The sequence below is a fragment of the Castanea sativa genome, chromosome 7, assembly GCF_040712315.1.
Source record: "Castanea sativa cultivar Marrone di Chiusa Pesio chromosome 7, ASM4071231v1".
NCBI lineage: Eukaryota > Viridiplantae > Streptophyta > Magnoliopsida > Fagales > Fagaceae > Castanea > Castanea sativa.
The window spans coordinates 46637100-46709188 of NC_134019.1; the positions used below are offsets into that span (position 1 = coordinate 46637100).

The window sequence follows — 72089 nt, forward strand, 5'->3', positions numbered from 1 at the left end:
TTATCATTTTGTTGTATATTTTCATCATCTTCTAACTCTTTTTGATGAATTTCTTGTTCATTTATGAAACCTTCAATCAAATTTTCTGCAAGATTTTGTTTTTTACTAGTAATAAATTTGTCTATAGCTCCTTTTTGAGATTCAATTAGTTCTTCTCTTTGTTTTTTTTTTTTAGTTTTTCATATCCAGATGGATATTTTTTGGTAGACATTTGTAATTAAAAAATATTTATGAATAAATGAAACACAATCTATAATAAAAATATTACAATTTAACTAGAATAATAAAAATTTAATGTATAAAACAATAGAACCTGGTTTATCAAAAACATAATTGTAGCTTTACTTAATATGATCACTTTACACTTTAAACCTGCACAAATAAATTAAAATTAATAGTAATACAAAGTAAATTATTCTAAATTTATAATTTTGTTATCAATACTCCTTTTTTGTGTAGGTTGTAGCAGTAAACCTTTTTTTTTTTTTTGGAGCAAAATGTGTAAGACTAAACTTGATTAAATCCACTGAGACTAGTCCACTATCCATCCATACCACTAAATTTGACTTTAAAAAAAAAATACCCAAACCGTGTGGACTAGAATCCATGCTTTAAGTGGGTTCCATTCCACAGTCTACTTGAAAATACTAAACTTGATCCACTAAGACCAACTCACTATCCCTCCATACCACTAAATCTGATTTCTTAAAATAAAAAAAAATAAAAAATGTGTAGGACGAGGATCAATACTTTAAGTTGGTCTATTCCATAGCCTTCTAGAGAATACTAAAAAAATCAAAATTTAAGAGTACAAACAAAAGAGAATAACGAGTACAACAAAAGTTAAACAAAAAAGGAGAATAAAAACCCAGCAGTAAGCCATGAAATAGACGAAAGAGGCAAAGGAAGAGAAAACAAAAAACGAAACTGAAATGAAGATTTGTGAACACACCATGTCTATTGCCAACACCAATTGATGAGTAAGCCAACTAAAAAGAGTTTTTTTATTTATTTTTAGAATCAAGATGGAGAGAGTGAGTGTTTTTTTTCTTCTTTCTTTTTTCTGCCTTTCCTTACTTGTCTATTCTTTCTTTTTTCTGCCTTTTGTTATCTTTTCTTCTGCATTGTGTTACTTGTATATTGAGAAAATCAGTGTCTCTCTTTCTCTCCCTCTATATTTTAAGAAATAAACACGGGTTTTCTTAATGAAATGTGGTACAAAGGTTTGATCCAGAGGATACTTGGATGTGGTGATTTTTTTTCCTGAGAAAGCTAAAGATTTGATGATTTGATTGGACTTCATGTCATTTCAACCTTTTTGCTTTGTGAGAAATGGTTAGAAATAATTTGTTGTTCTCAATTTTCAATTAAGGGCTTAAATAATTTGGGCAAGCCTTACTCTTTTTTTCTTTTTTTTTCTTTTTTTTTTGTCTTCAGATGAGAAAGCAACATTATATAATATATTAGTACTATGGGGGCCCTCTTACAAGTGGGGGCCTTAAGCGGTGGCCTAAATGGCCTATAGGTTCAACCGGCACTGATCTAACATGCTACACAAATGGGACTACAAATACCACAATCTACCAAAGAATGCATCCATTCATCTTGATTGATATTTTATGCATTTCAATACCCATCCAAAACCACTTGATTAGAATTGGTTTATAACGCTTATCAGATTCCATTTCTTTTTTTTTTATCTTTAATTTAATTTAAGTTAAATTTAAGAGAAGAAAAAATACTTCTTTTTCGTTTTCTAATTGTACAATTTTTTTTTAAACATATTATTCTAGTTATAGTATAGTCTTGCTCTTTGATTTTGAATTTTATTCAAGAAATTTTTTTATTTATAAAAATAAATTAGATATAAGAGTTTCAACCCTTGGAAAGGTTCCCTGAGTAATTATTACAACAGATAGAGACCATACTTTAATCCAAAAGACCTAAACCCAATAGATTTGTGCTCAACACTTTTTGCTAGGGAGATAAACCCCTTGGAGAGCTTCCTTGAATAATTGGAAGCTATCAATTTTTGTTATAAATGAGATTCAATCTTCATGTCTTTTGTATACTAAATAAGATTCAGTCAAACCTAAAGGGATTTATCTAGTGTTTCTAAGGTCTTGTGAGATCCATGAGATATTGGGTTTAAAAGCTAAATCTCTTAACTGGTATATTGGGGCCATTTCAAAGCGATTATTCCTTGTAATTACTTGTGTGCGTAGGAAGAAGAACTACACACACCAAAAAAAAAAAATCAAGTGCTTGAAGAGTTTTGTACACAAAAAAAAAAAAAATAATAATCACACATTTTCTATAATAATAATTAATTTTATAGGCAAACATGGTAGGTGTAGGGGGTAAAAAAATTCCCGGATAAACATTTAGACTTTGGGCTTCATTAATGGGTACCAGTTTGTTTTTGATTAGGGCCTCCAAGCCCACAAGTCAGTCTGTATTGTAAAGATCCGAGGAGTTGTCCGAGGAGGAATGTATCCTCGGACGAGCTCGGCAATGACCCTGGGACTTGTCAAGAAGGTTAAAGGGAGAATTCTGGAAACAACTGATGGGTAAGAGGGCGATCCAAGCATCTTCTAGACGCAAGGACGTGAGAGAAATATCTAAGAAAAAGACTGCTACCTCCACATTAAAGACCCTGCATCTACCTCCCTGGTCGCATTAACGAGAAAAGGACCTTTGAATAGTAGCATTCAGCCTTCCAGCTATTATTTGAAGGCCTTGAGGAGGTGGTGGATGTGACAAGTATCCAGGGGGGAAGATTTGTATGACACGTGTATGAACTAGTAAAGAAGAAATATATAAGGAAACGAAAGAAGAAAAGAGGAGAGACCTCTGCACGTGTCCTTGACATATAAAGAGAACATATATACACATATTGTCCTCGGCTTACGTCCGAGGAGGTCTCTTTGTCGTATTTGTCTACTATTTGTTTAGATTGTGGCACTTTAGTTTGTTAATCGAACTTCCAACATCATGAACCTAGATTTCAAACCCATTCTCTATAAATTTTATTGTATAAGGCTCATTGGGCCTGAGCCCAACACTTGTTTTTGGGTCCAGGTGCAATTGTGCACTTACAGTAGGTACTCAATATCATTAATCACCTAGTAGCTTTTCTGTATTATATAAAATTGGAGTAACTTTAAGTAATATTACATCACTTGATTTTTTTGTTGGATGTGAATTTGATAAATCCAGCATTATATTACATTTCCTATATATACTCCTTATGCTTGTAAATTAATTTCAAGTTAATCAAAGATCAATATTATGTCATTTACTAAATATTTTAATTTCAAGTTTTTGTAATTTAAAATTATGCATAAAAGATGTGTTTTTTTTTTTATTGAATAGTAAATAATATTTGATTGTCAAGAAATTTCGCATAAGAACATAAAAAATATATAATCAAATGGTGGGATTTTTAAAATTTTAATTCAATAAAAAGTTATTAAATTGTACAACGTTGCTTAAAGTTAGACTAGATCTCTCTCTCTCTCTCTCTCTCTCTCTCTCTCTCTCTCTCTCTCTCTCTATATATATATATATATATATATATGTATGTATGTATGTATGTATATATGGTGGGAACAATCAACTAACACCGAATTACCAATTATTAAAATGACTAAACCTTCATATAAACTAAAATTATCTATCCATATCCTTAGTTTTGTTTTATTTAGTTAAAAAAAGGCAAAAATGCAAAACTGACCCCCTAACTTTTAGCCTTTTTTATTTCAGTCCTCTAACTTTCAGTCTTTTTCATTTCAGTTCTCTAACTTTCAGTTTTGTCATTTCAGTCCTCTAACTTTCAATTGTTGTCAGTTTGGTACTCTGTTAAACCCCAGTTATGTCCTACCATTAATTGAGCTAAAATGACGTCGCTTTGGCTTTTTTTTTTTTAATAATAAATTTTGGAATTAAAAGAAAAAAAAACTGATATTAAAAAAAAAAGAGTAAAAAAACCATTTCAAAACCAACACATCAGAAAATTCAACACAATCCACGCAATGCAGCTCTAAACTACACACCATTTCATCAAAAATCAAATCCAAATTAACCAAGACCAAAGAGAGAAAGAGAGAGGATAGAGAATCAAACCTCGAAGGAGATGACAACGACGAGTCTCGCCACTGAGCATTGTGATCATCACCATCCATTGCCGCCGCTGACGACGAAGACGATGCAGCCGATGGAGACGAAGAAGAAGAAGTAGCAAACGATGGAGATTGAGTTAAACCGACTTTCTCTTTAATATCCTTAAGCAATGTAACCCATTTCATCATTTTCTTCCCTTTCGATCTCTGAAACATATGCGCCTCTCTCTCTCATCCGCCAATTCGATTTTCAGATCCGAAACCCTTCCAGAACAATCCAGAAGGATCTCTCTCATTCGTCGTTGTCGTGTCCTTTGAGGTTCGATTCTCTATCCTCCCTTTTTCTCTCTTTGGTTTTGGTTAATTTGGATTTGATTTTTGATGAAATGGTGTTTAGTTTAGAGCTGCATTGCGTTGATTGTGTTGAATTTTCTGATGCGTTGGTTCTGAAATGGTATTTTTTTTAATATCACTTTTTTTTAATTTTCTTTTAATTCCGAAATTTATTAAAAAAAAAAAAGCCAAAATGATGTCGTTTTGACTCAATTAACGGCAGGACATAACTGGGGTTTAACGGAGTACCAAATTGATAACAATTGAAAGTTAGAGGACTGAAATGACAAAATTGAAAATTAGAGGACTGAAATGAAAAAAAACTGAAAGTTAGAGGGTCAGTTTTTCATTTTTGCAAAAAAAAAAAAAAAAACTTATAATAAGAGGGAATGGAGAATTTTAATACCAATATATTTTTCTTTCATGGGAGGTTTGAAACTTAGTGAATAAAACTTTTGGTAAATATAAGTAACATGATTGAATTGCTCTTTTTGAAAACAAAATTTATATTAGCAGATTAATTAGATCACAGTTAAACATCATATTTGATTATTTAATAAATAATATAAAAAATACCCATTGAAAGATTCAAATCATACATACCCTTATAACTATACACACACACACATTGAATTTATCTACTATTCACTGCATTGTTAAAACAACCGAACCCAAGTCAGGTTAACTACTATACGTTGCAAATTTTATAAAACTTTCACAATAAATTTTAAGTTGCAAATTTTTAATATATCATACAAGCACTCAAAGAATCAAAATCAACCATAATGTTAAGTTGTGGAAATGGGTGTCTTATTTGCATCATTAGACCCTAGTACTATTACGTGTATTTTTAGTATATCATACAAGTACTCAAACAATCAAAATCAACCATAATGTTAAGTTGCGGAAATGGGTGTGTCTTATTTGCATCGTTAGACCCTAGTACTATTACGTGTATTATTAGTATATCATACAAGCACTCGAACAATCAACATCAACCATAATGTTAAGTTTGAGAGAGAGAGTTAGACTTTTTTGGATTTTGAAAGGTATGTATCTTACTTGGATGGCTGTGACTAGAGTTGTTGGTGGCACCGGTGACTGATGTGTTTTGTCTGCTTTGATGCAAGTTGCGGGGGAAAAGCAGAGTCTATTTGTAATTAATAAATTATAGCTAGAATTGTATAATATAAGTAAATTAGATAGAGTTATTTTAGTTTTCGAAAAATTGATTCACCAACCTTAAATGTTTTATCAATAACTCATCAAATTTTTTTTTTATCAATAATATTTACTAAAAACTAGACTATTTGTATTATCAATAAATTAAAATAATAATTTATAAATTTATTTACAAACTTACACAATCTAATCTTAAGATTATATAAATTTATTTTTATATGTCTCTTCAGGAAGACCGGGTGATAGGTTCAATAGACTTAAAAGACATGGTGAAACCCTTGAAGTCTCAAATTTCATCTACCACATCTTGAGAAAGTCTCATAGCTAGATAATGGAATAATTTGACTAAAGATTAAGATATCACTTCCGTATTTTAATATATATGTGTATATATACACACACACACACATAAACTTATAAAATTTTAAAAGGCTTATTTAAACATAAATATATTTAATTTTCTATATATATATATATCGAGTAATTCTTAGATAATCCCGGAGCACGGAGAATGGTGCTCCCTCCTCTCACATTCATGATGGGGTCTGCTCATTAAATTCATAGTGGGGTCCACCATAAATGTGAAAGGAGGAAGCACAATTTCACTATACTCCGGGACTACCTAAGAATTTTCTATATATATCTATAATATTCACACATTAACATTTCAAAATTTGTAGCTAATTAAGTACCTCAAAAATCATTATAACATAAGAAAGTTAAAATTATATATATATATATATATATATTTTAATAAAGAGTGATATCATACTATTACAAAGTTTAGCATGTATGTCTTATAAATAAATAAATAAAATTCTAAAACATAAATAAAAAATTATTGATTATGTTATTTATGTGACATCAATTACCCTTGTTAACATGTTGGTTTGTAAGTCTTTTATAATAAAATTACTAGTTACTCTAGGATTTTTCAAAATATAAAAAATAAAAACAAAAAATACATGCATAGATGTTTCATCATATTAAACCCAAGGTCTTTTTATAAAATTCTTTCCATTAAGAGAATTAGTGTGCCTTTGATATTGACTTAAAAAATCAATTTATTTATTTATTTATTACTATTTAACTTATTTTTATTATTATTTATAAATTTCATTGTACTTTTTGCTATTATTCATAAATTTCATTATACTATTTCAGTTATTTTTTATCTTTTACAGTAATACTCTTATTTAATTATTATATATTTAGATTTACTTTAGTCAATGGATAGTGGATACAACGAGTCTACTCAAGATTGAATAGCGGGTGTCCACAAATTTTAGGTATACTCAAGACCAGGGTCTTTACATCCTCCACACAGAAATCGTTCTCATCTTACTCTCCTCACAAAGATACTATTCATTCAATTCCCACTAAGAAAATGGCGGAAGGAGCTTTGGTCGGCGTTGCTAAGGGAATCACAGAGAAAGCGAGCAACCTCTTAGCCCAAGAGATTGTACTGCTCTGGGGTGTCAAAGACGAGATCGAAAGGCTCAGCGACACAGTGTTGACAATCAGTGCTGTGATTGAGGACGCAGAGGAGGAGCAGCATCACAACAATCAAGTCAGAGTGTGGCTGAAAAGGCTGAACGATGCACTTCATGAAGCGGACGACTTGCTGGATGACATCTCCACAGAAGCTTTACGACGGGAAGTGATGACACGGAACAAGAAAGCGAAAGAGGTACGTATCTTCTTCTCCAAATCCAACCAGCTTGTATATGGCCTTAAAATGGGTCATAAGGTTAAGACAATGAGGGAGAGGCTAGATGCTATCAAAAACGATAAAGGGTTCCACTTGGATGAACGTACACAAGCAAGGAATTATGGGGTGAGAGAAACTCATTCTTTTGTTCGTACTGAAGAAATCATTGGGAGAGAAAATGATAAGAGAGAGATTATAAGAATTCTTTTGGATACCAACGTTGAAGAGAGTGTTTTGATCCTTCCCATACTCGGACTTGGAGGACTAGGAAAGACCGCATTAGCTCAACTTGTATTCAATGTTAAAGAAATCCAAAATCATTTTGAGCAAAAGCTTTGGGTGTGTGTCTCTAATGACTTTGAATTAAAAGTAATTGTTAAGAAAATTTTAGAGTGCACACAAAATATGAAACTAGAAGACCTTGGAATTAACGCATTGATTAATGATCTTAAGAAAGAAATTGATGGAAAGCGATACCTACTTGTGTTAGATGATGTATGGAACGAGGATCCTCAAAAATGGCTTAGCCTAAAAGATCTTTTAATGGGTGGAGCAAGAGGTTAATATTAGTGACTACACGCATTAAGAAAGTGGCAGAGATAACGAAAACTGTTCAACCATACATGTTAAAGGGTTTAGATAAAGAAAAGTCTTGGGGTTTATTTAAGCGGTTTGCATTTGCAAATGGACAAGATTTACAGAATCCTTACATTAAGGAAATTGGAATGGAAATCATTGCAAAGTGTAAAGGAGTCCCTCTTGCCATAAGGACACTAGGAAGTGTATTGTACTTTAAAAACCCAGAAAAAGAATGGTTGTCTTTTAAGAATGATGAACTTTCAAAAGTAGCTCAAAAAGAAAATGATATCCTACCATCACTTAAACTAAGTTATGATCATCTTCCGTCATATTTGAAGCAATGCTTTGCTTATTGTTGTTTATTTCCAAAGGATTACAAAATTCAGAAACCGACATTGATTAAAATGTGGATGGCGCAAGGATTCATTAGGTCTTCAAGTCAAAACCAATGCTTAGAAGATATTGGTCATGAGTATTTTATGGATTTACTTTGGAGATCATTCTTTCAAGAAGTTGAAGAAGATGGGAGTGGAAATATATTAAAATTCAAAATGCATGACCTCATGCATGATCTTGCAAAATCGGTAGCAGCATCTGATAATGCCACTTTTTATTCAAAAGAGGAAGACATTCAAGAGAAAACTCGCCACATATCATTTGATAGAACGTTTCTTTCATCATCAGGAATTCCAATCTCATTGTATAAAGCAAGTAGGATAAGGACATTTGTTTTGCTAAGTCAATCACAACATCCAAGATTGGGTGAGTCAACTTACAATGCAATTGTTTCAAGATTTACGTTCATACGCTTGCTGGATCTACATGATATGGGTATTAAAATAATTCAGAGTTCCATCGGGAAGTTGAGGCATTTAAGGTACCTCGATCTATCTTCTAATTCTATTAGAATGCTTCCTAATTCCATCACAAGATTGCATAATTTGCAAACACTGAGACTCTCTCAATGTCCAGTTAAAGAATTGCCTAAAGATATTAAAAAATTAGTCAACCTTAGGTATCTTGAGATTGATGAGTGTAGGCGTTTGACACATATGCCACGTGGACTAGGGCAGTTGACTAAGCTTCGGACATTGTCACAATTTGTGGTAGCTAAGAATAGTTGTTTACCCTTCAGGCACAATGGTGGATTGAAGGAACTCTATGGGCTAAACGAGCTGAGAGGAACTCTACAGATTAGGAGATTGGGACATGGGAAAGATGCTTTGTTAGAATCTAAGGATGCAAATATGAAAGAGAAACAACATCTTCAAGGCCTGATGTTGAGGTGGATAAAAGAAGACGTGGATGAGTCCAACGTTTGTTATGATGAAGAGTCACTTGAAGCCTTGTACCCACATTCAAATCTTCATGAATTGCATTTACTGCGATATGGGGGAGTGAAATTTCCAAGTGGGATTTCATCACTTTCAACTCTTGTAAACTTTTCCTTAAATAATTGTAACAAATGCCAACATCTTCCACCATTGGATCAATTTCATTCTCTCAAAAGTCTCTCTCTTGAATGGATGAATGATTTAGAGTACATATTAGAGAAAGATGACAACTGTGGGTTCTTTGATTCTTCATATCTCCCATCTCTAGAACAACTCCAAATTAAATATTGTCCTAATCTAAAAGGATGGTGGCAACGACAGAGTGATTCTGTTGAGGAGGCTGATAATCATTCACTACCTTCATTTCGTCGTCTTTCCAACTTAGTTATTTGGCATTGCCTTAAGCTGACATCCATGCCTCTATTTCCATATCTCAAAAAGCTGCACCTGGGCATGTGTAGCTTGAAGCCATTGGAGCAAACATTGAGGATGAATTTGACAAACATGGAAATTCTAGAGAGCCTAACATCAATAGCATCATCAACCTCTTTTTCTTCTACAATTGCTGATTCCTCGTTTATCCCTCTTTCCAAGTTAAAGTTTATGAAAATTGTGAATACGGAGGAAACTTTGCCCAAAGAGTTGATGTGCAATCTCATTTCTCTCCAAGATTTAAGTTGTGGTCCTCTCCCTCTCTCTCGACATCTCATTGCTCTTCGGCGTTTGATAATTAATGGTTCTAACGAGTTTGATATAATAAACAATGGAGATGAGATGGAATGGCATGGCCTTCAGAGGCTACACTACCTAAAGTTTTACAACATTCCAAATTTGGCCACTCTACCGGCGGGGATTCAACATCTCATGTCTTTACAAAGATTCAAGATTTATGATTGTCCAAGTTTATTGGCTATACCAGAGTGGATCGGTAACCTCACCTCTTTGCAATCGCTGAAAATTCGGGGTTGTCCCATCTTATTGGAAAGATGCAAGAAGGAAGCGGGTGAAGATTGGCCTAAGATTGCTCACATCCCACACTTGGATATATAGTCAGGTAGTTATCTAAGTCTTTATTTTATCCCAGTACTTTATAGAACATTAAAATTCCAATTTCTTCTACTTCACTAAATTTCCTGGTAATTAAATTTCAGATGAACCACCTACTCTGAGGATTTGGAGCTTAATCAAAGCTTTTGGGTGCTGCAATTGCTCAACTCAACAAGTCAACAAACTCATCGGTAGTATCTCGTTTCTTTTTTCCTCTATTTCTTCATTCTACAAAATTACATATTTGTATCTTGAACTGAGTCTGAGTTAACATAATAATTTTTGTATTTCATCCTGATTTTGTCAAGTAGCTTAGTTTTCATTAAAAACACTGCTTGATATTTAAATAATTTATTAATATTTAATTAAATGGAGAATGTTTATAAACCAAAGCACCCGAGGTTTCACTTGTAATTAACTGATATACATTGGGAATTCAATAACCAAAACATGATGGCATTGAATTGATACTCGTGAAATGTCTGTGGCTTTGGTGATTGAATTCTCATTATATATTTAAATCAATTATGATATGATATGAAGTGTTTTGTCATTGCTTGAGAATTGCCCTGATATTTTTTACATCCTAGGGTAGGAATGGGATCCATTTCAGCTGTAAGAAAACTTACGTATGCATATCACTTTTTTCCCCCTGTTCTTGATAGAAATCAAAATCCAAATCCTTTCATGTTCTCTCCAAGAAATAGAGCTTGATGAAAAGTAATTGGTTTCAACAAGTCAACAACTCAATGGTATTAGCGTATTCATTCTCTACGTCATTTCAGAACATATTATGAAACTAATAAATATGTGAATTTTCCTTTATCTATTTCCTATTTTATTAAACAAGTTATACCATGGTATCTGAAACTGAGTTGATTTGGTGAAGAATCTGGATGCTTTGATTTCTGGCTGTGTAAATAGGGTTAAAATTGGCACTTGGTGATATTAGGGTAATGTTTGTGGGGAGGATTAAATCTGGTGCATACATCTACAGTTTGTTGTGCAAGTATTCTATTGGTTCATTCCTTTTTATATATTTCAACTTGCAGTATCTACAAATAATGTGCAGTATCTGTGGTTATTCTAATTTTCTTGTTGTGCAGTATCTACAAATGATGATGACAACCACAACAAAAATTCACAAAAATTAAGTTGAGTTGCTAACAACTATTTTGTCAATAACAGAATAATATCTGCATTTCCTCCTTCTTTTGTTTAGTATCTTGTTATTCAAGAAGTTCACAATTTCAGGAGTGGATTTCACTTGGTTCTGCACTTGGAGTTGATTTCTCCTTTTAAAATCAATCAATCATCCTTAATTAAATGAAAATGTTCCTATATTTTATTGAAAAATCAAAGTACCATATTTTTCTAATTGTATAATTTTTTAGATTGCAGGTTGCCCCGGGCTAAGATCATAAGCTGATGTTAATGCTTAAAGTAGTACCCAAAGAAAGGAACTATTCATTTTCCTGATAGTTGCCTTTCAGTTATTGTATACTCCTACTGGTTAGATGTTACAAAGGTAATAAAATACAGGTGTTTAGTTCAAAAAATAAAGTGTTTTATTTTGCTTAAAGCACTATTGTTGTTGTGACAGGAAGGGTTAGGGGAGGAAGAGTTTTCTTTTTGGATTTGCTTCATAATATTCATTATAGTTTACTAGAAAACTAGATATATTGTGTTGATTACTGTTATTGTCAATACAGACTTAATATCAACTATTGTTTCTATAAGCATTAGCATCAGAACCAGATACATCATTTCATTTTGTAGCAGCAGACTTTGATCACGCTGATTTATATAGGCAGCTCTCCATAACAATTTTTGCCATCTCTTAAATTCTGTGACACTTTGATTAAGAGAAGAATTCAAATAATTTGAATAAAGTGGCTTGTGATGACCACATTAAATTTTAGAAAGCATGACCCTTGCATTAAAATATGATCTATGAAAAGTAATTTCAGTTTTCTTTGCGTGAATCATCCATGGAGGTAAGTCATATACAGTATCTTAAGTTCCTAACTTCCCCTTTAGAGACCCTTTTGTCATTTGACTTTTCCCTCTTCACGACCTGATTCTGATTGGATTTTCATAGTATCACCCTGGCTAGTACAGTTTAGCTTTACCTATTGAGGCGAATGGGCAACCAGATTTTTCCCATTTCTTTTGTCGGGGTCTGATAAGAAGGGCGTGGGGGAGAAAGAAAGAAAGAAAAATGCTTTCCAGTAGAGAATACAAAAATCCCAATTAATTCTTTCTTCAAATGAGGAATTAATTCTATGAATATCAGTCTAGCTCTATCTTAATTTTTCCCTTTCATCAGGTATGGTGAGTTTATCGGTAACTGGATTTTAGCAGAAGCTTGAGGAGTATTGAATACTGAAGCCGACTAGCTTAAGAGTGCATGTTTCTTCAAACCTAGCTGCTAATAAGATTATGCAGCAAACTATTAGAAAAGGAATGGTAACTATCTCATTTATTACCAAATTTAATATTTTCTCATAATTTAGGTTTCATTTTTTGGAAATTTTTTTGCAATATGGTTGGCATATTATTAGTTTCCTCTCTTGTTCTGTTTTTATTTTATTCTCAAATAGAGCGTTGGTAGGTTGTAATGAATGAACAGCATAGCTTGTTGTTAAAGCTGACTGCAGAGTACTCCCTGATTTCATAGATAGCTTAATTTCATGGTAAATGATTCTTGGACTTTTTACCACTGGTGACGTTTTTTTAGTCATAAATGTTATTTTTTGTGCTTCTCAAAGTATAACCTTTATTCCTACATAACAGTATTCTTAAAGCTTCTCATAGAGATCAATCACAAGAACTCTCAAGAGAAATATTTTAATCTGGACTAAAGATGCCATTAGTTACTACAACAGGTTTTGATATTATTACTTTCTCTATTTGTGCATATATTTCAATGAGAAAGCCATCCGATCTTGCTCTAACAGAAAATTGGTTGATATACAACTTACTAAGGAAAATAAGAGATTAGCATTGTCAGGAGCCATGTTCAACTGACTAACTGATTTGCAGGGAAAATACATGAATTTCCAACGAGATGGTCGTTAAGCCTTTCCATGGACAACGCTTGCTTGGTGAGTGCATTTAGTTCATTAGCATGGCATTTGCTTTCATCTTTGAACTCACCTTACATTTTTAAGGATGCTTGGCATACAAAATAATCCAGCTGCGGACAATTAGAGTTTTGACACCTATGACATATCATTTTAATCCAGCACCTTCTAGTCTCAATAACAGGAACTCATTAGTTTTCACAAGGCTTTAAATGGAATGCTAAATAATTACATGCGTACTGGCATTGATTGCCTACTCTTGAACTAAATTTTGCTGTCTTTATGAGTGGACTACTGGTATTGGCAGACCTACAGTTCCTTCTCTAGACTTTGTTGATCATTTAATTTTAGCTTGTAATTCTTCAGAGGGTTTCTATGATTACTGCTTGCATGGGTAGTGGTCTACTCTTTTAAAGTAATTTTTTATTAATTATTCAAAAAGAAAAAAAATGGCTAAATAATTATAGCTATCAAACAAAAGACAACAAATGAGTACTCTTCCTACTGTTTGGATCCTTCTCTCTTCATGTTGCTCATATTAATTTTCCAATTTGTTCATTTTCTTGGTAGTGGTTCTTGTATTGGTCAGTATCGGCATTGAGCACATGTTCCAGAAGTTTCATTCTATGAATCAAGTTATATGTGTCAACACTTTTCTGGACCGAAATTTGCTTTCGAGGCAAAGGTAAGGCCCTGTCTCAATTCATCTAAATCAAACTCCTAGTTTTCTACCTGACTCTTATTTGATATTTGTTCTTACTAGAAATTGTGAAATGTTCCCAGTATGTCAAATAAAATTGCTGCACAAATGACTACAAAGGTTTCCAACAACAATATTCTATGGTAGCAGCTTTTCAGAACCAATGAAAAATAGGCTTCTGAACTCCTATTTCACAACTGATTAACAAGTGGATTAGAGAGTTTTCAATTGATCATACTATCTGTGTTTTGTGTCTTAAAGATTTTTGGCTTGTAGTTATTGGAGATTTTATTGGTCCTCCTCAGTGGTTAGTTTCTCTCACATTTTGACATCAGTTTCTAAAATGGAATGTTTATCTTTGAAATTTTTGATTGGCTGATAAACGTGTGAAGCATGTTTTCTAGATATTGTGAGAAGAAGTTATTTTTGCTTAATGGTTAAAATTTAAGTATGGGTACTTGCACTCACTAACTTTAGGAAACAAAAGCTTCATATAAAATTCAGTTACAAAATTTGCATTATTATTTTCTTCACCCACAAGATTTTCAAAATATTTCTTAAGATAATCACCGTATAAATGTTTGGGTGAAGTTCCATCTTATTTTTTTTAGCATTGATTATGTGTTTGAATTCTTTCTTCTTCCATGAGAGTGAAAAATGCACCACATGTGCAATTAGCTAACCTTATTTGAATGCGTTCACTGTTAGGCACTGATCAACTCTCTCAACATGTTAATTGGAGTTAACACAGTTAAACAATTTCATTTTTCATTCATCCAATAATTTTCAACAAGATCATATGAAGTTTTTTCCTGACTAATGCTAGGTTACTCTCTTTTTTGCAGATTAGATGACAAGAGCAACAAATATCATCTCACAGCACTGTTGAAGTCCACAACCTTGGAGGACTTGTGCTTTTGTTCAGTAGAGTGGAAAATAAGGATAAGTGGATATAATAAAAGAACGACATCAATTTTTTTATTCGTATTTGGGTGGCTGTGTCTGCATAACTTGCAGTTTGTCTTATGACAGACTTCTGTGTCTTATGATAGCTTGTTGATGATGCAACTAGTTGCGTTGCAGCTAAAAGCCTAAAACCAAGAAGAGAATGTGGTTGAAGGAAGAAATTGAAGGCGTTCTTGTTTGTTCCAGTTAGTCGAAGACCTAACAACCATCAAGGGGAGCTGCCCTATTTCCAACTGGGAGGTATATTCTTAAGGAATTCAAGCACCAATGTCAAGTGTCAAAGTCAAATTTGAGTCGTATCTGACTTGGACTCCTTTTTTTGACTTGGGCTAGGACTCTATTCCTTTTTGGTTTGGTTTTTTAATGAAGTACAGGGTACTTTACTTGGTTTAGGATTTGAATAATTTTACTACTACACCTCGACTTGGGGTACTATATATGTGTGCTCTACATGAAATATCATCTCTGCCTTGACTCTTGTAAACTGAGAGAGTGAGAGTTCTTTGGGTGTATTTGGGGTTTGGGTTCTATGAGTGTCTATCACATTTGTAATCTTATTTTCTTAGTGAAACTTTCTTGACACCGCCCGTGGATGTAGGCCTAAGGCTGAACCACGTAAATCTTTGTCTTCTTGTGTGATTTTTCCTTCTATTTTTCTTTTTACATTCACAAAGACGCACGTAAATCTTAGACGTGTTTTATAGCTACCACATGTGGTAATTTAAGTCTTAATATTCTTAAGTTGTTTGGCAAAAAGAAATTTTAAAAAAAAAGGTTGTAACAAAAGAGGAATTCATGTAAAGGTTTTTTGTAAAATGAAATACCTTCTGATAGGCCACCAAACTTGATAATTTGCAAACGGTGGAACCACTCACTACAATATTTGCATAGTTATATAGTTCCAACTAAAGCAATTAAGCATACTTTTAGCCTTCAAAAAACACATATCTACCAGTGGTTAAACGTTCATCTTGGGTAGTTTTATCTTTTTATATAATTTTACCTTCACATATTCATCTATTTTAAATTAGATTTTTCTAAAAAAAACCTTTGATTTAGATATTCATCTTGTGCGGTTGTAACTTTACATATAATTTTGCATTTATATATTCATCTACTTTTAATTTAGATGTTTATAACTAAATAATGAAATCTATGAACAAGGTAATTAAAACAATCATATTTCTACTCTTCGGAAAGTCACCAATTTTTTCCTTCTCAAAAAATTCTTTTTACATTTCCTTGGAAATTCATTTAAATTATATTTTTTTGACATTCCACTAACCTAACCACTTCATACATTAAAAAAATAAAATTAAGCTCATTATTACTTCTGTTAAGATATTATGGGTGTCTTAATTGATTGAAACTAGACTAGAGAAATGTCTTTTATATTTTCTTGAAAATTCAGAAGAAAAAAAAAAAAACCTTTGGCATACCACTCACGTAATTACATCTATAACTATTTAAGAAATCCATGATATCTTTATTTTTTTTTTATTATTTTTTAGATAGAAGATAAAATTTCTACTCTATCCTAATTTAAGTGTAAATGTGAGTGAAACTCCCTTCTAGAGACTTGAACTCCGGCCCTTGCCCCCCACATCCCACAAACACTTATACCTGTAGAGTGACCATCGCACTAAGGGTGTGCAGTTGTAGAAATCCATGATATCTATTTCTTATTAATAACCATAAAAGTTACAGCTAGCAAGGGAACATACAAAGTAATAGAGAATAAATGAAGGAAGAAAAAAAGAAGTGAAATCAAACATCAATTAGTAACTGTTAAATGGCAAACAAAGAAATGGTCAAGAGAAGTAAAAAAATAAAATAAAGATGACCATATAGAGGACATTAAAAACTTTACGAAGCAATAAAACCAACCATTACATTCACTTAATTAAATCAATAATAAAAAATTAAATATAATTATACAAAATTTAAACTTAAAACTAATCAAACTCTAACTATAAAAATTATATTTCCTATCATAATTAAAAATGAGATGTTCTCCGATTATAATAGAAATTATATAAGAAATAAAGTAATCTCATTTTTTGACATTTCATTTAACCTTTTTTATATATATAATCTTCATACACTATGACCTTTAAAAATCTAATGAACAATTCTACCTCTCATTTAATGTCCATATTATGCAAATCATCAACCAATAAATATGTGATAAGGGTAAGAAACGTTATAGATGATATCATGAAAAATATGATAAAACTAATTTTTTTTAAAAGAAGTTTAGGGGCAAAAATAGTATTTTACCTAAAATATTATCACACGCAACGTGTGAGTCTGCGACTAGTTGATATTAAACTTCTGCTATGTCAATAGATCTCTTTTATTGATCACTCTCTCCTAGTAGTCATGTAGAAAGGTAATCTATCCCCCCTTTATTTTTGGTTATTTCATTGGCAAAAAAACTGGCAAGCTTGATTTTGTCTCTTTCCTTTTTTTCCCAAATTTCTTTGGATGGAGTATGCAATTCTAAGTATGTTTGTTGTTGTGAGCTATACAATGAGTTATTCATAATTTATCTCCCTTAGTTAAAGCGTCCATAAATTTTTTTTTTTTTGTGCATTTTGATGAATCCATGTTTATATATGTATTCAAGTTTCATGTAATGGAATTTTATGAATATACCAATTCAAAATATTTGTTATTTTTGTCTTTGTATGAGAGGAGTACTGGTATTGGCAAAGTTACAGTACCTTCTCTTTTGTAGACTTTGTTGATTATTAACACTTTAGCTTGGAATTCTTTAGAGGGTTTCGTTGCCACTTCCCTTTTGGGTGTGTGTAACTTGTATTAAAAAAAATCTTTAGAAATTGTAAAGTTTGTTTGTTGGGAAATGTTAATGGATGCATTTGTTAGTGAACCATTTTAGAAAAGTTTGTATGGAAAAAGAAAAAAAGCAATTAATGTTTTGTAGTTTTTTTTAAAAAAAAAAAATTTATTTCTTATAAAAGCAGTCTCAAAATTTTCTTAAAATAGTTTGTTAACAATTGCCATAAGGGTATCCATTAACATGACCCTTGTGTGTTTATTGAATGACCCATGTTAATGTCCCAATTATGCTCACTTTCTTAGTATTGGTCCTTACTTCAACGAGTCTTGGAATTGAGTGCATGAGTCCATAAGTTTCATTCTATGAATCAAGTTATATATGTAAACATTTTTTAGGAAAAAATTGGAATTCAAGGTAAAGGTAAGGCCCTGTCTCAATTTGTCCAAATGAATCTTCTATTTTTTGACATGAACTCTTATTTCATATTTGTTGTTCCTATAAATTCTGGAATGTTTCTAGTTTGATAAAATTGCTGCACAAATGAATACAAAAGCTTTCTCAAGACTTTATTCTGTGGGAGTAGTTTTTCTGAACCCATGGTAAAATACACTTCTTAGTCAAATAGATGTTGATGAAGTACTTTCAGGTCAAAAATGGGCTTTTGCCCTTTTTGCGAAAAAAAAAATCAGCATGTTGCCCAATTTCCCAAACAAATTAGGGAAATGCCCCTCTTTTGAAACTTGATTTTCTCAAAATCGAGTTAAGCCCAATAGCGACGTTTTAAGGAGCCTATGGTGACGTTTTTAAGGAGCTATAGCGGCGTTTTGTAACTCGAGCTCCATGAAGTTGAGTTATAGGTAAAAAAAGAAAAATAAAAACTTGCATGTAACTCGATTTCATGGAGGTCGAGTTACAAAACGCCGCTATAGCTCCTTAAAACGTCACTATAGGCTCCTTAAAACATCGCTATAGGGCTCCAAAAATGTTTTTTTTTTTTTTAACTCGATTTTGAGAAAATCGAGTTTCAAAAGAGGGGTATTTTCCTAATTAGTTTGGGAAATGGGGCATTTGCCCAATTTTTTTGTGCGAAATGGGCATTTGCCTATTTTCATCAGTACTTTCATATTTCCTTTTAAGATTTGGAATCATTCTCAATTGATTAACAAATGCATTCAAGAAAAGCTTCATTTTTTACCAACCAAGGAGTCGGGGATGGAGGCATATATTGACTAAGGAGGGCCATGGCCCCCCCAAATTTTTTATTAAAATACACACTAGTTTTAGCAATTTTGTTCAATAAAATTACATTTTACCCTCTTAACAATATAATGTTATAGGCACAAACTTATCTACAACAGTTTTACAAACTGTTAAGGTACAAATTCTTATTGGTTCACATTTGGGCCCACCACTTACATCACATTTTTACTCACCATATTAGCAATCTGTAAAAAAACACTCTAGGATTTTCCTCATTTAAAGGCCATTAAAAAATTCATAGATCTAAAATCTAAAATAAAATATATAAGCCCAAAAAAATTAGCACAATAACAAAAATGGTAAATTGCAAATTACATCCTTAAAGTTTGGGAATGATTGGATTTTACACCCTAAAGTTTCAGAATTTGAATTTTACCCCCTGAAGTTTGGTGATGCTTGGATTTTACACTATGACGTTTTTGAATTTGGATTTTACCCCTTATGTTCTAGGAGTGTTTGGATTTTACTCCATAAAGTTTTAGGATGTTTGGATTTTACACCCTTTGGGGGTGTAAAATCCAAACAACCCTAAACTTTAGAAAGTAAAATCCAAGTAATGAAATCTCAGGATATAAAATCTAAACACCCCAAACTTCAAGGGGTAAAATCCAAAGTCAAAAACTTTAGGGTGTAAAATTCAATCACTCCCAAACTTTAGGGGTGTAATTTGCAATTTATATAACACTCTCTTCCAAGTTTGTGAATTTATATAATGCTCAACATATACCTGTTTCTCCTTTCAATGCTTTTTAAAAAGATGGAGAATTTGTTTGAAAATTTAGTGTGGGTATTAAAGAAATATTTTGAAAATGTGTCTCGTTTGTTTTTGAATATTTAGGGTGTTTGATATTTCTACGTGGGTTGCTTGATGATTCTAAATGTCATTTAGTTTTTTTTTTGGTGGTAATTGTTTGTTTGTTTTATTTTTGCACCGAATTAACTGCATTGTACCGCTATGGTCAACCGAACTTGATGAAGACTGGTTCCTACCCTTCACATGTGAGGTGCAGCCAAGCATTAGGGGAAACCGCACCTGATAGGTGTGGTGCAAAATCTCCCCCCATAACTGGCCGCACCACACCGTGTACAAGACTACTCAGTTCCTATGTTTTAGGATATGACGAGTTCCTATGTTTTAAGATTTGTTGATAAAGCTATCTCATCTTTGGCTATTTATGTACATTGAATTCATTAATGAGAATTAAGTAGAAAATTAACCAAAGTTGTCTATTTCTTCCCTCAAGTTTAGGAGATTGGTCATCTTGAATTGACCATCTTTTTCATGCAGTAAATTATCCTTGTTCACAACATTAACTGATCAGAATCATCAGATTAGTTTTTTTTTTTTTTTTTAATGTCAAGATAAAGCTCTTGCCGAAGGGGGAGTGTGTTATGAACGGAATTAATAACTTTAACTTTCACTTTTTTTAAAAATATAGCAGCCTATTTTTTAAGACAAATAAACCATTAAAAATAAGCCAAATCAAACAAATATTTTAGTCATTTTAGGCGTTCTTCAAATTCAATTCCAGATTGCCACAAAATGAGTACAATCTTTTCGATAATTTAGTGTGCAACTATGCAGTCCGTTGCCTTCTTTTTCCCTTGTTGAAGGTTATGCCTATAAACAACTGAACCCTTTCCCATAAAATTGAGCATTGAATGGGATTTTATCACCCTTTAGTCCTTTAGATGAAACTCTCACATGCTTGGTACCAACCTTCTTAGCGTTCTTAATGGGAGAGAATCTATGCCTTTGGAAGCATAAGATTGACAATTTTGTATTTCAGCATTCAATGACTGCTAAACTCTCATCAATCTTCATACAACCATGCAGTTGATCAACTATACTATGTATCTCACCAACTTGTGGGGTGGACTTGTCCCCAGCTAAAAATTTACATGCCCTGTTTTTTACATGCACCAAACTGTACCCAGCAACAACTCTCACACCTCTCTCCTTCACCAACCTTCTCATCCTTGCAGCATCAACAAATGATCCACCCGATGCATACATGCTTGATGCAAGCAAATAACCTGATGAATTTAAAGGCTCCAACTCAAGAACACGAGAGATGGCTCCTGTGCCAAGCTTGCTGTTCCCATGGCTTTTACAAGCACTCAAAAGTGCCCCCCAAATACTTGCACCAGCATCAAAACCTTCAGGCATCTTCTTGATTAAATCAATTGCACTATCAAGTTGTCCTGCTCGACCCAACATGTCAACCATGCATGAGTAATGCTCCAATCCAGGCTCAACCCTGTGATCTTTAATCATTGAATTGAAAAAACCAAGCCCCTCTTCAATTAACCCACCATGACTACAAGCAGATAACACTGAAAGAGCTGTCACAGCATTTGGCTCCACTCCATGTTTTTTCATTTCAGTAATCAAAGTTAAGGCTTCATGTGCAAAGCCATTCATGCCATATGCTGCAATCATGGCACTCCATGAAAAAACATTCTTATCAGAAATCTGTTCAAAGGCTTTCCTTGAGTCTTCTATTGCCCCACACTTTGAGTACATCTCAACAATTGCAGTTGCAACTGCTACTTCTGCTTCCAAGCCTCTGTAAATTGAAATTCCATGAGCCCACATTGACCTTCTCAGTTCAGCTGAAGCTGAACAAGCCTCAAGAAGATTGATAATGGTAACCACATTGAGCTTCTCTTGTGCATAGATCATCTCTTGGAAAACAGCTATTGCCTCATCTGGCTTGCCACAATAGGTGAACCCCGCAATCATTGTGCTCCAAGAAACAACATCTCTTCTCTCCATCCCATCAAAAAGTTCCCATGCCAGCTCAATAAGATTGCATTTTCCATAAGCATCAATTAGAGAATTTAGCACCAATTCATTTGATTCATATCCCCACCGGATTATTACACAGTGGACTGACTTGCAGTGAAATGGCTGCACAAAAAACTTGCATGTCTGAAGAATATTGACTAGACTCACCTCATCTGCCTCAATTCCTTCCTTCACCATCGAATAAAACAATGACAAAGCTTCCAAATGCTTCTTATTTAGGACAAATCCAGATAATATAGAATTCCATGTGACATTGTTCCTTTGAGACATCTCATTGAAGGCTTTAAAGGCAGATTCGACATCATAGCACTTAGAATACATATCAATTAAAGAATTCCCAATATACACTTCAAAAACGAAACCTCTACTGATCACTAACCCGTGAACCATTCTTCCTATACTCAAGTCCCCTAAACTAGCACATGCTTTAAGGAGACTCACCATAGTTACACCATCTGGTTCAATGCCAACCTCAAAAACCATCTCTCTGTACACCTGCAAACCAAGCTGAGCTTCCTCATTTTGCACATAACCACTAATTATCACACTCCAAGAGATAACATCTTTTTCACACATTTCATCAAACATTTTCTGTGCATTCACCATGTCAGAATTAGCGTACAAACTCAGCAAAGAGTTCTGAACTGAAGGAATGGCCAAAAACCCACTTCGAAAGATGTAACCGTGTACTTGCAGTCCTTCAAGTTTAGCTCTAAGACTATGACATGCCTGTACTACAAGCACCAAGGTGGAAGTGTTTGGCTCAAACCCATCAACCCTTGCACTCATAAACCATAGCAACCCTTCTTGTAAATCTCCTTTCTGAAGATACCCATATATCATTATATTCCAAGAAACTGAATCCTTGTTCATGCAGTTAAAAATAGCTAATGCAGAACCCAAGTCTCCACATTTCATATAGAAGTCCATAGTGGAGTTACCAATTGAAGTGAACAATTCAAACCCCTGTTTAACCAAGCTTCCATGTATTGACTTTCCATGTCTGATGGAGAGGTTTGAACATGCTTTGAGAATGGGAGGGAAAGCTGATGGGTCTGTTAGTTGAATTCCAGCTTTTTTCATTTGGTTATAGTGGGAAAACACTTCTTCCCATTTCCCATCAGATGATGATTCCCTGATTCTTAATATCCAATCAGGGAGCTTTGAAAATAATCGAGTTGTTGGGAAGCGCATTGCAAAGAATCAAATGCAAGCACTTGTTTGAAAATGAGGTTTTCGGAGTACATGAGGAGGTAGTTTTACATTTTAAACATCACATTCAATGCTTCATATGCATACGAGCTATCACTCCCATAAGCTTGGAATGGATATGAATATCATACATACTGAAGCACATGGTCGGCGAAGTATAGGTAATTAGGTATGCCATTTTATGGACCCCACAAAAGTGATTCGAAACCCAGAAACTAGCTTGGATCAATTTATTTTAAGATTTTGACCTTTTTATAAGATGGCTGGGCTAACTGCACTGACTTTACTTCTTTTAAAGTACAGTCATGCATGTTCATCTTTGAACACGAGTAATGATAAGGACACAACTTTTTCAAAACTCCTAACATGGCCAATTGTGATTGGAAAAAATTACTTTCACTTAGGCCCATTATTAACATTCCTTATACTAAGCACCAATTACAATAGGAATATAGGATCATGTCAAGAGTTGTAAAAAATAATTTTTTATTTTTTATTTTTAAAGTTGTGTCCATGAACTTATTATTTGAACACAGCGTAAATGAAAGATCATAAAATAAAAAGGCTAGCATTAGCAACTTCTCCATGGGCAACGAGGCATTTTAAAATTCTTTTTCTTTGAAATTCAAACATTACACGTGTGTGGGGGTGAGTGAGAGAGAGGGACAAAATATAGTTATTGGCGGATGTCGCAAAATTGAAGATAATGGTTGTCAAACATAACATATCTAGACCAGTAAGAATTATACTTTGAAACGGCCAAATCCAGCCATGGCTTGTAGTTTCCATTGTAATGGATGACGGCAGCATTCTCTATCTCCGATTGGTTAAGGGCTGGGTCATAGCCAAGTCCCAAGACATGCCAACCCCGATCCAGTGGATACGTCAAGTTATAGAAAGTGATCAGTCCCGGTGGCAATGAGCCAAGTTTCCAAAGGGTCCTATCCTCATTCTGCAAAACAGTTTCACATCAGTTGCAAGCCTGAGTAGCAAGACAACATCAAAAGCTAGCATGAATGAAAAGGCATCAATGTTTGTTGGGCAAACTAGGAATAGGATAGATATCAGAATCTTTCATTAAAACAATTTCTGAAACAAGTGGTATGGACCAAAAGCTAGAAATAATCCTTCATAAGAACAGCCAAATGAAAATTGCAATCACTATCATCAGATTAAAACAATATTAAATAGTAGCATCCTCCATGAAGCAAATAGTGGAGTCATGGGGTTCACAATTGCAAAGAAAAGAATATTAAAACTAGAGAGGATGGGATTCAAAAGCCTTCAAAAGTTCCTTGGAACACACACAACCAATTGATTTAACAACACAGCGGATACAAGATGTTTAAAGCTCAAACATGCCCCTCTACAACCATCTTGACGACCCACAATCTAGTGATTACTCCCATGCTGATATGGCAGAGACACATATAATACTATCATCCAATGAGACTACATTCATGAAGTAAATAACATCTTCATTCAGCCCATCACATCCTACACCTAACGAACTATGTCATTTCCCTAAAAACTATGAAGTAATAACTACTAGGCGTTTTGCTGAAAGATACACCACTAGATACCAAAATGATTGCACACTTATGGTCACCATCACCATATATTTGTACAGATGACTTGCATAAATGTACTATCATAAAAGAAACGCATAAAATAAACAATTTATACAAAGTTAATAGATGGTAAGAACTTGAAAAGGGGTGAGGGAGTCTGGATTGGGAATGGAGAAAGAAGACAAATGAAGCCTTACCATATCTTGCCAACGATGATATATTCCAGTTATATTTCGCTTTTTCCACTCCTTCAAGTCAAAAATATTCATGCCAAATGCCCAACCACAAGCATTTGGATCAAAATTCTCAGAGATCTTTGGATTAGAGAAGTTGAGATACTTATCAAACCTATGGAAGCTTTCCTTGCATGTCTCCACTGCACCATTTACCATCCCTTGCAGATCAATGGACCAAAGAGGTGTGAGATCCTTCTGAACTACAATATCATCATCCAAAAATAGGATCTTGTCCAGCTTTGGGTAAACTTCAGGAAGGTAGAACCTTAGGTGATTCAACATGGACAAATATTTTGGGTTCCTGTATTTAAGATTGTCTTCCCCAGCAGATACAGTAGTAGGATGGTTTACTTTAAAATAATATTCTTTAGTTCTCGTAGACTCAAGTTGGCGTAGAACAGAACAGTATGAGGAATTCAGCCACTTGAAATCATCAATGTTTTCAACTTGGATTGTTGCCTTCATAGGAGGGTTGACAAGAAACCACATTCTCATTGCAGCAAAATTCAGTTTATCCGTGACTACATGAAAAACATGTTTTTCAGGTTCCTTTGCATGCAGCACAGTAGAATTGACAACCACCGATGTTGCTAGTACATTATCAGAAAAGATAGCATAGTGATAGAGAGAAGGATCTTCAAGCTTTTCTTTGTCAAGATCCTGTTTACTATAATAACCTTGTATATAATAATCTGCTGCAAGCTGCAGAGGAAGGCATTGCAATCGTTTAGGGATTGTTTTCGCAGCTAGCTGAATCAAGAAAGCAGTCTTCTTCCTCATTGCAGTTACTTTATCTTCAGTTGACTGAACCATGGCTCTAAACGTCCTTGCAACTATGTCGCAGTCATATAATTTGTCTTTTGCTCTAGAGAGAATGTGACCCATTGCTTTTGCTTGATCAAGGGCACTGGAATTGGAATAATGAAAAAAACTGCATGAAAACCAAGAGCGAGCAAGTATGCCTGGTTAACCAGGACAGAGGACAAAGAGCAGCAATACCTTGGGTGAAGCTCAGCATCAGAATGTGCTTCTCCAATAGCAATTTGACTTGCGTTGGAGTGTGCCATAAGAGCGCTGTAAAGCTCACTTTCATTCTTAGACTTGGCAATGCTTGCATATGCTTTGGCCATTATCATCTGGTCCTGCATAAGTTTGAGGATGGAATCTGAATGTGGATGAACAAAATCTCGCCTCCATATATTGTACTTTCTCTTGACAGTGGTGTCAAGGCTTTTAGATCTTTCAATTGCTGCTTGTGCCATCTGGTTGTCAGTTTCTTTATCTTGTTGAATTAGTTGTGCAGTTCGGAGATCCCTCCTTTCCTTCCGTGCTATCTAAAGGGCTAGGAACTGTTACAAATTGTAATCACTTGCACAAAACATATCTATGGAACACGAGTAGAAGCATTTGATAGTTCACCTGCCGCATGCGCTTCACTGGGCTCATTGATGAGTTGTAAAGATATGGGATTCTATCATCTTGATGCCCATCGCTATAATGCTCAGCACTCTCTCCAGATCTTATCCCAGATTGAAATGAATCAACCACTGTCTGAAAGGAATAGACAAGAAAATGGCATGTTGGTGTCTATAACTAGGAGATAATAATTCAATTATTGATGTCAGCCACTTAAACTAAACAAATGGAATTATTAAGGCAAGGAAAAAAAATTGATTGAAGATGAAGTTCAATATATAATCTATATGGTTCTCATAATTATTCAAACTATCTCAGCTTTGGTATGATTAAGTACTTCCACATGCATTATTGCTATCTGAAAAAGAATCAATGTTGAAATCAAATTGGAGTACCTCAGAACTTGCTGACTGGTCATGGTGAACATCCATAGGGTTTTCCCATACCCAGGAAGCAGATAGGTCCCTCATTTTCACCCTACTAATTCGAATAGCACCAGAAGTATCACTGTATGTCGCAATGATGTCAATATCCTGTATGAAATGTATAAAAATAAGCATCACTGCTATCCACTGAGAGAGGGGAAAAAACTCTATGAATTACCTGTTCATCTGGATAATTGTTGACTCCAGTAGCAGAAGCAGTATCTTGCACCTGCTTAGCAAAGATTTGCCCATACAGTCAACAAATGTAAAAAAATTTAAAAAGTAAAAAGTTTTTTACAGAGGTAATTATTCTAAAATCATAAAAGAGGATGAAGGTCCGCAGGTGTCAAAAAATCTGTATGGCTGTGGAAATGTAACAACACAAGTGGGTGCCAGCCACATGAATACTTTTCAGCCATACTACAGAGTCATATGTTCAGCCACATCATACACATCATGTTATCTTCCCCTACCTTTAAACAAATCCCTTAACCAATTCCTTCTCAAAACAGCTGCTGACAGTTGAAAAAAATTATAATTTTACTAGTTCTATTTTTGAGATCTCTTTCCTACAACTACTAAATACTTAGGGTCTGTTTGGTTGTCCGCTGGAATTAAATGGCTCCATTCATATCTGGTAAAGGCTCAAACAAACAAATGCAACAACGTAAATGAGGTAACTCAGGAATTGCAACTATCGCTATAAATGGCTTGAAGTGAGGTCATGGGTTTGTGTAAGGTGCTATAAAATTATGGATGGTATCATTTGAAACTCATGGGACAACCAAATAAGCCCTTACTATATATAAAAGCACCATTATGTTTCAGCATGGAATCATATTATAATCCAAGATATACAAGTTGAATTCTCATCTCATCTGGAACTAAGACAAACGTTCTCTAAGAAATTCTCAAACAAACAAATGTAACAACATAAGTGAGGTAACTCAAGAATAACAAGTGTCACTATAAATGGTTTGAAGTGTAGTCTTGGGTTCATCTTAGATGTTGTTAGGAGCTAAAAGGAACCAGAATCAGCCACCAAAGCTAAATTGCTGATTGGGAAACAGTGTGCCCTCATCAGCAATATAGTCACGTGATTGGGAGTCTAACTTGGTTCTTGGCATTCCTGAAGTGCCAATCCATGATGGTGCATCCAATGACTACCAAATTTTGTGGGGATCTCTAGTAACTAACCATCCACTTGGGGAAGGCTTTACTGACCAGGCATGAATTTTTGTAACTGTAACACATGCTTGGATTGATAAAAGCACATGTCTTGTAGTTAGCTAAAGAGTCAGTTAAATTCAGCACTTGCTTAATTAGTTGAATAGAATTAGTTAGGCTAGGCACATCTATCACATGCTAATATTCCAAAACCTTTTGCACATGTGTTATTAGCTAACCAATGAGAATTAAACATACAAATGTATAGAAGTCTTTTGTAAAGTAATAAAGGACATAATCCACAAGCTGATGCCTTTTCTGCTCCTTTCTCTCTAAAATTTTCTCACTCTCTTATTCTCTCTTTTATCATGGACGAGGTAGCACTCCCTTGAAGCAATCACTTATTCCTGAATTTTTTCCACTCCCTCATCATTCCTTAAGTCCATTTCCAAACCCCAACTCCCATACAACACTAGCACTACCCGGAACCCTAAGTAACCCTAAAGACCAACACAAACACTTAAACCCCCAAACACCCACTCAACACACCAGGAACACCTAACCTAGCCAGTATCCTATTATTAAAAAAATTATGGATGGTGTTATTTGAAATTCATGGGACAGCAAAACAAGCCCTCAATATTTAGAAATATACCCAATTGTTTCAACATGAAATATTGTTATAATCTCAGATATGTACGTTGAAATCTCTTCTCATCTAAAACTAAGAAAAATGTTTTCTAAGAATTTCCAATAACTATAGTTCCTTCAACCGCTTTCATACTTACCTAAGTTACTAAAATTACAGATGGGGAAGTTAAGGTTTCAGGTTTCACCTACAGAACAACCCACCCCAATACCTCCCCATCTTTGCTTTACTTGTTTTCTAGAGTTTCCAAGCCCCATCCTCTAGAAAATTTACAAGCACATCTTATATTTAGAAGGCTAACAAGTGTTGATAGATTACACTAAATAGTCAACAATACAATTATGTAAAATTTATGGGAATAAGGTTATAAGAAACCTTGCCCAAATGGCATCACTAACAAGTGTGTAAAAAGTACACTAGTGTGCATTTTGCAAATGCAGAAAAATGCAAGTTTTTTGGGCTCTTTGAGCTTATTTTGGCAAGCCCACACCAAAAAGAAACCCCTTTTCCCTCTCCTTTCTTATAGTACTTTCAACAAATATGCAAACAGAAAAGCTCATCCAAACACACTCTAAATAGTTAATGATACAATGATGTATGCAATATTGACAATGAAGCTAAAAGCTTTTAATGCCAAGATATGAAACACCATAGTTTAACTCTATAGCAATCCATAAATCATAGAAGTAAGAACCAAGAAGAATTGAGATTGAAACCTTGCCCGCAAGGCATCGTTCGCAGTAATACAAGGGCCGAAACTCATTGAATTCTCTTCGACTGAAACGAATAACAAAAATTCAAATTACAAAAACCAAGAACACCACCAATCATATAAAGAAACTAACAAAATCAATTTAAAAAAAAAAACCCAAACAAATAAAAAGAAAGTAAATTTATAGTGTGCCACTTACAATGGTGAAGGGTTTGATACATTTGCTTTTACAAAAGCTAAATTGCACAGCATCTGCAACAATAATAGAGAGTTTAACAACTAATCAATCCACTAATGGTTAATGGGTCTGATCAAAATTGTGATTTTGAAGTTGAAGACAGTGATATTGATCCAAATTAAGCATAATCAATGGCGTGAAAACCCCAGAAAATGAAGAAGGAAAATGCAAACGAATTCACAGTGTGAACATGGAGATCTAACAAAGTGGTGGTAGAGTTGAAATTTCAATTCAATACAGTGTTTGTAATCGTAGAAGCGGAAAAACCAAAGTGAAATAAAGGGTAAAAATGAAATCTTGAAAATGGGAAAAAGAAGAAAAGAAAAGAAAAGATTAGAAAGACGATTGATTTACCAGTGAGATGAAGATGAGAATTTGAAGAAAATGAAAGCTTGGGAATGGTTTTTCACCAGCTTCCATTAGATACACAGAGGGAGAGAGAGAGAGAGAGTGTTTATGTATGAATTGCGTTTGGCCTTTTGGCTTCTGGTTCTTCTTCGTGTTGGTCTTTCTTCTTCGTGTGGGTGTTGCTAAAGTGCGCGGTACGAGCGCATTTAGTTAGTAAAAACACAGAAAATTACACAATATTTGGAGAGTACCATCCACCACATATGTATATTCTTCTTACCCAGTGTCTAGTTGCACTGAGCCATTGTAATGGTAACATTAGACCTTTAATAATGGTGACACATGTCAAATGCATGGGTTTGATATAACTGGTCACGGAACATGATATTGGACCCAAGCCAAATTTCATTATGAATTTAATTGGTTAGATACGTTGTTATATTTAATAAGTATGAGAACACATTTATTTATTCCTCCTAAAAAAAAAAGAACACATTTATTTATTAATTATTCTACTTTAGAAGTATTCAATAATTACCAAAACACTCGTGTACAATTTGCCAATCAAATTTTTCATTCAATACTCTTATTCACTGAATGGGTGAATAGCCTAATAAGTGATCATTTTAAGATACATGTTATGCTTATGTCACTTTATATATAGAGCATTGGATGGGAGAATAGCCGATAAATTGTTAGTTTAGGACACATGTCATGCCCATTCTGGTTTACAGAGCATTAGAATCAAGCAAAACTCTTTATTCTATTACTACCTGTAAAGAGAAAAAGTATCCAATATTTCAAATGCTTGCAACATCACACTAATGATGTTTATTAGGAAAAATCTAACTCAAAGTATTTTACTCACTTTACCAATTGAATTAACAGAAACTCACAAATTCACAATGCAACTTGAATATAGAATCCATGTTTAAGTGAAGGGATGTATTGGTACATTGAATATATAAAATAATTTTTCATTTAGGCCTACATGTATGACTTATTCTTATATGAGATGAAAGTATAGTAATACACCTAATTACAAACTTAAGTGATGTTTGATGGTATGGATAATACAAATTCAACTATACACACTAATGTATTAATGTTTTGAAGCCAATATAAGGAAAAAAAAAAAAGGGAAAATATACCGTTTAAATCTTAGGGACTAACAAATTAATCGATACGACCACCTCACACCCTTGGTGCGATGGTCACTCCATAAGTATAAGTGCTTGTGGAGTGTGGGGGAAAAGGGCCAGGGTTTAAGTCTCCAGGAGGGAGTTTCATACACATATACACTTAGATTAGGTTAGAGTAGAATTCTATCTTGTATTAAAAAAAAAAAAAAATTTAATCGATAGGAGTATAATTTTAGAAGTAATGAATTAAATTAAATATTTCAAAAAGTAACCAATTAAATCTTAGTTCATTTAAGTATAACCACTTTGTGTTTGGAGTTTAATTAAAATAGACTATGGATTTTGTGGGGAGTAAAAAGACCTTGATGGGAATATGGGCCGTTGGGTCATGCTAAGGAAGGCCGACCTGCGCTTGGGTTTAGGACTTGTTAGTACTATGGGTCGACCCATATGCCAAGGGTCCGAGGATCCAGCCGAGGATGATTTTTCCCTTCGGACTGACACCGAAGAACTCGGGACTTCATGGTAAAGGTTAGGAAAGGACACGGACAAAACCAATGGTTAAAGGGGGTGAACCCTTGAATGTCCTAGAAGCACCGATGTTGAAAAATGTCAAAGATAAAGGCTGCTACCTCCACATTAAAGACCCTGCACCTACCACCCTGGCCGCATTAATGGGGAAGTGACACTTGAACAGTGGAAGGGAAACTTCTAGTTACTGTTCAAAGGCACTAAGAAAAGAAATATCTAGGCTAAGGGAGGAGTTGGGGCAACACGTGTACAAAGTATTAAAAAGAGGAGTATTTAAGGAGAAACCTGGAACAGAAACAGGAGGGACTTTTTGTAACCTAAAAGAAAAAAGACAAAGAGAAAGATATAATATAAGAACAGTTCTCGGCTTACATCCGAGGAGACCGATTTACAATATTTCTTGTTGTTTCCAAGTACTTGCCATCTTTAGTTTGTCATTTAATCCCCACACACTTCTAACCTGGGTTTCAAACCCACACTCTACAAATTCATATTGTTTAAGGCTCATTGGGCCTGGGCCCATAACTGTTCTTGGGGCCAGGTGCACTTGTGCACTTACAGATTTTATTTATTTTCTTTTCAAATTTCAAGATTTTAATTTGTTATTTTTAAAATTATAGAGTTAAAATTGTAATTTTGCTATAAAAATGGTAATAAATTTATGTATAATTTATTGATGTGACATTATTTATGTTGACTAACGTGTCAATTTGTAAAATTTTTGTGGTAAAATTTGATTATAAATTAGTATTATTCATGAATAACTTCATCAAGAGGTGACGTAATGCACAAATTATTTAAGGCGACATATTTAATTATGATAGTGTTAGCACGGGCACCATTATTGCTGAGCTTTCCGTCACCTTTGAAAGTAGAGGGACCAAAAGATTAGGTTAGCAAGCACCCATTAAGGAGTAATGATATATTTTTGACACTAAATATTACATTTGCATCTCTGTATAAATGCTAGGATTGAACTTTTTAAGTCACAATTGTTTGAGGTGTGTTACTGACTTACGGTTAGATCCGTATGATTATTTCTTTCCCATAAGATACCTCTCCCAGAAACATTTATGTACACATGGAGTCTATCTAGAAAAGAATACAAGGCAAAGGAGGGAGTCATATCTTTTGTTTCTTGTGAAAAAGTTGTTGGTGGTTTGTTTGGTTATCCAATTGGTATTCTATTTAATTATATTGAGACTGTCAAGTCATATATGAATAGTTGAGAGGAGAAATATGAACTCAAAAATTTATAGTTGAGCTATAAAACTCTTTACAATTCAAGTATATATTCAGTCATAAAGAATAATGAAATGTTTAATACTCTTTAGTCTTTGCTACCACCATATCATGAATCATGAATAAGTTTGATCTTTGTAAATCAATATTAAGCTACACAAGTTTATCACATTGCTATCGTTTATATAAAAAACCAAAAAAAAGGTTCATCATATTGTACACTTTTAGAGTCATGTTTTCTAGGAGCAAATCAACTCCACATCACATCACATAAAACACTAATTGTAACATGAGATATTAAAACTTTGTAAAGGGAAAAAATTTGATGTCATTATATAGAGGGACAAGGCATATCCAATTATTTTATTTTTCCATGACAATGATATATGAACTAATCTTTTTTTTTTTGATTAATAAGTTTTGGCAAGGCGAATGGGGAACGAGAGATTCAAAGTAATGACTTCTATTTCATAATACGTGATCTTCAATAAATTGTGCTATCTCTTGAGAGTGAAATTGTAAAAACTATTATGTATTTATCGTAATTATTGCAAAAACAACTATAGGTATACAACCTATATATTCAAATAATATATTATAATTATTAAAAAAATTCTTGTAAATAAATGGTTTTTATGATCCAATCATAGGGAGGATAGAATAAAGTTTATTTGGAAATTTCTATTTATGGACGCACTAAAATCTTCTTCTTCTTCTTCTTTTGTGTGTAACTCATTTTTTAATGTGTGCCCAATTTGCAGTTTTTCAGAAAATTTTAGAGGTGGAGCTAAGCATGGAAAAGGAATCAAATTCTCACATATTGTTGTTTGGATCAAGATGTCATCCTTGAAATATTAGCAAGACCATTGGATGAAAGCCTTATCCAAAGGGTTTGCAAAAGTTGATTTAGAATGATTCGTGATTCAAACTTTGTCAAGGTCCATAATGTAATGATATACAAATATCTAAGTGGGTATTCATCATTGAAAAAAAAAACTCAAGGTCTGAATACTTTGCTTTTAATGTAAACAATGGCGATTTGACAGTAAAATATTACAACACACTTGCTGCAGAATTGTTGATATTGAAGATGCCTATGATGGGCTAATACTTCCCAAATCTATATTTGGCAATGATATTCATGTCTATAATAGTAGCATTGGATAAATGACTAATGAGTTCAAAGAGCTAGTATTCACTAGTATTTGATGTGTCCTTCCAGAAGTACAAGGCAGTTTGCTTAAGAATATGTTGAGTGTCATATATGTGTTATGGATAGTAATAATGATGAAGAAAATGAAAATGCTGCTGGGAGGAAATTGAGCTGTTCTTTCCAAGTAATCTTTCCTAGTTATTCCATAACTTGTTTTGATATTGTCTGTAATGGGGCTTTGAATTGAATGGCAGAACGTATTGAAGAAAATGATAAAGATATAACAGCAATAGACATATGAGCTTTCAATGGAAATGTTCGATTGCAAGTTATTAGCTTTCAATGGAGTCCTTTGTTATGCTACTCAAGCTTCCAAAGATGTATTTGATTTTTGACTCTTAAGGGATTGGGTTAAACCTATTTGGATCAAGAAATTTTGAAGAGTTTTATCATCAGTGATAATTTCTTACCTCTTGCAACTTACCAAAGTGACAAGTCTTGTCTAGTAGAAATCATGATAGTACATTACAGGGACGGACCCAAGATTTTAAACTAGCGGGGACCGGAGTATAAAGAAAAACAAATTCAAATAGACATTCATATATTATTAAAAAAATTATAAATACACAAAATTGTTGTTTCTAAATACATTAAGATGCAATCATCTACCAACAAAGACAAAAACAAAAACAAAATAATGTTTTTTTTTAATACTAGGCTGGCTAGGATTTTATTTTTATTTTTATTTTTTTAAGTTAGAGAATTTACAGTGGTGATGCTAAAAATTTTAGCTTTTGCCTTTTAGTACCTCAAAAAGCTACTTTATCTATTTTACTACCTCACTTTACAATATACTCGATATCAAATGTTCTATTTTTTTATCACTTCATTTAAAATAATATAAACAATTCATTAAAATAATAAGGAAGATGGAGAATTTGAGTTTTTTAATTGAAGGAAGATATATAATCTTAATAAAATATTGTATTTTATTTTTAACAACTTGCTACAATCAAGTGGGTTCTAGTTAGCTCAGCTGGTAAAGTCTCTAATGGTTGTATAACAAATCTGGGATTCAATCCTCGCCTACACCAAAAACTGATTGGTGTCTTGGTCTGATGATAAAGAGCTATCATCAGGAGCAGACGCCACATGTTGAAACTCTTTCTCTCAAAAAAAAAAAAATTGCTACAATCAACTGACTAGCAAGCAGGGGCGAAAATACAAAAATAAAATAGAAAATTACTAAAAAAGAAATTGGACCAGGGGGACCAGCCGGGCCCCCCCGGGTCTGTCCTTGGTACACTGCCACAAGTTGTTTATATACAATGTGAAGAGCCAAGAGTTGAGGTGCAATGTGGTTAAACTTAAAATAATAATGATCAGTAGATGCATCCTCTCTTCCTCATTTTTCCAAGTTCACTTTTATCAATAGACATGTTTGTTGGAACTAAAAATAATGTTATTAAGCTCTCTATTAACAAGTTGTTTATATACAACGTGAAGAGCCAAGAGTTGAGGAGCAATGTGGTTAAACTTAAAAGAATAAGGATCAATAGATGCATCCTCTCTTCCTCATTTTTCCAAATTCACTTTTATCAATAGTCATGTTTGTTAGAACTAAAATTAATGTTATTAAACTCGCTCTTAGTTCTTTTATGATTCACTTGGATAGATGCATTTAAGAGAAAATTTTGGATTTCAATTTTTAGTTTATGTAACTTTTATAGAGTATGGAGGTTTTTTAAAAAAAATTATTTTTTTATAAATAGTAAATTCTAGCGCAAACTCATGTGATGCGTGTGGAAAAATGTAATATAATTATTTATATAAAAATATAATGTAAAACTATAAATTAAATAGTGCGTGTGTTATTTAAAAATAATTTCCATATTTATAAGTTTTATGTAATAGGACATATAATATATTTTGTATTCAATAAAAATGTATAGTAATAATGTGTGTGTGTATAACGTAATTCAATAAATGATTTAAATTATATAATTATAATATTATTTTATATAAATGGAGAAAATGTTATTAAAAGGGTTTTTTTTTTAATATTCCATAATCAATCAACTAATTTGAACATATGCAAGAATATTAAAAAAAAATGTACATCACCATTCTATGGAACACATGTAAAATGTTACATTAATCTAAATATAAGTATAATGTCTATATTATTGTAACTTGAATTTTAAGGCATTCTTATGAATATTTATAATATTTATTGCTTTTTTAGGACCCATATCTCTAAGTTTTAATACCTATTTTGTTTGTACTTAAACATAAGGGTGTATGGACATTTTTGAACAAAAAAATGAGATTCCCAAATAGGAGAAACCCCTTAAATAGTAGTATAGAATAAGAATAATACAAATAAAAAAAACTCATTTTTGAGTTCATACACCTTGGTAAGGCACCTCTCACGTCCTTCAATTTCGTCTGCAAGCTTTGTCTCTTGCACTAATTTGATTGGGTTTTGGCTGACGAACTTGAGTCATGACTGAAAAAATGAGAAAAACACTCAAGAAATTATCCCATTGAAGGCCATACCAATCAATTTGTGGAGAGAACAATTGAAAATTTATAAAGAAAAAAAAAAGACAAGTGAGGAGGTTGTTATCTATTAATGACTGTCAGAATTCCATATAGTAGCGGCATGTGAAAAGTTTAGGTTAATTGAGAGATACATGGTAGAATTAGAGATCGAGTAACACTTGAATTTAAGGAGAGGCTCAATAAATATTAGGCGAAACTACAATATTGGTCCCTTAAGTTACCCTGTGCGCGCAATTGGTCCCTTAAGTTTGAAGCGAGCACAATTAGTTCCTTAAGTTTTAAAATTGAGTTGTATTGGTCATTTTACTAATTACTGTTAACGGTATTACTTATGCGGCTAACGAAATAATGACTTGACTTTTTTTTTAATAATGCGGCATGTTTTTAATTAAAAAATTACAAACTAAATTTACACATTAGAAAAAATTCACTGGTACCAAATTAAAAATTCACTGATTCCCTCTGCTGCTTTAGCAGGTTCATCAGTTTTTCAGAATTTGCAAATGCTTGGGCACCACCAAGTCCACCCTACAAATATGCAGAATGTAGTTATGCTAAACAATTGTTTATCGCCAATTAGAAGCTAAATCCCCCAACTTACTAGCAAGACATTAGATTATATGAAAGATTAGCAGCCTCATCAAGGAGCACATCTGCCACTAGTTTTACGTTATGAGAAGCAAGAATTTCTAGTTTATCCTCAACAGAGGCCACCACAACATTTGCTTTCGCTCGTCGAAGAATATCAATGATCATCACAGCTTCCATTTCCTCAGTGCCATTAGCAATAGGTACAAGAATCTGAAACAAAAAGCAAATGCAAGTGCTCATAATTCGTCAAAAACATTTTTCCTAACAAGATTTTAAAAAGAAAGATGCAAGCAATAAATGGAAGCGCTCCTAAGCATTGAACACCCACCCAACATGACAACACACCAGCGAAGACAAAATACAGCAATACCTGAGAGGGTTTTCAATAAGAGGAGGAGGAGCGGCGAGGGCGAGGTATTGGTGGCTGTGCTAGCACGAAGACACAAAAGTGGCCAAGAAGGAAGCGTTGCTAGGAAGCAAGAGGCCACCGTCGACAGCAGTTCAGTGGTTATGCGAGTCAATATGATTTCAATTTCATGTGAAAACTATTTTTTTTAATTTTTTAATTAAAAATATGCCACATCATTAAAAAAAAAAAGTCAAATCATTATTCTATTTGCGTACACATGGCAAACTTCAGAGACTAATTGTGTAGTTTCGCCTAAGTAAATCAAAAAATAAAAAATAAAGAAAGAAAATAAATAACGACATGACATTGATGTGGCTTAACGGAGGCGTAGCAACAATAAATACTACGCTTCAATTTTAAATATATATAGATTGATTCATTGATTGGATTTAGTTTTGAAATTTGGGGTTGTAAGTTAGTTTGAGCTCAACTTTGAGTCTAAAAACTTGGAAAAATTACACTTTGCACCCTAGACTATTCGATTGCACGTTTTGCACCATAAACTATAACCTTTGTTACACTTTACACCCTAAAGTTAGTTTTACTATTAAGTTAAATGAAAATTTATAACACATGACTTGCATGTGATTTTTACTTAGGTGACACATAGTTTAAACACAAAAACACCCTCTTTCCAATCAATTAAAAACAAAAAGCTCTCTCTCACGTCCTAGCATCTTCTCCTCCCTAAAACAAATTTTGTCTAACCCTAAATCCCCAATAGTTCTCACGCGTGCCCAGCAACAGCTCTTCCCCTCTCTCTCTACCAACAGCTCTTCTCTTCTTTTGAAATTCTTCAATTGCTACTCTAAAACATGATGGTCATCATCTTGACGTATTTTTGTTTGTTTTGAATACAGAAAATTATAATAAAATCTGAGAGATAATTAATGCAAACACATACAACCAACATTTGGAAAAAAAAAAAAAAAACCAGTCCGGGCCTACCATATGAGATATATGTATGGCTTTCTTTAGTGATGGGTCAAAGCATACATATAACACAGTAAAAATCTATAATAATCAATATTAAAATAAAAAATTGAATGGATTCAATCTTGACATATTTTTTTAAAAGCTCTTATTAGTCTTGTCTACCTTATATTATTCCCCAAACTGTATCTGGACTTCATGTTTTAAATAGTTTTCTCTTTTTCCATTTTTTTGCAGCTTAGTATTATTTTACTTAGTGGAGCAACTGAACAATGAGAAAAAGGAGAGGAGTTGACGCATGAGAGCTGTTGGGAATTTAGACAGATATTGATTTGGGGAGGAGGAGATGCTACGCACATGAGAGAGATTTTGTTTTTAATTGATTGGAAAGAGGGTGTTTTTGTCTTTAAACTATGTGTCACTTAAGCAAAAATTATGTGCAAGTCATGCGTTACAAATTTCCATCTAACTTAACAATAAAACTAACTTTGAGGTGCAAAGTGTAACAAATGTCATAGTTTAGAGTGTAAACCGTGCAATCAAATAGTTTAGGATGCAAAGTGTAATCTAAGGTATAATTTAGGGTGAAAAAGTGTAATTTCCCCTAAAAACTTACCAACAATTTGGTCCGTAGTTTGATTTTATTATTATTATTATTTTTTTATTATTTTAACTCTAGCTTTCTATTGAAATGATAATATATATTGTTATGAACACAGAATATGACCTAGCTACTACTTTTTTTTCCTCTTTAATTTATTCAATATTTTTGTTGAGAAAAAAATTAAGTTGAATAATCCAGATCTCCTTCTTGCTGCAATAGATGCCCAATTTGCTAATTTTGTAGAGAGAGCTGGTTTTAACTTTGTCTGAATGATTAATTAGAATACCAAGCACTCACATGCCAGCAAATGAGCTATTTTTTTTAACATCTACTAAAGTTACCAATGTACCAGTACAACGATAAAAGACAGAAGCGTTGCATATCTGACCAAAACCAAACACCAATTAAGTGTTGCAATCATACTCAAGAATTACAAGTTCTTTTAACAAATGTCAGGCTGACCAATTGTGATCCCCTGAACCTATCTTTCTTGAGCTAATAAAAGAGAGAATAGGTATTTGCTGTTGCACTGGCCCCCTCTGAACCTAAAATTTGCTCCATAAGAAAGATAGGTCAAAATACCACTATTAATGCTATAGCAATGGCCAAAAAACAATTCCAAAAAGAAAAAAAAAAAACCTGGTAAATGTAAACACTGATCAAGGCGACACAAAAGGACAGATGAAAAAACAGAGTAAGACAGACAGAGGAGGATAGCAATGTTTCAGGAAGCGAAGGAAAAGAAGATGACAGTGAGCAATGGCGATAAGCACAGAATGGAAAAGACGAAAAACAGAAGAAGAAAAAAAGATAAAGAAGATTACAACGTTGGACCCACAGAGAGACAAGAAAGAGAGATAAGGAAAGCCAGCGAAGATGAATAAAGCAGGGAAACAAAAGGGGGTGAATCTACTCTACGAGGATTTGCACTTGCAATCCTTACTTGGAAACAGCGGTGAAGGGACGATTCGACTTGTTAGGACCAGTTGAAGACGAACAACTCAGCTTGAAAACGGGACCACTGACTCCTACCGCACGCAACGTGTGAAAGAGACGAAGACTTTTGTATGTAACAAAAACAAACTGAAAGCGAAAGGGACTTGAATAATTCTTTGCACGGGAAAAAAAAGTCTATTTTATACCATCAAGTTGAAAAGTCTTTAAGTTAGGTATGGAAAAAAATGAGGAAAAAAAAAAAAAAAACGAGTCCAGTCAGCAATAGCATTAATAATAGTGGTATTTTGACCAGATGAAGCATCATTGTGCGGGATGGTAGCTGAAGAGTGTTGAGCAGGAGCATCATTCTGACGAAGGGATGGAGCGGTAGATGATTCCTCATTTAGTTTTTTCACAATGTTCTCAACAATTTCCTCTATAAACTCTGACTCTGGCCTGCAATTGGAAGTGTAACCACAGTTATATTTTTTAAAGAATAGAAGTTAGTGAGCCAACAGATCATACAACAAGAGGAAATAAGCCATGAAAATAGAATGAAATGCAAAAATCTTATAAGTTATTCATTGAAATTTAATTGATTAACAGTATTTCCATGGCAATCAACCAACAAATTCAAAGTAACAGCTATAGATAATAACCATTTTTTTTATAAAAAAATGATTTGATTGTAGTTTTAAAATTTCTTAATATATTATGAAAACCCAATTAATTAAATATTCAATACATTTAAGTATATTTATTTTCTTGGTAGTGTTTTTTACTTTCTATGTAAAATAGCAAATTAAATTATATTTTAATTAAAATTTAATATACATACAAAGGTAATATGTTTGTTTTAAAATTTGATAATATCAAATTATAGAAAAATCTTGATAAATTAAAAATTAAAAAAAAATTCAAGATTATAATATCAATATGAAAATATGGATGTTTACAATATAAATAGTAAAAACATAAAACTAAAAAATATTGGCTTTGAATTGAAAAGGAAATCAACTACTATAGAACCGAATATTCTCATCATCCAAACACATTCACAACAATTTGTGATTAGAAGCAGTACGTGTTATCTAAGTGGTGAACTTGTGCCGATAGAAATCAAAGCACCCCATCCCCAATCGCAACCCCTTTATCCATACAGACTTGTACTCTATGATCATCTAATCTATTGTTACATTAGATAAAAGGCAGCCCTACAATACCTAAGTCTCTGAATCCACAACACTCTAGAATGTCTAGAAACCATTTTAGTTATCTTTCCAATCAATCCATATCCATCCTTGCTTGTCTCCCTGTCATTGTAATTTCGTTAAAATCTTCTATTCAAACCCATGAAGGATTTATTGTTGACGGAGGTTAAGAGCAACGCCTATGATGTTCTTAGTTGGTAGTTTTAGGGATTTCATAAAATCTAGTGGAATGCTAAGTGTTATCAACTCTCGAGTTTACCACCATATCAATGTGATTTTGAGTAAAGCTTCTTATTGAGAGATTGAATTCATTTTTCCAGAAAAGGAGCCAAGCTACCACCTCTGTTTCTACATGGAAACACAAATATGTTTGCATATTGCACCCACACTGAACTCTTTCAAGATAATTCATTTGACCTCATCACCATCAAGAATACAATCAAGGGATCTTTATTTCTCATTATATATCCGTGTGAGCCCGTGAACTGTACGTGGGTCCTAAGCCCAAGGCAATTCGAGCATAGGCAATTCATGGATGCCTATAGGACTAGAAATTAACCAACCATCACATATAAATCTCCCATATTTTTATGAGCCTTCACGCAACGCTGCTCTTCTCTTTGCAATCTGTCCATCTTCTACTACATTAGGAGGCCATTTTTGCTCAAAATCATCTATCACTACCTTGCTGCCAATATCTTTATATGAACACACCACACTCTAACTTATACGTAATCAGGCAAAGCCTTCTCCTTCCTACGATACCACGTGAAGAGAAACAATTCCCACCCAAGCACCCACTAAGGAGGAACATTGGTTCTACAGAAGCCTATGGTTTGGTGCTAACAGCACCTAATCTAGAGAGAAACTCATCTTCTGATGCCATTTTATCAATGTGGTAAGTTTCCTCAAAAGAAAAAAAATGGTAATTAAAAAAAAATATTGAATGATAATTGCTAATGATGTATTTGTACTTAAAATTGTACAAAAGTAACAAAACTAGTAAGTAATCATGTCTAAATATGAAATATGATAATTATGATAGTTATTGATAGGTATTTGTTATGATTTTGTTTATATATAAAACTATAAATTCTTGCATTGGGAATTTTTTATTATTATTTTTGTATATGAAACTAAGGCTATCCAACCCACCCGAAAAACTGACCAAAACCGACCAAACCCGAGCCAACCGCCATTTGACCTGACTACTCCGGGGAGTTAGTTGCAGATCTCCACCCCCAAAATCCGGAAAACCAGAACCGAATTGAACAAGAGTTTTCTAGTGAGATTTGCCAAACCTAGCAAGACCTTATCAAATCCAAGGAAATCTCATTGATTTTTTTAGCCAATTTTTGCCTCTACGATGTGGACCAAACAGACTACCACCCATTGAAGGCCCGATCTGATCAATCTCTTCGGTTGGCAATGAGTTGAGATATCCTCCACCCGATCAACTCTGGTTGGGTGCAAGTTGAGCCCAAACCTGATCCGACCTAACTCATGGACAACCCTTTATGAAACTACATATTCTATGTTTAAAAATATATGATAGAATTTAAATTTAATACACACGCGCGCGCGCACACACACACACATATATATATATATATATATTAAAATAATGGTGTGAAAAATTATGAGGCCTCCAAAACTAATGAGACAAAATTTCAGAAGGTTAACCAAAAGTATATTACTAATTAAGAATCTATGCAATTCAGGAGAAAGTTTAACAAAATAATATTTTTAGAATATTTTATTTTATTTTAGTCTAAATATGAAATTTAATAATTATGGTAATTATTAATAGACATTTATTATAATTTTTATGAAGCTTATTAATAGACATTTATTATAAATTTGTCACAAAAGAGTTCAACATCATACAAGAATAAATTGTGAAGTCTTAAAAGCATATATAAGTATATAACACTATTATTATGACAAACAAAAATCAAATAAATTTAGTTTTTTATATATCATAGACTATAGATATTTAAAAAAAAAAAAAAAAACATATATGTACATATTATATTACCGATTTGCTTTCAAATGAAAACCTGCCAAGTTTGCAGCGTCTTCAAAATTTCCCTTTTGTTCTCGCACCTGTGATGGAGACACATCATAGAAAATAGGAAATACCCTTTGATTTAGCACCCTATTGCATTCCATGATTTTCGCCAGCTCATCTAGGCACCGATCTGAAGTAGCATAGCTTTTCGAGAACACCACAACTGCCATCCTTGATGTCTCAATTGCCTTCTTCAGTTCGGCTTGATTAAATTCCCCTCTACACGCACAAATCTTTTTACGATCTAAAGCGGCTAAGAGATGGCAAGTAAAGCTTGTGCGGGTATCTTCCCCACAAAAACTAACGAAGACCTCGTACTCATAACTCAATACTGAGGTCGATGAGGATGGAGCAAAGGCAGGAGTCATGATTGCAAAGACAAAGACCTAATGGAGGTAAAAAACAGTGCGCTGGCCTAAACTCAAGGGCAAACAAGAAAGAACTAGTTGTTTCTTTAGGATTTCTCTTCTTCTTCTCCTCTCTCTCTGGCCTAAACTCAAGGGCAAACAAGAAAGAACTAGTTTTCTTTAGGATTTCTCTTTTTCTTCTCCTCGCTCTGGTTTTTAGCTCTCTCTATTCCTTTTTTTTTTTTTTTCCTGTCTTGTGCAAGAAAGTGCGGTGAATGACTCTGTGCACGTGGTAGCAATTGTATGGCGATATGAATTTTATGATGAAGGAAGATAATCGGAAATTGGCATCATGAAAACACGAAGGGTTGTTTATCAAAGAAAAACACATGGATTGGGTCTAGTTTTCTAGTCTTCCACTACCCATTTGTTTTGTTGTTCCATACTTTTACAAAAAGCAGCTTTACTGTAGGAAAAAGTATTCTAATAGTATATTCAAGAGAGAAATTTGAAGTTCGAATATCTTAAAAATACCAAGCTACCAACTAGTTTATTTGGAACATTAACAAGAGTTTTTTTTTCTTAGTAAAAGAAAAATAAAATGTAGATATAATATTTACCGATTTGGTTCCAAATGCAAGCCTGCCAAGTTTGCGGCCTCCGTCAGTGCAGCTCTCCAACTGTTCATCTTGTCTTCAGGGCCATTTGGGAGCTCGGCAAAATTCCCCTTCTGTTCTAGCACCTCGGGTTGAGACACATGGTAGAAAATAGGGAGCACCCTTTCATTGAACACCCTTTTGCATTCCATGATCTTCACCAACTCATCCAAACACCAGTATGAAGTAGCATACTCTTTTGAGAACACCACAACTGCAATCCTTGATGTCTCAATTGCCTTTAACAGCTCAGGCCCAATCTTTGCCCCTCTAGGGAGGTTTATGTCATCTTTATAGGCATGAATCGTTTTGCGGTCAAAAGCGGCAAAGAGATGGCTGGTGAATCCTGTGCGGTTATCTGCCCCACGAAAACTAACGAAAACCTCATATTCGTATGTTGATGAGGATGGAGCAAAGGAAGGAGCCATGGTTGCAACACACAGACCGAATTGAGGTAATACACTTGCGCCGGCCAAAACACAAACAGCAAAGCAGCAAAAATTGGTTGTCTTTTTTTTTGGATTTCTCTTCCTCTTTTCTGTCTTGTGCATGTTTTCGAAAGTAGTGTGAATTTTTTACTTTGTGCACGTGGTTGCAACTAGCTAGCATATGGTTTGAAAACCGGAAGAGTTAGGTCCTACTTTCACAAAACGAGGAAACAGCCTTCTTTTCTTTTCTTTTTTTCTTTTTTTTTTGTGGAATAGTAAATGGAATAATGTTGCATTTATTTATTCTTCTGCATATATTAAGATGATTTGAAAAGTTATTGTTTTTTTTACTGTAAAAAATACCTTTAATTTATATAATCTATTCTTATTCTTTAAAAAGAGAAATAAGGTTAAGATAGTAAATCAATTAAAATTTTCTCACTACCCTCACACTTCCCACTTCCCAGCCCCACTACCCCACGTTTCTAAACAAAAATAAGAAAGAAAGGCTACCCACCCATGGCTCCTATTAATAAAAAAAAAAAAATACCAACGGTTCCAATAAAAAAAAACTACTCACATCACATAAAATTTAAAAAACATTAGCCTCTGAGCAACTACTCATATCACATAAAATTATTTCACCACAAGAATAATGCTAGAGATACAAACTATTTTACAAAAAAAATTACAAACTGCTGATGTGGTGAGTAATTATTGGTAAATGAAAAATTGATATTAATGGTGGACCTAGATGAAAACCAATAAAAAGTTGGTCACATCAACCGTTTGTAAAAATGTTATAAAATAGTTTGTGGTTGTAGCATTACTTTTCACCATAAATGCTTAACACTCATCGCACCCCTAGATTTTTTTGTGATTGAAAAATATATTAATCCCAAATTATAATTTATACAAATTATTAACTTTTACTAAAAAAAAAATAGAAAAGCCTCTAACCATACGAGTGAGCATGTGCTCAGAGACTAGTATATATTAAGATGATTCAGAAAGTTAGTTATTACCTTGTTACTGTCAAAAATACCTCTAGTTTAATTAACTTAAAACAAAAGAAATGAGGTTAAAATAGTAAATTGATAAAAATAATAAAAACAAACCTACAAAGTAAAAAGTCTCTCCTAAATAATTTTTTACTTCTACGTTAAAATACCTTCCCACCAGTTTTTTTTTTTAAAAAAAAAAAAAAAAAACCCTTCCCACCCAAAAAATACTCAATAGCTTAAGAAACTCCCCACCTATCTACCTTCCTCATGTTTTTTGAATAGAAATGCTCACAAACAAAAACACTTCACATTACTCTGTTATGTGTACAATAAAAGTTCTCAATAGAACTTCTTGCAAAGAAAAACTCTTCCTATTCCTATTATTCGTAGTTGAAATAGAATTTTTGTCAGCTTCACATCAACAAAAACTCTTCTCAGTCGTTTATCAAAGATTACTATTCCAATTCCTAATTGAAATACAATTCTAGTCAGTAGCTACTTTTTTGTATAAAAGTAGTGTGCGTGTGGTTTAATGGAATAGAAGAGAGAAACAAGCTAGAAACTAGAAGAGAAAAACATGTTCTTTGATTGCTACATCCGTTGAAATGTGCTACAGCTGAAGTGAAATTTTTTTTATACAAACCTTGCTTTATTTCATTAAAAAGTATGTAACTTTTCTTCAAGGTATCGTTATTATTATTATTATTATTATTATTACTACGGTGAATTTGTTTATGGTTGCTAAATCCACTAACCACTACAAATTTGCACATGCTATGATTAAGAATTGGTGCATCATTTTTCTCTGCACTGATTTCTAACATGGTCAAAAAAATAAAAATAAAAAACACAACAACCATGTATTAGTTTTTTAGAAGCATTTAATACGTGGTGACTTTTTTAGTGGATTGCATAAAGGCTAAAACATCGCAGTTTGGTGTTAGTTGAGTTTGGGTGAGAGAAGAAGTTAAAACTTGCATGCAATCATGCACAACTCCTTAGTAATTCTTTGTTTTGTAAAATAAATAATCGTTTTATTATGTCTAAGTTTATTGATATGTGTAACACTTAAATTCTTTATGTGGGTACTTAAGATTTTCACCTCGGACCAAGGGCTGGCCTTGTAATCTCGTAGGCTTGACACCTTTGTGTCCCACATCGAAGAGAACAAGTAGCTGATGATACACTACTCCTTCGCTTCAAAGCTTATAAGGCAGAAAGTGGGAGAAGTTTTCTTCGATATGGGACACAAAGATGTCAAGCCTACGAGATTACAAGGCCAGCCCTTGGTCCAAGGTGAAAATCCTAAGTACCCACACTTTAATTAGCTTATTTTTTGGGATTCGTGTTATAATTTTTCACTTATTTCAGTGTGAGGTTTATAGTTTTTGATAGATCAATAATTGCACATTTAGAACCACCAATACAACCAAAAGTATCATAAAGCTTCTCTAAAAAAATGAACAAATTCACACCAGAATATATGATTTCAATACTATTTTAGTGTCATGTCCCTTACTCGTTGATAGCAAAATTTTATCCTGGAAAATATAAAACAACCTTATTAAGGAGAGAGAAGGGGAGAGATTAGAAAAAAATTAGCAAAGAATTTTATTTTATTTTTAAGAAAAATAAATAATTGATTATCCTATCCAATTTTATCTTTACTTCTATACTACTATTTAAGGGGTTTCTCCTGTTTGGATTCTTCAATTTTGATGTCCAAAATACCCTCAAATTTACCAATTTATAAAGCTTAACTAGTAGGGTTATACATGTAAGATTACTAATTTAAAATTCCTAAATTTTAGATAAATTTTAAAAAAACGTTGCCTACAAAATAGGAACACTCCCACTATCCCACTTATTCTAACACATGTCTCTTACATTTTATTCTTAAAAAAAAAAAAACCTCACGTTCATTAAAAAAAAGAAGTAGAACTAAATAGTCACGTTTCTAATATTTTATTCTAAAAAAAACCACATGCTCAGTAAAAAAAAAAAAAACACAACTAAATAGAGATTAAGAGCAGTTTAAATTGTCCATATATATTAAGAGGATTCAAAAAGTTAATTATTGTCTTTTTTGTTATGCAACTCAAACTTCCAAAGATGAATTTGATTTTTGACTCTTGAGGGATTGGGTTAAACCTATTTGGGTCAAGTAATTTTGAAGAGTTTCATCATCAGTGATAATTTCTTACCTCTTGCAATATACCAAAGTGACACGTCCTATCTAGTAGAAATCATGATAGTACATTGCCACAAGTTGTTTATATACAATGTGAAGAGCCAAGAGTTGAGGAGAAATGTGGTTAAACTTAAAGAATAAGGATCAATAGGCACATCCTCTCTTCCTCATTTTTCCAAGTTCACTTTTATCAATAGACATGTTTGTTGGAACTAATAATAATGTTATTAAGCTCGCTCTTAGTTCTTTTATGATTCATTTGGATAGAGGTGTGTAAGAGAGAATTTTGGATTTCAATTTGTAGTTTAAGTAACTTGTATAGAGTATGGAGGTTTTTTTTTAATTATTTTTTTTATTAATGAACTTTTTGGATGGATATGAACTTTATAAATAGTAAATACTAGTCACAAACCCTCATGATGCGTGTGAAAAAAATGTAATATAATTATTTTATATAAAAATATAATGTCAAATTGTAAATTAAATAGTGCGGGTCATTTAAAAATATTTTCTATTTTATAAGTTTTATGTAATACAACATATGATGTATTTTGTATTAAATAACAATATATAGTAATGTGTGTCTATATATGTGTGTGTGTCTATATATGTGTGTGTGTGTATTTATATATGAAAAACATAATTTAATAAAAAGATTTATTAAATTTACAAGCACATCTTTGCTTTACTTGTTTTCTCTAGAGTTTCCAAGCCCTATCCTCTAGAAAATTTACAAGCACATCTTATATTTAGAAGGCTAACAAGTGTTGATAGATTACACTAAATAGTCAATAATACAATAATGTACAATTTATGGGAATGAGGTTATAAGAAACCTTGCCCACCACTGCGCATCCTTGGTGCGGTGGTCACTCCATAAGTATAAATGCTTGTAGGGTGTGGGGGGGTAAGGGTTAGGGTTCAAGTCTCCAGGAGGGAGCTTCACACACATATACACTTAGATTAGGCTAGAATAGAAATTATAAATTGTATATATAAAAAAAAAAAACCTTGCCCAAATAGCATCACTAACAAGTGTGTATAAATTACACTAGTGTGCATTATGCAAATGCAGAAAAATGCAAGTTTTTTTGGCTTTTTGAGCTTATTTTGGCAAGCCCACACCAAAAACAAACCCTTTTTCCCTCTCATTTTCTATAGTAATTTCAACAAATACGCGAACAGCAAAGCTCATCCAAACACACTCTAAATAGTTAATAATACAATGATGCATGGAATATTGACAATGAAGTTATAATGACAAGATATGAAACACCACAGTTCAACTCTATAGCAATCCATAAATCATAGAAGTAAGAACCAAGAAGAATTGAGATTGAAACCTTGCTCGCAAGGCATCGCTCGTAGTAATACAAGGGTCAAAACTCATTGAATTCTCTTCGACTGAAATGAATAACAAAAATTCAAATTATAGAAACCAAGAACACCACCAATCACATAAAAAAAAACTAACTAAATCAATTAAAAAAAAACCAAACAAATAAAAAGAAAGTAAATTTATAGTGTGCCACTTACAATGTTGAAGGGTTTGATACATTTGCTTTTACAAAAGCCAAATTGCACAACATCAGCAACAACAATAGAGGTTAGCAACTAATTAATCCACTAATGGTTAATGGGTCTGATCAAAATTTTGATTTTGAAGTTAAAGACAGTGATATTAATCCAAATTAAGCATAATTAATGGCGTGAAAACCTCAGAAAAAGAAAAAGGAAAATGCAAACGAATTCACAATGTGAACATGGAGATCTAACAAAGTGGTGTTAGAGTTGAAATTTCAATTCAATACAGTGTTTGAAATCGTAGAACAAGTGGAAAAACCAAAGTGAAATAATGGGTAAAAATGAAATCTTGAAAATGGGAAAAAGAAGAAAAGAAAAGAAGAGATTAGAAAGATGATTGATTTACCAGTGGGATGAAGATGAGTATTTGAAGAGAATGAAATATTGGGAATGGTTTTTCACCAACTTCCATTATATATATATATATATATATATATATATAGAGAGAGAGAGAGAGAGAGAGAGAGAGAGAGAGAGAGAGAGTGTGTGTGTGTGTGTGTTTAGGTATGAGTTGGGTTTGGCTTTTGGTTCTTCTTCTTCTTCGTGTTGGTCTTTCTTCTTGTTCGTGTTTTAGAGCGCGTTGGTTGATTAAGGAGGTGTGGGTGTTGCTAAAGTGCGCGGTGCGAGCGCATTTAGTTAATAAAAACACAGAAAATTACACAATATTTGGAGGGTACCATATATGCATATTCTTCTTCTTCATGACTAGTGTCTAATTGCAGTAAACTCATCATAATGGTAACATTAGACTTATCATAATAGTGACACATGTCGAATGCATGAGTTTGATGTAACTGGACACCGAACGTTACACTAGACCCAAGCCAAATTCCATTATGAATTTAATTGGTTAGATTCGTTGTTATATTTAATAAGTAGGTGAACACATTTATTTATTAATTACTCTACTTTAGAAGTATTCTATAATTACCAAAACACTCGGTGTATAATCTACCGATCAAATTTTTCATTCAATACTCTCATTCACTGAGTGGGTGAATAGCCTAATAAGTGATCATTTTAGGATACATGTTATGGTTATGTCGCTTTATAAAGAATTGGATGGGAGAATAGCCAATAAATTATTAGTTGGCGAAAACATCATTTTGATCCCTACATTTTGGGGTTACAGTCAATTTAGTCCCTATATTTTGGTAGCAATCAATTTGATCTCTGTTATTTTCATCTTGCAGTCAATCTGATCTCTACCGTTAACTTACTAACAGAAAATGTCTTCGTGACTAACGGTGTGCACGTTCCACACACTTGAAGCTTAGGTGGCTTAAGAAATAATTTTAAAAAAAAATTAATTAACATAAAAAATGTCATCTCAAAATTTAATAAATAGAAAAAACCATATTAGAAAAAAAATTAAAATTTTTTTTTGAAAGGATGATTTTTAAGCCAAAAAGAAATGAATTTAGATAAAATAAAACCTCAAAAATCAGAAGTCTCTGTTATTTCCTTTCAATTCAAACCCACGATTAATAGAACTCAAATACAGGACACACTGACACAATGAAACAGAGCATAAATCAGATCCAAAGCAAAATAAATATAAGACACCCATATCTAAACGAAATTGACCCTGGATCCTCAATCACAATGGCAATTAAAAAGAAAATACAATTTTTTTTTTGTCTTGCTCTTGGTGATGGAAATTAGCAAATAACCATTGGCCTGCATTTGGTAAAGCCTCTTAACTCCAGTGGTTGTCTCTTCCAACCAATCTCCACTTCATCTTATGGTACTTCTTGGGATCTGTCTTCATACCACCCTTCTTTTAGATTTCCTCAGCCTTAACATCCTCATGAATGCCCACACACTTGGGCACCAAGGGTTGTCATGGTCTCATTAAGGACAGATAGTGTGTTGTATTTGAGTTCCATTGATTGCGGGTTAGGTTCATTTTCCAGCAAATTTTTCTTTGTTTGGTTGTGTTTGGATCGAAAGAAAAGGAAAGAAAATAACAAATAATTTTGAGGTTTTATTTTTATTTTTTTAAATTCATTTATTTTTGGCTTAAAAATCATCGGTTTTTTTTTTTTTTTTTAATTTTCTGATGTGGGTTTTTTATATTTATTAAATGTTGAGGTGGCATTTTTTTTTTATGTTAACTAAATTTTTATGATATTATTTCCTGGGCCACCTCAGCTTCAAGTGAGCCAACAGAATGCCGTTGGCTACGTAAACATTTTCTATTAGTAAATTAACGGCATGACCAAATTGACTGCAAAATAAAAATAATAGGGACCAAATTAATTGCAACCAAAATGTAAGGACCAAATTGTCTATAACACCAGAATGTAGGGATCAAAATGGTGTTTTTGCCTTAGTATTATTCATGAATAACTTCATCAAGAGGTGATGTAATGCACTAATTATTTATGGCGAAATATTTAATTATGATAGTGTTCGCACGAGCACCATTATTGCTGAGCTTTTCATCACCTTTGAAAGTAGAGGGACTAAAAGATTAGGTTAGCAAGCACCCATTAAGGAGTAATGATATATTTTTGACACCCAAATATTACATTTGCATCTCTGTATAAAAGTTAGGATTGAACTTTAATTCACAATTGTTTGAGGTGTGTTGCTGACTTACTGTTACATCCATATAATTTCTTTCACATACGATGCCTCTCCTAGAAACATTTATGTACACATGAAGTCTATCCAGAAAAGAATACAAGGCAAAGGAGGGAGGTATATCTTTTGTTTCTTGTGAAAAAGTTGTTGGTGGTTTTTTGGTTATCCAATTGGTATTCTATCTATATTGAGATTGTCAAGTCACATAAGAATAGTTGAGAGGAGAAATATGAACTCAGAAATTTACAGATGAGCTAAAAAACTCTTTACAATTCATGTATATATTTAGTCATAAAGAATAATGAAATGCTTAATACTCTTTAGTCTTTGCTACCACCATATCATGAATCATGAATAAGTTTGATCTTTGTAAATCAGTATTAGGCTACACTAGTTCATCGCATTGTTATCGTTTATATAAAAAACCAACAAAAAAAAAAGGTTCATCATATTGTACACTTTTAGGGTCATGTTTTCTAGGAGCAAATCAACTCCACATCACATCACATAAAACACTAATTGTAACATGAGATATTAAAACTTTGTAAAAGGAAGAAAATTTGATGTCATTATTTAGAGGGTCAAGGCATATCCAATTATTTTATTTTTCCATGACAATGATATGTGAACCAATCTTTTTTATATATAAATTTTGATTAATAAGTTTTTGGCAAGGCAAAGGGGGAACGAGAGATTCAAAGAAATGACTTCTATTTCATAACACGTGATCTTCAATCAATTGTGCTATTTTGTTGAGAGTGAAATTGTGAAAACTATTATGTATTTAACGTAATTGTTGCAAAAATAATTACAGGTATACAACCTATATATTCAAATAATCCTGTAAATAAATGGTTTTGATGATCCAATCATAGGGAGGATAGAATAAAGTTTATTTGGCAATGTGTTTTTATGGACGCACTAAACTCTTCTTCTTCTTCTTCTTCTTCTTTTTGTATAATGCATATTTTTTAATGTGTGCCCAATTTGCAGTTTTTAAGAAAACTTTAGTGGTGGAGCTGAGCATGGAAAAGGAATCAAATTCTCACATATTGTTGTTTTTGGATCAAGATGTCATCTTTGAAATATTAGCAAGACCATTGGATGAAAGCCTTATCTAAAGGGTTGGCAAAAGTTGGTTTAGAATGGTTCGTGATTCATACTTTGTGAAGGTCCATAATTTAATGATATACAAATATCTAAGTGGATATTCATCATTGAAAAAAAAAATTCAAGGTCTGAATCCTTCGCTTTTAATGTAAGCAATGGCAATTTGACAGTAAAATATTACAACACTCTTGCTGCACAATTGTTGATATTGAAGATGCCTATGATGGGCTAATACTTCCCAAATCTATATTTGGCAATGATATCCATGTCTATAATAGTAGTACTGGTTAAATGACTAATGAGTTCAAAGAGCTAGTATTCACTAGTATATGATGTGTCCTTCTAGAAGTACAAGGCAATTTGCCTAAGAATATGTTCAAGTGTCATATATGTGTTATGGATAGTAATGACGATGAAGTAAATGAAAATGCTACTTGGAGGCAATTGAGCTATTCTTTACAAGTAATATTTCCTAGTTATTCTACAACTTGTTTTGATATTGTCTGTAATGGGGCTTTGAATTGAATAGCCGAAAGTATTGAAGAAAATGATAAAGATATCACAACAACAGACATATCAAGTGTGAAGCTTAGGGAAGGAATTGAGTTGCCATGCAAACCCAACATATGCTTCAATTGCAAGTTATTAGCTTTCAATGAAATTCTTTGTTATGCTACTCAAGCTTCCACAGATGAATTTGATTTTTGGCTCTTGAGGGATTGGGTTAAACATATTTGGATCAAGAAATTTTGAAGAGTTTATCAGTGATGATTTTTTACCTCTTGCAATATACCAAAGTGACAAGTCCTGTCCAATAGAAATCATGATAGTACATTGCCACAAGTTGTTTATATACAATGTGAAGAGCCAAGAGTTGAGGAGCAATGTGGTTAAACTTAAAGAATAAGGATCAACAAATGCATCCTCTCTTTCTCATTTTTCCAAGTTTACTTTTATTAATAGACATGTTTGTTGGAACTAGTAATAATGTTATTAAGCTCGCTCTTAGTTCTTTTATGATTCATTTGGAGAGATGCGTTTAAGAGAAAATTTTGAATTTTAATTTGCAATTGAAGTAACTTTTATAGAGTATGGAGGTTTTTCTTTTTAATTTTTATTTTATAAATAGTAAATACTAGTCGCGATGTGTGTGGAAAAATGTAATATAATTATTTTATATAAAAATATAATTTTAAAATTTAAATTAAATAGTGCGTGTGTTATTTAAAAATAATTTCTATTTTTATAAGTTTTATGTAATAGAATATATAATGTATTTTGTATTCAATAACAATATATAGTAATGTGTATGTGTGTGTGTGTATATACATATATATATGAAACGTAATTTAATAAATAGATTTAAATTATATAATTATAATATTATTTTATATAAATGGAGAAAATGTTATTAAAATGACTTTTTTCAAATATATCATAATCAGTCGACTAATTTGAATATATTCAAGAATATTAAAAAAAAATGTACATCCCCATTCCTTAGAACACATGTAAAATGTTTGATGTGCATGAAATTTATATAATAAGTACCCTCATATTTGCATATTTCACCTCATTTTTATGATTAATTTGTGACTAATTATAATCTATCTTTGTTTTATAGGTTACAAAGGCTTTGCATGTTTACCAGAATTAGTGGAAGACAAGAAAAATAAAGAAGAAGCAGAACAAATGAAGTGTAATTGACTGTGCTGAAATGACAGGGTGGGGCCAATTGATTCAAGAAGCCAACTTGTAGAGAATTGTAATTTGCAAGGCTGGAAGGCGTGAAGTGTCAGATAAGGAAAAGTAAAGACAAGAAGTTTGCATGTTTGTGGGCTTTCTCCAATCCAACAATTCCCTATAACTTCACCGACATACAAGAATCAAACAAGGAATTTCTATTGGGCCACTTCGGTTTTGGTCTTTGTAAAGAAAAGCCTTAGGTCAGCCACATAACATGTGATTATAAATGAGCAAAATAAAGCAATAGAAAAGGAGGGCTAGTCTGAATTGTATTAGGAGTGATTTCTCTTATATAATGCCTTAGGTTAGTTTGTTTAAGAGCAGGGCTGAGGGCTGAACGTATAGAGAGCTGTGGCTGTGGCTACCTCTTTGGTTTTTTTTTTTTTATGACAGTTAATTTTATTTATTTGTTTAGTTTAATGCTTAGTATTTTATTTTTGTATCTTCTTTCAATTACTATGAGTAACTAAATTTATAATTAGGGTTGAGGATGAAATCATGTTAAGAATTATCAGTAATATTTATGTGATTTAATTTTTTTCACAATAGTTGTTCTTTAATGATTTAAATTGTTCTTGCATCACATCAATTGACTAAGATAGGATTCCAGATATGAGTTCAATCATGTTTTTCTCATGATTTAGGATTTTTCTTAACTAGCCATAAACCTGTGCATTGCGTATGATAATTATCTTTTGGTGGTTTTATTTTTTATTCTTACAATTTAAACTAATTTAATAAAAAGTAATGTATTTCCTAATCATATTTTTATTTATTATAGGAAAAATCATAAATGTAATATAGGAACAATCATGAATCATAAATATAAATTTTATCGTGCCAAAATGAAAACAATACAATTTTTCTCAAAAAATCAAAGGGCAAGTTAATGAAAATATTAATTTTTTTAATAAAAGTTATTTATAACATTTTGTGAATCATTAAAAAGAATATAAAATTTAGAAATTATTCTTTTAGTTTTAAACAAACTTTCTCAAACCTTATTTTTTTTGCCTACAATCCAAAACACCGAAAAATGTAACTAAGAAAATTAATAAAACTTAATAATGATTAATTGAACCAATTAGGAAAACAGTTTCTTGTAATTTCACCCACCCAAAACAAATTATCAAATAAACAATTATTACCAAAATCTAAGACTTAAATTTCTATATATGCATTGTTATAAAATAATAATAATAATTGTCAAAGCATAAATTTGTCACCCATCTGATTGTTTTCGTTAGGTTAACCTTTTTTTCTCTAAATAAATGGCATTATAGTGTACTTCTAATACAATTATTAAGAGTACTTTGTCCACCACAAAGGGTTAAAGAATAAACAAAAATTAGTAAAGTCTCATAGTTAACATCTAAATTGAGCACTATAAAAATCATGCTATGAAATAGAAGAAATATCAATTTACAATAAATACCAAATTATCTAATTCATGCTATGTAATAGAATAATATTATATTTTTGTAAGTGCACAATTGCAGCTGGACCCAAAGACAATCACGGGCTCAGGTCCAATGAGCCTTAAACAATAAAATTTGTAGAGCGTGGGCTTAAAACCTAGGTTAGAAGTGTTGGGCGCTAGATAACAGGCTTTTATAAACAAACACAGGTAAATAACGAATGATCGTTGCAAATGGATCTCCTCGGACTTGAGCCGAGGACTACTTCTTTATTATTTCTCTTTCTTCCTTACAGATTACAATTTCTTAATTAATTTCTCAGTTTTCGATCCCCCCTTTCTTTGGCCTTTACCCCCCTTTTATACTTCCTTCCCTGATACTTTTTGAACAGTGACTAGAAGTTTCCACCTCACTGTTCAGGAGTCATCTCCCCATTAATGCGGCCAGGGAGGTAGGTGCAGAGCCTTTAATGCGGAGGTGGCAGCCTTTACTCTTGATATTTTCTTTAATACTGGTGCATCTAGAAGATTCAGGATGCCCCCTTTTAACCACTAGCTTTTCCAGAGTTGTGCCTTGACCTTTATAATGAAATCTTGAGTTCTCTTGGATCTGTCTGAGGTGAAACTTTCCCTCGGCTGTATCCTCGGACCCTTGGCGTATGGGCCAACTCGTAGAGTTTAATTATGGAGCAGGTCGGCCCTCCATGCTACAGTCCAAAGGCCCATATGCCTACTTGGGTCTTTTTACTCCTCACAATAGCCCCTCAAAACTCTATTTTTCATCATCCGAGGAGAAAAATAGGGTTTTGATCCAACGAAAACTTTCCCCACACGTTCTGTAAATAACTACGCGTGTGAAGGCCGTTTGGCGTTCCAGAAGATGCCACATGGCAGTTTTATTTTCAAAAATGCGCGCATTTATTACTATAAGTTACACCTTGTCCCCCACGTTCAACGGTGAGATGGGCATCCAACGGTCCTCATTATTTCACGAAAATTTGGGCGGGACAAATATAATTTCGAGGCCGCTTTCCGCACACTGTGACGCTTCGGGAACCTGCGCCTTCATTTAATTCATCAGGGACTAATCCCATCAAAACATCAGTAGACATACTTTACCCGCAGAAAACCGTGGAAATTTGCACAACTTGAGATTCGTAAGTTTTTGATTCTTCTTTTCTTAACCTTTTCTCCTCGGATCTTGTCCTCGGCTATCCTTGTAGACATTTTCCCTTTTAGAGTTTAGTCTTTCGTCCCTCCCTGATGGGAAAATTTAAGTGTCTAGTTGATACCGCCGCTGGAATGGAAGGCTTCACAGCCAAGTATCACATTCCCGGCGATGTAGGTTTAAAATATTGCCCGGCGGAAGCCGTGGCCGGCTCTAGAAAGGAAGGAGAGGTTATCATCCCAATGGTAGCCTTCGTAGAGGGTGGGATGACCCTTCCAATGAAGCCTGTAACTAGGGAGTACCTCTGCAACCACCGGTTGTGTCCCGATCAGTGCACCTCAAACGTCTTTAGAGTTTTGGGTAGCGTCGATGCTCTAAACGAGCAAATGGGTCTAAACCTCACTTGGCACGATGTCGTCTTTCTGTACGAGTGCCATAAACTCACCAATGTAGGTTACTACATTAAATCCCGCTCCAGCGTCGTTAGGCTAATCTCCTGTCTGCCCAAATCCAACAAAGGCATGAAGGATGACTACCTGATCGTCTCTGGGAACTGGCGCGACGGCCTCCACTACCCAGTTGAGTGGGGAGATCCAGGTGCGACACCTTAGGATTAACCTCCCCACCGCACAACTTCCACTAACACTCACAAAAATGCGTATTCACATGTATTCATGTTTATTTAAGTTTATTATATGTTGTGTGAATCTGACCATGTTTGTTTGCTTTGATGTCTCTCTTTGCAGATAAGCAACACGTGCGCCCACGCTTGAGCCACTGCAACGTTGCAAATCTGAACCGAGTACTGCGCTCCGAGGTGTTTGTCAGCGCGGACCTACAACTCAGGGCTGCTCATCTGATTCTGGGGTACGATCCCATATCCTCGGACTTTCAAGCAATAGATAACGCCATTATTGCCGGTGACCGGCGGCGTAGGAAGATTCACGTAGCCAGACCACACTTCCTGGCCGACAACAACCTCCCTGACGCCCCTAACACCATACTGTACTTACAACCGATTGCTGCGGTCCCTCTAGCTACACACTCCCAGGCAACTGTTATCCCAGAGGAGCAAGTGTCTTCTTCAAATACTTTGGACGAGGAGATAGAACACTTCCAACTCGAGGACTCTCCACGACCTCGCGGAAATCCATTTGTTATCCTCTCCGACGAGGAGGAAGAAGAAGCCGAGGCCTCTAGGATCGCGGGTCTAGTGATAGCGCGTCCAGACGACAGTTAATCGAAGAAGAAATGGACAAGCTTAAAGATCTCATGACCAACAGAGGTGCCCGAGTGGCAAAGAAAGGAGCAAAAGGGGCCCAAGCTCACCCTGCTTTGCCACCACCCCCTCCTCTAGCCGAGACAAAACCTCCCACAGATGATTCTAAAAAGAAGAGAAAGGTGGACGCCGAGGGGGCTGGTGGGGAGAAAGCAAAGAAACTAAAACAGCAACCGCCGCTGGCCCAACAACAGAAGCCGGACAAAGGCAAAGGGCGCGCCCGCTCAGTTGAGAGTGGGGAGATCAGGGAAGTGGCCGAGGTGCGACGAGCACCAGTCACCTGGTCTCCTGACTTGAGGCTGGATGGCGCCCCTATTCCCTGCCACTCCAGCATCAGGGCAGTCCAACAAGGCAACGCCCACCACCTAGCCGAGGTGTTGGAGCGTCCTCTTCTGTTGCCTAAGGATATGGAATCCTTGGAGAAGATGGGCCAGCCGCAGCTGTTCCTCTCACTGAAAAGGGGTTTAGCTCTGGTAAGTTCCACCTCGCACTTATGGTCTGTATTTATTTGTAAACACTTTACTGCATTGACCCTCCTAACATTTTTGCAGTCCATCCAAGAGGTTTTTGCGGCCGAGAAGTTCGTGGAGGATTCTCGAAAGCGCGCTGGGATGGAGCAGGAGTTAAGACAAGAAGCACAAAGGTCTCTGGACCAGGCCCTGGCAGAGAAAGGGAAGCTCACTTCACAGCTGGCCGACCTGAAAAGAGAGAGAGACGGTGACAAGTCCAGCTTGAAGACAATGGCAACCCAAGTGGAGGGGCAGCGTAAGCTTCTCCGTCAAAAGGATGACGAGCTCGCTCAAGTCTATCAGGCATGCTCCGACTTGGAAAAGGAGCTTACGCTGGCAAAGGAAGAGGCTCGCGCCCACCAGCACACCTTGGAGGCCACGAAGAAGGCCAGTTATCAGGAGGGGGTGGCTAAAACGCAAGAAGAGCTGACAGAGGCCTTTGCTGCCTTGTGCCGAGAGTACTGTCAGCAGGTCTGGGGAGAGGCCATGAATGCAATAGGGGTTCCTCAAGCTTCCGAGCTGAGGAAGCCCGAGAACATTTGGCTTCCCCTAGACATACAGGAAATTGAGGACCCTCCTGTTGCTACCTCTCATGCCCTTCCTCCTGTGGTGGAAGAGCTCGTTCCTGCTCCTACAGAACCTGAAGGTTCCCATAAAGAGAAGGACGAGTGCGTTGGTGCCGAGAAGGAGCAGATCCAGAGCGTGGAGCCCCTCATTCCTTCAATAGACAAAGGGAAACAAGCCTTGTCCACCTTTGAGCTAGAATTGAAGAGTACTGAGGCTGGCAGCAGCTCCCTTCAAGACCCCCCTGCTCTAATTTAGGGCCTAGTCTAGGAATTTTTTTGTACTCCCCTTCCTTGTATGTAATTAATGAAATACATTTTTATTTGGCTTTCAATATTGTTGCCTTTGTTTTACTTTATTCTTTTTGTGCTTGCCATGAGAACTTTCAATATCAAACAGTTAAAGGGAAAACATCATAAATAAGTATAATTCCACTATGCAAATAACTATGACTTCAAGAATGCCGCATAACTTAACTCAGACATCAAATAATGTCTAAGTTAGACAACTCATATGACAGTTAAACCTTTGTAATCTAACATATTGCTTTCAGTAGGATGTAAGGTCCAAAGACTATTCCTTACAAAAATTTTGCTTAACACTTAAAAATGAAGAGCTTGAGATCCAAATTAATAAACGGTGAGATAATGATTCCCATAAAACAGATGATAAGAATAAGAACAGTGACAAAATATTAAGAATAATGACAAGGTTTGTGGTCCGAGGACTACACTTAACCAAGTTTCTGTTTGATTCTTAAGAACAGTAACTTCAAATGTTAATTTCCCCAAAGTAGGAGGTCCGAGGACCCGGCATAACTAAGGTTCTGTTTAACAAATGACAAGACATCAATTTCCACAAGGTTTGCGGTCCGAGGACTGCACTTAACCAAGTTTCTGTTTGATTCTTAAGAACAGTAGCTTCAAATGTTAATTTCCCCAAAGTAGGAGGTCCGAGGACCCGGCATAACTAAGGTTCTGTTTAACAAATGACAAGACATCAATTTCCACAAGGTTTGTGGTCCGAGGACTGCACTTAATCAAGTTTCTGTTTAATTCTTAAGAACAGTAGCTTCAAATGTTAATTTCCCCAAAGTAGGAGGTCCGAGGACCCGGCATAACTAAGGTTCTGTTTAACAAATGACAAGACATCAATTTCCACAAGGTTTGCGGTCCGAGGACTGCACTTAACCAAGTTTCTGTTTGATTCTTAAGAACAGTAGCTTCAAATGTTAATTTCCCCAAAGTAGGAGGTCCGAGGACCCGGCATAACTAAGGTTCTGTTTAACAAATGACAAGACATCAATTTCCACAAGGTTTGTGGTCCGAGGACTGCACTTAACCAAGTTTCTGTTTGATTCTTAAGAACAGTAGCTTCAAATATTAATTTCCCCAAAGTAGGAGGTCCGAGGACCGGCATAACTAAGGTTCTGTTTAACAAATGACAAGACATCAATTTCCACAAGGTTTGTGGTCCGAGAACTGCACTCAACCAAGTTTCTGTTTGATTCTTAAGAACAGTAACTGCAAGCGTCAGAGATACTCATAACTTTGAAATGTTAACTGACAAAGACACATTTTATTAATAATAATACATTCTAAGATTATTTACATTCCATGGGCGTGGCACAATTCTTTCATCTAGGTCAGCTAGCCGATATGACCCTATGCCTGCTACTGAAACAATGCGATAGGGGCCTTCCCAGTTGGGTCCTAGCTTACCCCAAGCTGGGTTCTTAGAAGTGCCTACAACTTTCCTTAGTACAAGATCACCAGGTGCAAGTGGCCTTAGCTTCACGTGGGCATCATATCCCCGTTTTAGCTTCTGTTGATAATAAGCCATTTGGACCATGGCTGCCTCGCGTCATTCCTCGAGTAAATCAAGACCTTTCTCCAGGAGTCCATTGTTATTCTCCGGGCTAAAAGAACTTGTCTTCAGGGTGGGAAAACCAGATTCCAGAGGTATCACTGCCTCGGCTCCATAGGTCATAGAGAATGGCGTTTCTCCCGTGGACCTGCGCGGTGTGGTCCGATACGTCCATAGAACATGAGGGAGCTCTTCTACCCATCTGCCTTTCGCATCGTCCAACCTTTTCTTAAGCCCACTGACTATGACCTTGTTAACGGCCTCGGCTTGCCCATTTTCCTGAGGATAAGCTGGGGTGGAGTATCTGTTTATGATACCCATGTCACCACAATATTGCCTAAAGGCCTTGCTGTCGAATTGAACGCCATTGTTGGAGATAAGTGTGTGTGGTATATCGAATCTAGTGACAATATTTTTCCAGACAAACTTCTTGGAATCAATATCTCTGATATTCGCTAGGGGCTCAGCCTCAACCCATTTGGTGAAATAGTCTGTTCCCACAAGAAGCCATCTTTTATTTCCTGTTGCTCTCGGAAATGGCCCCACTATGTCCAATCCCCACTGCGCAAAAGGCCAGGAACTGGAGAGAGGGTTAAGAATCCCTCCAGGCTGATGAATATTAGGGGCGAACCTTTGGCATTGATCACATTTTCTGGCATAATCCTGAGCCTCCCTCTGCATGTTGGGCCACCAATAACCCTGAGTCAGGGCCCTATGGGCTAAGGACCTTCCCCCAGTGTGGCTTCCACAAATCCCTTCATGCAGTTCTTCGAGAAGTGCTTCCGTTGATTCAGGGTGCACGCACAATAAGTACGGTCCTGAGAAGGATCGTTTGTACAATTTCTGATCCTCGGATAGCCAAAAACGTGGCGCCTTCCGACGCACCTTCTCTGCTTCAGACTTATCCTCAGGAAGGATGTCGTTCTTAAGAAAAGATACGACTGGGTCCATCCAACTAGGTCCAAGCCTTATTAGATGGACGCGAGCCGCCCTGGCGGGGATAAGAGTTGGCTCCAGCAAATCCTCCACAAGGATAATCCTGGGCAAGTCCTGAGCCGAGGACGTTGCTAACGTAGCCAAGGAATCGGCATGAGTGTTCCCACTCCTAGAGATGTGAGCTAAGACAAAGGAGTCAAATTCTGCTTGCTGACGCTTGGCCTGGGCCAAATATTCTTGCATTCTTGGGTCCCTGGCCTCCATGGTCCCCATGACCTGGCCGACCACTAATTGAGAGTCCAAGAACACATGGACTTCCTTTCCACCCATCTTATGTAACATGTTCATGTCTACCAGAACTGCTTCGTATTCGGCTTCATTATTAGTAGCCGAGAATGATAGCCTTAAAGATTTTTCAAAGATAATTCCCTCTGGGGATATCAGAACAAGTCCTACACCAGACCCTCTCTGATTAGCTGCCCCATCCACATACATTTTCCAAGTCGAAGGCCCTGCGGTCGTGATCACACCAACTGATTTTCCATCCATGCGTGCTTCCTTTAGAGTCTCTTCTGGCAATGGTTCAGTAAACTCTGCCACCAAGTCAGCGAGGACCTGGCCCTTCACCGAGGTGCGAGGTTTGTATTTAACGTCAAAAGCTCCTAATATGGTTCCCCACTTTGCCACCCTACCAGTGTAGTCGGCGCTGCGTAACACTGCCTTGAGAGGCAATTGGGTCAGGACCACCACAGTATGAGACTGAAAATAATGAGGGAGCTTCCGCGTGGCATGAACTATGGCCAGAAGCGCTTTCTCCAAGAGCAAGTAGCGCACCTCGGCCTCATTCAAAGACTTACTAACATAGTAGACCGGTCTTTGCACTCCACTTTCATTCCTGATAAGGACCAGGCTGACCGCGTGTACGGCCACTGCCAGATAAGCAAACAACACCTCGTCCGCCTCGGGACGAGACAAAATGGGTGGCCGAGAAAGATATTATTTAAGCTGCTGGAAAGCTAACACGTAGTCCTCGGTCCATTGAAACCCTTTCCACTTATTCAACAATTGAAAGAAGGGACGGCATCGGTCAGCTGACCGAGAGATAAACCTATTCAATGTGGCAATCATCTCGGTCAATTTCTGGATTTCTTTTGGGTTGCGAGGAGGCTGCAAGTCCTGAATAGCCTTTACCTGTGCTGGGTTTACCTCTATGCCTCTATGAGTGATCATGTACCCCAAAAACTTTCCAGACCCAACGCCGAAAGAGCATTTTGAGGCATTAAGGCGCAGCTTGTACTTTCTTAACACCTAAAAGGTGTCAGCCAGGTCTCTCACATGTGAAGGTATCGTTTTGCTCTTTACCACCATATCGTCTACATACACCTCAATAGTCTTCCCCAATTGCTGTTCGAACATCCTGGTCATCATTCTTTGGTAAGTAGCCCCAGCATTTTTCAAACCAAATGGCATGACCTTATAATGATAATTCCCCGTCGGAGTAATGAAGGCGGTCTTCTCTTGATCCTCCAATGCCAAGGGAATCTGGTGGTAACCCTGGAAGGCGTCCAAAAAACTCATCCGAGGATGTCCGACAGTGGCATCCACCAGTTGATCAATACGCGGCATGGGGAACGAATCTTTGGGACGGGCCTTGTTTAGATCAGTAAAGTCCACACACACCCTCCACGTTCCATTCTTCTTTTTAACAACAACTGTGTGGGCCAACCACTCGGGGTAGAAAACTTCTTTGATAGCCCCAGCCCTCTTGAGTTTAAGCACCTCTTCCTTCACAGCCTCGGAATGTTCTCTGGAAGAGCGCCGAGGTGGCTGCCTTCTCGGAACAATAGCTGGGTTGACATTCAAATGATGACAAATGAAGCCCGGATCGACACCTGGAGCTTCGTAAGGATCCCACGCAAAACATCAATATTGTCCTTCAGAAATTCTAACAATTCGATCTTCTCTTGGTGTGGCAAAAGTATGCCGACTTGGAAGAACCTCTCTGGGTTATCGGCTACTGGAAACTTCTCTAACTCCTCACAATGTGTCTCCTCTCTTGTCACCATCCCGGATGAACCAGGAGCTGTTAACTGCTATAAGTCCTTGGTGATTAAAGCCGAAGACTCGACTTCTGTCTGATGCAGTACTGCAGCCGATATGCATTGCCTGGCCACCGATTGGCTACTGAGAACTTCCTCAACATATTCCCCCGAGGGGAATTTAACTTTAACATGCAAAGTAGAGGAGACAGCTCCCAGAGCGTGCAGCTAAGGCCTGGCGAGGATGGCCGTGTATGGAGAGTACACGTCAACCACGATGAAGTCCACTTCAACCGTTTCTGAGCCGGATTGAACGGGCAAACGAATCTGTCCCTTCGGCACAACAGACCTCCCTTCGAAGCTTATAAGTGGCGAGTCGTAAGGAGTAAGATCTTCCAGCTTCAATCTTAACCCCTTAAATAGATCTGGGTACATGATATTTGCACCGCTACCCTGATCTATCATCACCCTCCTCACATCATAGTTCCCTATCCTAAGCGTAACTACAAGAGCATCGTCATGGGGTTGGATAGTCCCCACTTTATCCTCCTCAGAAAATCCCAAGACGGGCAAATTGAGCTTCAACCTCTTCGGCCTGCAGCCTGCCTCCTCGGCCTGAGAATGGGAAACTGCCATCACCCTAGTGGGAGTCGAACCGGTCCTACCAGGTGCAGCAAAAATAACATTAATTGTTCCTAAAGCCGGCCGAGATGAATTATTCCTCTAATTGTTTGAACCAGATTGACTGCCCTGCCCGCTAGGTTGGCACAGGTGCTGCTTCAGTTTTCCTTCACTGACAAGCTGCTCCAAGTGGTTCCAAAGAGTCCGACAGTTCTCAGTAGTGTGGCCCACATCCTGGTGGTACTGGCAAAAGAGGTTCTGATTCCTCTTCGCAGGGTCTCCTGCCATCTTATCTGGCCACTTGAAGAAGGGTTCCTTACGAACTTTCTCCAGCAGCTGATGTACTGGTTCTCGGAACACAGTGTTCACGGCCTGAGGTGCTGCCGAGGCGGACTGCCCAACGTAATCTCTCCTCGGCCTGTTATTGTGGTACCTGTCCGACCTGAAATCCCTTCTCTCCTGTGGGATAACCTTCTCCTTACCCTTTCCTTGCTGTTGGTCTTCCTCCACTCTCTTATACTCGTCAATACGGTCCATGAGGCGACATACACTGCGGACGGGCTTTTTAGTCAAAGACTTTCTCAGGTCGTGATCAGTTGAAGGCCTACCTTAAAGGTGTGGTACCTGTCCAACCTGAAATCCCTTCTCTCCTGCGGGATAACCTTCTCCTTACCCTTTCCTTGCTGTTGGTCTTCCTCCACTCTCTTATACTCGTCAATACGATCCATGAGGCGACGTACACTGCGGACGGGCTTTTTAGTCAAAGACTTTCTCAGGTCGTGATCAGTAGGAAGGCCTACCTTAAAGGTATTAAGCGCCACCTCATCAAAGTCGCCATCTATTTCATTAAACATCTCCCAATAACGGTCGGAGTATGCTTTCAACGTCTCCCCCTCCCTCATGGTCATGGATAACAGCGAGTCTAATGGCCGAAGGACTCTGCTGCACGTAATGAACCGCGAAGCGAATGCTCTAGTAAGCTCCCCAAACGAACCTATAGACCCCGATTTAAGGCCGTTGAACCACCTCATAGCAACAGGTCCCAAGCTAGAGGGGAAAACTTTACACATTAGGGTCTCGTTGTGAGAGTGCACCGCCATCCTCTAGTTAAAGTGACTCACGTGCTCCACCGGATCAGTCCGGCCATTGTAGATGGTAAAAGTGGGCTGGGTAAACCTCCTGGGAAGCCTTCCTTTCTCAATCCTCCGTGTAAATGGAGATTTGGAGAGTTGGTGCAACGCCCTACTCATAGCATCGTTGCCTAAGCCCCTAGAATGAAGCTTCTTATGTCTGCGAGTTGGCTGGTCGTCCTCCTCACCAGAGGACGTTGCACTGGCGGGGGAGCGCGACCTCGAGCTGTAGCCACCTCCCCTATCCTCCTCTGAGGAAGGATTAGATGAGGACGGTGAAAACCTACGTTTAGCACGACGTAACTTCCTCTTCAAATGATTGATTTCCTTCTGCATGGATTTAGAACCCTCCTCGTGGGTGGTGCTACCCCCACCATGAGTATGGCTAGCACCGGGGTATTCTGTATGGACACTTCCCTCACGATCCCTCTGACGCTCAAGGCGCTCGAAACGATCCTCCGGTTGCGATCCCTGTGACTCTGCATGGTGAGAACCTAGGCCTGCCATGGTATCCCAACCTTTTCTAGACTAGGTTTCCCACAGACGGCGCCAATTGTAAGTGCACAATTGCACCTGGACCCAAAGACAATCACGGGCTCAGGCCCAATGAGCCTTAAACAATAAAATTTGTAGAGCGTGGGCTTAAAACCTAGGTTAGAAGTGTTGGGCGCTAGATAACAGGCTTTTATAAACAAACACAGGTAAATAACGAATGATCGTTGCAAATGGATCTCCTCGGACTTGAGCCGAGGACTACTTCTTTATTATTTCTCTTTCTTCCTTACAGATTACAATTTCTTAATTAATTTCTCAATTTTCGATCCCCCCTTTCTTTGGCCTTTACCCCCCTTTTATACTTCCTTCCCTGATACTTTTTGAACAGTGACTAGAAGTTTCCACCTCACTGTTCAGGAGTCACCTCCCCATTAATGCGGCCAGAAAGGTAGGTGCAGAGCCTTTAATGCGGAGGTGGCAGCCTTTACTCTTGATATTTTCTTTAATACTGGTGCATCTAGAAGATTCAAGATGCCCCCTTTTAACCACTAGCTTTTCCAGAGTTGTGCCTTGACCTTTATAATGAAATCTTGAGTTCTCTTGGATCTGTCCGAGGTGAAACTTTCCCTCGGCTGTATCCTCGGACCCTCGGCGTATGGGCCAACTCGTAGAGTTTAATTATGGAGCAGGTCGGCCCTCCATGCTACAGTCCAAAGGCCCATATGCCCACTTGGGTCTTTTTACTCCTCACAATTTTTATATGCTATATTTAATTTTTTATAACGCAATAGGATAACATTTAACAATCAAAGAGAACAAAAAAAAAATTTAAAAACAAAACTAAATTGCATTAACCCAAAGTAGAGTTTTAAAGAGTGTAAAAAATTATCAACCTAAAGCAGATATGCAAGAAAAAAAATCTACCAAAAATTTGAGAGAGAGAGAAACAACATTTTTTTTTGTGAGAGAAAACTATGCATAAAATAGAAGAGATAGTGACAAATTTATAGTTAGAGAGTGTGAATAAGAAAAGACAAAAATAAAGGAAGATAAAGGGAAATAGAAAGAATGATATTAATTTAGAGGGTAGTGGGGAGATAAAAAGGTAAGAAAGGGAGAAAGGTTGGAGAAGTGTAAATATTAAAAAAATAAATGTTAAAAACTATTATAGGAAAATTGGAAAAAAGAAGAAGATAATAACGTGGTTGCTGATATGGCTCAATGGGAGCGTAGCAACAATAAATGCTACGCTTCAACTTTTAGAAATATATATTGATTAATTGAATGCTTGGATTATAATTATTTTGATTTTAAAATTGGATATCTCTTGTGATTTGTTTGTTAATGAATACAATTGATGATTTGATTTTAAATTTAAAAAGCGAAGAAGTACATGTTTTTGATTTTTGAAATAAGGATTTTAATGATAATATTTTCCATGATAGCAAGATTGATTTCTAGATAATCATGTAGTGGTTGGAAAAATCCAATGATCATAAATATATGCTGATATGTATTACTAAGGCGGATTTCAAAACCTAAATTTATTTCCCTTGATTGTTTACATCTTTTTATTGCTTTATATCTTTTGCTTAGTTTAACTATTTGCTTAATTTCATTATTTTCTTAGTTTATTTAATTTCAAAACAACCACTTTTTATTAAACTAGATTAGGATTAATTTTGTTAAGATTTGATTAATTTTCCTACATTCATACAAGTCTTTGTAGGTTTGACCTCGTTCTTATCAAACTATACTTCAGTACAGTTCATACACTTGTGAGTGCTTTAAAATTTCACAACACTTCCCAAATCTATATTTGGCAGTGATATCCATGTCTATAATAGTAGCACTGGTTAAATGACTTAGAGCATTCTCATTAAGAATGCTAAATGCTATAAATGCTAACTTTTAACATCAAGTTTATAAAAAGCACCAAAAAAACAAGTTACAACAAACATGTTAAACTTTTAAAAAAAAAATAACAACTGAGCTATAGTGAGCTTTCATTTTTGAAAGCTCACTATAGCTCCAATCTTAAACAAAATATTATTATTTTAATGCTTGTGGTGGAAAAGGTAGTTTGTGTAGTTGTTTTTTTTTAATTATTTTAATGAGTAGTTTATATTATTTTAAACGAAATGGTAAAAAATAGAACATTTGATGTTGGGTGTATTGTAAAATGAGTTGTTAAAATTGATAAAGTGGCTTTTTGAAATGCTAAATGCTAAAGTTTTTAAAAGCTTTCTATTTTTAAAATGACTTATTAAAATAATTTCTATTTTTATAAGTTTTATGTAATAGAACATATACGTGTGTGTATATATATATGATACATAATTTAATATATAGATTTAAATTATATAATTATAATATTGTTTTATATAAATGGAGAAAATGTTATTAAAAGGACTTTTTTTAAATATACCATAATCAATTAACTAATTTGAATATATTCAAGAATATTAAAGAAAAATGTACATCACCATTCCATGGAACACATGTAAAATGTTACATTAATCTAAATATAAGTGTAATGTCTGTATTATTGTAACTTGAATTTTAAGGTATTTTTATGAATATTTATAATATTTATTGCTTTTTTAGGACCCATATCTCTAAGTTTTAATACCTATTTTGTTTGTATTTTTAGCCCAAAACTAAAGAGTTGAGTCTAAATAGAACAAAATTTCATACTTTTTCAACCCAAAAATGAAGAATTAAAATATGAATTTTTGAGTCCAAAACTGAAAAGGAAACCTACAAAAAGAATAAATTTAAGGTCCAATTAGCCTAAAATGGACCGAAGAGACCGAACTAGACAGAATAGACTAAAGTGGACTGAAATAGACCTAAATGCTACGCAAATGTGGCTTAACAATAGTGTCAAAACAATAAGTGACACTTAAACTTTTAGATATCATATAAATATACAAATTTAAATAAAGTAGGTGTATAATGGCATTCTAAATCCATAATATCACAAGTGCTTTTGATTGAAAAAAAAAAAATTCTGAACTCATCTTTTATGTGCTGTAGAGTTATAGTAGCAATATTTTTAAAATCCTCAAATCAACCTCAATTTCAAGGCTAAGCCCGCATTCCATGTATTGGGTTCTTTGAATTGTTTAGCCCATTCTATCGCTGATATCGTATTAGAAACACACCTCTATCCGATATAAGAAGCCATTAAATAAGACTACTCTGTGATGCTCTTCAATTTAAATATAGGAGCAGTGAGATCAGATGGGCTTTACTAATTTATCAACTCAAAATTCAGATGCATGACATGCATTCAGAAAGAATGAGATCTTCACGTCTCTTTGACAAAAACGAATCATCACCAGAACCAAAAGGGTACACAAGCACAACACAGCTCCTCAATCCTCCACATGGTTGTATAAAAAGATTACATAACCATACAAGTATATTTTTCACACTACTGATAAGATGATGCTAATCAAGTTTCTTTTCTTCACTACTTTAATAATTACAAGCTAGAAAATGTAAAAACTCACTAGAATGAGAAACTTGAGAAGAAAGAATTCTTGATATTCAAATTAATGGATCCCAATATATAATATGCAGGCTTTGGGAACAAAACTAATAACTTTGTAACACATCCTTAAGCACAACTCACCAGACCTTCTAGATAATTACAGTCCCGCTGATAAATACTCATTCAGTACATACAAGTCACCAGTAGAATAATAATACTCATTGTAACTTACAAAAGATCACATTAATCAAAATTAAAAAATAAAGTGGGAATTGTTGCTTTTCATGAGTAACAATCAGCATACAAGTGAAGAATTATGCTTGTATGTAGCAGATGTATCAAAGTCACCTTACTCAGGAGGAATTTTGGTAGGCTGGACTTCCATCCAGTCTTGGATGAAGTGGAGAACGATGGTGCAATGGTTGCTGGCCTTCTCGATGAACCACAGGATGACTAGCGTGACTTCTAGGTTCCCTTGGTCTTTCATTGGCAGCTTCAAACCGTTCCAATTTCTCTAAAACCTCTTTCATTGATGGTCGGTGCTTAGGTTCAGTTGCAAGACACTTTAGAGCAAGCTGAGATATATGGAATACAGCCTTGGATGGATATTTTCCCTCCAACCATAAGATGACTAGCGTGACTTCTAGGTTCCCTTGGTCTTTCATTGGCAGCTTCAAACCGTTCCAATTTCTCTAAAACCTCTTTCATTGATGGTCGGTGCTTAGGTTCAGCTGCAAGACACTTTAGAGCAAGCTGAGATATATGGAATACAGCCTTGGATGGATATTTTCCCTCCAACCGGGAGTCCATGATTTGTTTCAACTTACTTCTTTCTGATAAATATGGTTTGACCCAATCCACCAGATTATGTTTCCCACTTGGACGATTTCTATCAACTGCCCGTAAACCTGTTAGTATCTCAACTAAGACAACACCAAAACCATACACGTCACTCTTGACATACAGATGCCCTGCATAATCAGCATAACATATTGTCATGGCACAGCTTTTAAAACATTGAGGGTTAAGTAGCTGAAGTTTGCCGAAATTTAGGTCAAGCTTAAGCCTCACCCTCATTTGACCTTAAGAGCACCAAAAGTCCAAAAGTTTTGGCAGAAATAATACCTGTGGCAACATACTCTGGAGCAGCATAACCATATGTGCCTATTACTCGTGTTGTCACATGTGATTGACTAGCTGATGGACCCAACTTCGCCAAGCCAAAGTCTGATATCTTGGCAGTATAAGACTGCAATTAAACCAAAAGTTAGACAAGTTCAAAATTTATTTGTGAGAGATTCTTTATGTGACCAAGGAATTTTTTAAACTTTTCAATTCCATGACATGGTGGATCAATTGTGAGAGGTGGGTTCACAAAGGGAAAATGGGTGAGAATAAAGTTTGGAAATGTGAACAAGATGAAAAGATGATATAATAATCAATGGGCTAGGGACAGTTGCAATATATCATTCCTTAGCGTATCTCTTGTAGTTTGATAGTTATTCATTTTTCAATAGAAATTTACCTCGTCCAGCAGTATATTGGAGGTCTTAATATCTCTATGAATAACTCGCTTATCAGATGTGTGCAAAAAAGCCAGGCCCCGAGCTACTCC

General features: G+C 35.1%; 5 protein-coding genes and 1 pseudogene across 9 annotated transcripts in view; 1 reads left to right on the top strand and 5 right to left on the bottom strand.

The window, feature by feature from the left end:
- Positions 1 to 6900: 6900 nt before the first annotated feature.
- On the top strand, positions 6901 to 15665 carry LOC142642520 (putative disease resistance protein RGA3; annotated as a pseudogene).
- Positions 15666 to 20641: 4976 nt separating this feature from the next.
- Positions 20642 to 23165, bottom strand: LOC142644600 (pentatricopeptide repeat-containing protein At2g17210). The gene has a single exon (XM_075819179.1). It carries the CDS (start codon positions 23126 to 23128, stop codon positions 20909 to 20911), a length of 2220 nt encoding a protein of 739 aa, XP_075675294.1. The 5' UTR covers positions 23129 to 23165; the 3' UTR covers positions 20642 to 20908.
- A 581-nt stretch (positions 23166 to 23746) lies between these two features.
- LOC142643431 (putative galacturonosyltransferase 3) lies at positions 23747 to 30164 on the bottom strand. 4 transcript variants are annotated; one of them, XM_075818057.1, is made up of 9 exons: positions 29915 to 30164; positions 29522 to 29574; positions 29327 to 29387; positions 26973 to 27023; positions 26765 to 26876; positions 26373 to 26504; positions 25953 to 26287; positions 24915 to 25860; positions 23747 to 24098 (listed from the first exon to the last, which is right to left on the bottom strand). In XM_075818057.1, exons 2-9 carry the CDS (start codon positions 29541 to 29543, stop codon positions 23823 to 23825), a joined length of 1935 nt encoding a protein of 644 aa, XP_075674172.1. In that variant the 5' UTR covers positions 29544 to 29574; positions 29915 to 30164; the 3' UTR covers positions 23747 to 23822. The 4 variants fall into 4 exon arrangements, with proteins under 4 accessions (XP_075674172.1, XP_075674169.1, XP_075674171.1 ...); XM_075818054.1 differs by having other exon boundaries at positions 26765 to 26902; XM_075818056.1 differs by having other exon boundaries at positions 26765 to 26902; positions 29332 to 29387; positions 29915 to 30163.
- A 6818-nt stretch (positions 30165 to 36982) lies between these two features.
- LOC142644579 (protein DJ-1 homolog B-like) lies at positions 36983 to 37372 on the bottom strand. Its single transcript, XM_075819158.1, has 2 exons — positions 37211 to 37372; positions 36983 to 37069 (listed from the first exon to the last, which is right to left on the bottom strand). The coding sequence occupies exons 1-2, from the start codon at positions 37370 to 37372 to the stop codon at positions 36983 to 36985; spliced, it is 249 nt and encodes an 82-aa protein (XP_075675273.1).
- Positions 37373 to 39380: 2008 nt separating this feature from the next.
- On the bottom strand, positions 39381 to 44904 carry LOC142643682 (toll/interleukin-1 receptor-like protein). The gene is made up of 2 exons (XM_075818388.1): positions 44264 to 44904; positions 39381 to 40470 (listed from the first exon to the last, which is right to left on the bottom strand). The coding sequence occupies exons 1-2, from the start codon at positions 44848 to 44850 to the stop codon at positions 40239 to 40241; spliced, it is 819 nt and encodes a 272-aa protein (XP_075674503.1). The 5' UTR covers positions 44851 to 44904; the 3' UTR covers positions 39381 to 40238.
- Positions 44905 to 70495: 25591 nt separating this feature from the next.
- LOC142605353 (putative serine/threonine-protein kinase PIX13) overlaps positions 70496 to 72089 on the bottom strand; it is an 8557-nt gene continuing 6963 nt past the window's right edge. For both annotated transcript variants that reach the window (XM_075776818.1, XM_075776819.1), the window contains exons 6-8: positions 72000 to 72089; positions 71600 to 71723; positions 70496 to 71445 (exon numbers count right to left, since the gene is read on the bottom strand). The exon at positions 72000 to 72089 is cut by the window's right edge and continues 53 nt beyond it. In XM_075776818.1, the coding sequence (XP_075632933.1) occupies positions 71024 to 71445; positions 71600 to 71723; positions 72000 to 72089 (636 nt within the window). In that variant the 3' untranslated portion in view covers positions 70496 to 71023. The remainder of the gene's footprint in view (positions 71446 to 71599; positions 71724 to 71999) is intronic.

What these genes read in the sequence shown, in the direction of transcription:
- LOC142644579 (XM_075819158.1), bottom strand. Translation starts at nt 37,372, where the DNA reads ATGAGCACTTGCATTTGCTTTTTGTTTCAGATTCTTGTACCTATTGCT. An exon ending in AAATTCTTGCTTCTCATAAC is followed by an intron (nt 37,070 to 37,210) that starts GTAAAACTAGTG and finishes GCATATTTGTAG; the next exon opens with GGTGGACTTGGTGGTGCCCA.
- LOC142643682 (XM_075818388.1), bottom strand. Translation starts at nt 44,850, where the DNA reads ATGCACAAGACAGAAAAGAGGAAGAGAAATCCAAAAAAAAAGACAACC. An exon ending in TTGCATTTGGAACCAAATCG is followed by an intron (nt 40,471 to 44,263) that starts GTAAATATTATA and finishes TTCCAATTGCAG; the next exon opens with GCCAGAGTCAGAGTTTATAG.
- LOC142643431 (XM_075818054.1), bottom strand. Translation starts at nt 29,980, where the DNA reads ATGGAAGCTGGTGAAAAACCATTCCCAAGCTTTCATTTTCTTCAAATT. An exon ending in CAGTGAAGCGCATGCGGCAG is followed by an intron (nt 26,288 to 26,372) that starts GTGAACTATCAA and finishes CTAGCCCTTTAG; the next exon opens with ATAGCACGGAAGGAAAGGAG. An exon ending in GATGCTGAGCTTCACCCAAG is followed by an intron (nt 25,861 to 25,952) that starts GTATTGCTGCTC and finishes TTCCAATTCCAG; the next exon opens with TGCCCTTGATCAAGCAAAAG.
- LOC142644600 (XM_075819179.1), bottom strand. Translation starts at nt 23,128, where the DNA reads ATGCGCTTCCCAACAACTCGATTATTTTCAAAGCTCCCTGATTGGATA.